Source organism: Pan troglodytes, chromosome 14 (assembly GCF_028858775.2).
Source record: "Pan troglodytes isolate AG18354 chromosome 14, NHGRI_mPanTro3-v2.0_pri, whole genome shotgun sequence".
Lineage (NCBI taxonomy): Eukaryota > Metazoa > Chordata > Mammalia > Primates > Hominidae > Pan > Pan troglodytes.
In genome coordinates, this window is record NC_072412.2 from 93,394,620 (window position 1) to 93,466,708 (window position 72,089).

The following is a 72,089-nucleotide window of genomic DNA, read 5'->3' on the forward strand; positions in this document are numbered from 1 at the left end:
GATCCCTAGGTAATTCTTATGTACATTAAAGCTGGAGAAGCACTGGGTTAGAACAAGTCATTCATTAAAGTAACTTAAAGGCTTTGCTAAACGCTAAGCTGAATATTTCTTCCTAGTTTTTCAACACAAATTATGCATGACCACTATCTTCAATGTACTTCACCAGAGATTATGGGATGAAATTAAGTAGTAGTGGATGAAATAATAGATGAGATTAAATAATTACTATTGTAATAACCTGATAATAGCCACACATTCTGCACATTTGAATTTAAGCTCTTTCCCTATATGGAGTTTATTTAAAAAATCACGATCCAAAAATTGAATGCTCTTACTCACACATAAATGTAAAATATGAAAATATCAAACTCCATAGTCCTTGTTACAGTAAAACATAAAATTCATTTCTAAAACTTAAACTCCTTGACATTGGAAGCTCCAGATGCTTCCTGAGATACCTGAGTAGATACCCACTCTGATGGCTGTTCAGCAGATACCTCTTCAATAGCTAGAGCCAGGACTGTCATCCACTTACTCATGCTGTCTCCTCACTCAAAAAGTGGTATTTGAGGCATATGTTCTTTTAGCAATGTGTGGAAATTTGCACTGATTGTGGACCAGTTCCCAGATCTTAAGATTTCTTTTGTGTGAGTGTGCTATTGGGATAGTACCAAAAATAGGGGTGTGTGTGTGTGTGCGTGCGTGTGTGTGACCAGTATCTCTGTAAAACATCTCAAAGCCCTGGCTGTCTTTCTTCAGTTTTTGAATATTTCCAGCCTCAAGTAGCATTTATTTCTACTCTCTTTTTTTCTGCAATAGTAAGCTATGCCTTAATTTATTAATTTTTTCTTTTTACTCCCTATGCTTTGTGGAAAGCTCAACTGAGCTTTTAGCAGTTTAATCTATCTAATCTAAGTTCACTTTTTTTTTTATTTTTGCTCTACCACATTTAGAGCTAGCAATGTTGTCAGATATAAATACATTTTTCCCTCTCTGCGGTGATGGTAGACATTTGTATTTCCTATCAACTTTTCTAGCTTTAGTTTTGTGAGGCCACCTTGGTGAGATAGAACAAATGAGCAAGTTTTGGCTTTGCAAGAGTCAATGAATATTCAAAAGAATATTATGCACCTTCATATCCCTGGTCTGAATCTTTCCACTAAGGAGATGTTTTTCCATCAGACCAGGGATGGCCATAATTTATTATAGTTCTTGCCGGCTCATTTTCAAGGTGGCTCATTTCCTCTGTGCTTGTTTCCTCAGAGCAAAAAGTAATACTTTCCCACCCATATTCACTGGGTCACCTTGAAAGTCGCTCCATAATCATACAATTATATGACACCATGATCTTACAAGTCTTCCCTTCTCATATGTGTCCAATATTTCTCTAACTTCTTAATCTTTCTAAGCACTTCTCTAACTGCATAGTCCTTACCTTCAAACTGTGATTCACCATTTTGAAAAAATGAACTCTTTATTTCATCATATCTTTAAGAAGATACCTCTCAACATTTTTTGGTCTGTTTTGAAGATGAAACTCCCAGTTAATAAAATCTTGCTTGCTTTCTGCCGTTATGTGCTTTTTTGAACCAAGCCACTCTTTTTGCTCTAGTAGGAACCAAAACAAGATTCTTTTACTTATTTTTTTTTAAACTAATTACGCCCAGGTGTGTATTGTCTGTTTTCGTATCTTTCTGGCTTAACCTCCAAAATCTAATTTTTCCCCTTTTCTTTAAAATCACGTTTCTCATATGGAAATTATTTCCTCCTCCAGACTCTTCACTACTCCTGATACCAAGAGCAAAGCATATTTTAAAATCAGTCCAGTAAGTCTTAGATTTTCTGAGAAAATAAATTCCTAGAGACAGAATGTTCCTGCTGAGGCTTTTAAAATTGCTTTCCTAAATGTTTGCACTTAAAGTAATTTTATTGACATGCTGTTTGGCCTCAATCAAAGTTGATGGATAATGCTTTATAATTTAGTAGTCTTTTTTTCTATTATTTTTTCAATGATATGTTCCACTGAGCTTATGTAGATGGAACTACAATCCGCATCTCTGAAATCTAAAACTTTAATCAGAGTTTTGGAAGTGGCTCAATCCAGATCCCATTTGAGACCAAGTGAGGGACTCTGACTCAAGACAATGTGTATGTTGCTAAAGATTGTTACCTTTAGATGTTTTCCTCTTAACCTTAATGCACTTACAAACTACATAAAGATTAGCAGAATGTGTAACATCTGAGCTGGCACCATCTGCCTGACATTGGTCACACTGTGGAGTTCTCAATTGGAACTTAGCTCCCTTTGCAATTATAAATTCTAATGCGAGGTAATAGCTGAGAAGCACAGGAAAATCAGGGAAAGTTAATCCATACTTCAATGACATAAATGCTTGTCTAATGAATTTTTGCTTGGCTTAAGTGAGCATAAAGCAGGTATCAAAGTCTTCTTTTATTCAATGTAATTTATATGCTACGTAAAATTTGTTCAGCTTTGGTGGGGTCATGTTCAGTCATGAGGGACCATCGCATGCCTTAGGTCAGATCAATGTCAACTGCAGAGAACATTATTATTGCTTATTAAGGTTTGTACAACCCACACTTAATAATTCAAGGGCTCATTAAAAACAGCACTGAACCTCTAAAAACAGCTAATCTCCCATGGACAAGCCACTGTGAAAAGCTAAATTCGAAATGCAACATGACCTTCATTTTCTAAGACCTTTCACTAGTACTATACCAGAAACTTCCATCTTTTTTAGTCCCTCAATACCAGTCTTGCATATTCACAAGGCTTCATGTTAATACTGTAGTGTTAAATTAAATAAGCAGGAGTTACTAAGTATAAAACTGAAACATAATTTGGGAATATATTTTCTAACAAACAGCGAAGTTTTTGCCAATCACGAGCAGCTGAGAATCAGCCAAGCACAGGCCGCCCATTGCTCAGACCATGCTCCAATAGAGCCAACATCTAGATGTATCCAATCAGGTGATGCTTCTACTTTGATTCTGTGTTCAGCCTTTAAAAGCTCACTGTCCACCTCTTCTGGTTCTGAGCACTGCCCCATTCAATACATGAATTGTTCTTTGGCCAAATAAACTCTGTTAAATTTGTCTAAAGTTTTTCTTTTAACAAGAAGATGCTGAGCTTTCCTGGAGGAAAGATAAAAAAAGAAAGGAAAAGAAATGGAAGAAAAACTGTAAAACCGTACAAGCCTTTTTACCTTTCTCAGGACAGAACGTCGGGAGGATGAAAGGTACAATGATGGGTGTATTACAAATAATAGTGAGTAGAGATCAGAACTTTAGTTAATGTGGGAAAATTGACCTGCTAATCTTTCATCCTTGCATTAAGTATACTTAGTCCTGCAGTCGCTAGTGCCACTGGACATCTGCAAAGCTCCCTGACAGGGTGAAAGCCAGACTCTCAACTTACTCTATGGAGCAGCAGAGGGTGCATATGTCTTCCAAAGCAGTTGGATGCAAAAGAAGACCTAGGAGACACTGAGTCAACCACACAACCTTTTTTTTTTTGTTTTTTTGTTTTTTATTGAATGCGTTAGTCAGATGTGTCTCTCCCACACATTTCTTTCCTGGGGCATGGAGCATAAAGTCACTCCTTTCTAAGAAAGCAAGATAAATCAGGAATAAACATTCTCACTGTATAATTTCAATGTGGACAAAGGCTATGGTTTCTGTACTCAGTTGGTTGGTCTTTTTCATCTACTTTTAGCCAGTTATTTTGGGAAATAATTGAAAGGAGTAAATACTGTCTTCCCCAAAGCAAGCAAACATTGATTGTTCTTATTTTAGCAATTAGATTCTAACACATTTTCCAAACCTTCATCTCTTTGGAAAGCATGCCTGAGTTAGCTTTAAAATAAAGTTTTCTAATAAATACAATTTGATTGTTGTTTTTATTTGGTGCTGATTGAGTAAACGGGTTAGTGATTTTTTTAGTAGGCCCATTATATCACTGAGAAAATTTGTGTTCATCCGGATGAGGTTGGGAAGTGGATTCTTTTTAATGAAATCAAAGAGATACAGGTTCTAGTTCCAGCTCCACTACTTGACTTTAGGCAATTGATGATTTCTGTGTGCTTTCATTTCACTTCTTTGAAAGGAACAATAAGAACTTCACAAGGCTATTGTCATGATTAAATGAAAAAATGTATGCGAATTGCTGAATATACTGCTTGACATATTACTCAAGTAAATTTAGCGCTCTGTTAATAACTATCAGCATCACTAAAGGCAAAAGATTACTTTGTGATCTCATCTATAAATGATCTTTTACATATATTATATACAGAAAAACTGATGGTTATTGAGGAGATTAATTTTCTCTTTGTCATTGTTTCCCACCTGTACAGCATATTATGGCTATTCATCACTAATCTGTTCTCCAATGAGAAAATTTCTCCCTAAATTTATCTCTCTAGGCAGCCAAATGATAATAGTTAAGACATGTCTTCTAAGATATTGCTGCCTATTAATGTCATTGCAAAGAGCATGAAATTCCTAAATCCGTAGGAGCAGCTGTGTACTCAGGAATAATCGGTGCTGTGAAGAAGTGTGTGCATCTCCTTGAGGAGGCAGTAATAACTGTGGTGACGTGAACAGGGCATGGGAAAGTGCACAATTCAGTCATAAATATCAGAAGTAAACTGCTTTAAAGGGATAACCAGAGGATGAAAACCTTTCTATTTCCTAGTTTCCCTGTGGAAACCAGAAGTAAAATTTCGGAAAATTATTTACTGGATTGCCAAATAGATCGGCTAATACTAGGTAACCTTATTTTGGGTACATTTACCTGGGGACATGAGGTGGCAAATGAAGTGGAAGTTTTGGGGTCAGATTTTTACAGAACTTCTTCCAGATATACAGGATTACAAGACAAGATGATCTTTGTCACTGCCTAAGGCCTAGATATCCCTATCAAAATATTAGTTCCAGAAAATTGTGAGTCAATGACTTCTGTGATCATTTTGAGCCTCTGGTCAAGTCAAAGATATTGTACTTAGTAATGAACAGATACCTTTAACACTGCTTCAGGCACTCATGGTTCTACTCAAACAAATACATGTTAGTCAAAAAATACAGAACTATTTCAGAGATTTCTGTTATGACTGCTAGGACCACAGCCTTGGGAATATGTGCATTACCTAATTTAAGTGGATAATGTGGCTTCCCTCTCATCATATCTGCTAATAATAGTTTATGATGAGAATGACAGTGATCCAACAAAAGTTATGTTAGTGTTATTTTTCAAAATCAAAACACAAAATGCAGAATGCAAAGCCTTGCATACATGTGTAGAAAAATATTCAGTTTATGCAGATACTGTGTTTTAAGGGATCTGAATCCAATTGCCATAATCTAGTATTCTTACAGAATTTCATCAGGAAAATGTAATCTTCTGTCAAGTATCCTTGAAAAGCTAGGTATTGAGATGGAACACAATGAAATTATTGTATTGTAATGAGAATGCTTCTTAATGGACCCTTTTCTAAGGTTGCCCTTTTACTGAAAGAATATACTATTTTTGTCATTATTTGGCTACATATTAAGCAGTGTAATTCTTGACTTGGTGTTAGGCAAAGTTTATAGTTCCAAGACCTATCTAATTTTATTTAGAATTAGGTTTCAAATACTCAGATGCAAATGACAAAGCATGTTGATAGCATTGCCCTTCAGTGCTAGTTATTATGCTAAGCAAACAAGTCATCAAAAAAAGCACTTGCTCTGGATAGAGAAAAATACAGCAGAAACCTAGTCTGTTAATTCTTTTTAAAACACATCATAGAAGTATCATTCAAAAGTATTAAAAATCATATAGGAAAGAAAACAGCTCATAGTTTGCAAAACAACTTTAACCTGTGACATATATGGAATAATGTATGTTTTAGTCAATGTATTATTATTATTTTTCTGATATGGAGTTTCACTTTTGTTGCCCAGGCTGTAGTGCAGTGGTGTGGTCTGGGCTCACTGCAACCTCTGCCTCCTGGTTCAAGTGATTCTCCTGCCTCAGCCTCCTGAGTAGCTGGGATTACAGGCATCCACCACCACACCCGGCTAATTTTTTTATTTTTATTAGAGATGGGGTTTCACCATGTCGGCCAGGCTGGTTTCAAACTCCTGACCTCAGGCGATCCACACCCCTTGGACAGCCAAAATCCTGGGATTACATGCGTGAGCCACCGTGCCTGGCCCTAGTCAATGTATTTTTATTTTATATTCTAGCAGAATGTTTTGGTAGTAAGGCAAAGTGAAGCCTCTATTGCTGATGTATTTCTTAAGTTTCTGTATCAACAAACAAGGGCACAGTGGAGAAAGATATCTGCAGTGCATGAATTTACATGTGAAATTCTTAGTATTTATTTTAATACATTGGTTAGACACAGTGGGATGCCAACTTACATCAATTATTTGTTGGTTTATTTACGTATTGGTATCAACCAAGTATCTATTTTGTGAAAGTTATAAATTCTCTACATTCTTAAGACTGGTCGAATTTTAGGTTAAAGTTAACCATACTTAATTAAAAACTGGGGAATGCAGAGGTGTCTCTGTGCCCATGCCAATGAAAGTGGAGACTGCTTAGGTCTGGACTCTCAAGTGGTTTCGAGCAGGGAAGCCAGGTTGGCCACTCTGATCACCCAGAACACCCAGGGCATCCCAGCATAGTTCTCACAGTGTTACCCAGGGGCAAGATGGAAGCCCCTGTCTTGACTCTAATCATTCTGGGTGGAAAACTATTTTACGATACTTCAAATACTTCAAATACCATAGGGGTTGGTTCGCTGAATGAGTTCTAGTTGAACTGGTGGCATTCTGAGTATACAAATAAGCTGTAGCAACCAAGGGAAAGGGGCTCTGCTGGCTGGATTAAAAAAAAAAAAAAAACATCAAGGACAAGAGAAGCTGCTTGAGATCCCAGAATTTAATCGTTGATATGGAGCAAAATATAATAGGCAAAATATTCTGCAGTTAACTATCCAACTCTAACATTTACAGTTATATGTTCATCAGATAGTTGATTATATCTCCCCACAGGTCCTTCTCAGGAATTTCTATGAGCTTCATGTCAATGGCCTATAGTTCAGTAAATTTAGGACTATCTTCTTTATCCCTGCTTCAAAACATAGGCTTTCACTTTTCCTCATGAAGACTCTTTTACAGAAAGATGACAAATGTCATAATTTGTGACAATGCAATCTTGAAAGCAAATGGAAGAAAACTTGCAAAAATATCATAATGAAATATCTTTTCTTTAATAATCATTGTTGAAGTATTTAACCTTAGAAAGTTGAAAAGAAAAAGAAGTGTTAGATGTAATAACCGATGATCGTTCATCACAGAAAAGATAAATTATTTTTTAAAAACTTTATGGAATCTTAAAAGCTTAAGAACATAATTCTGTAGTTACAGTAAAAATAAAAAATCACAGTGGCAGTCTTAATATCCTGTTCAAAATAATCTAAAGATATGAAAATAAAAGACAGAACAAATAGTTATATGATTTTGTACCTGAAAATAGAGTTATATAACAATTCAATACCACAGATAAAAATGACAAGTTTTTGAAAAGTTACATTTCACTTAGCAATTTAAAAAGTGTTCAGTAGAAAGAGTATTAGCACTATTTTTTATTATTCGTGAGATAGTGTATATACTCATACTTTGTCTATTGTTTTAGCACATTATTTTATTGTTATAGATAAATTATTTTTCATATGAATATTTGTATATACCAACATATCAGTTACAATACAAATTTAATAACAATTGATCTTTGAAAACAATATACAGGAAGTAAATACCTTCATTCAGTACAGAAATTCTCTACTTACTAAGAACTTGTAAGGAAATTGATGTCTTGATTAATAATGTGGGATTTAAATGGGAATGTTGTGGAATGTAAGGAAGCAACAGTATACTTAAGCCCATAATTTGGCATTAAAATATATGAAAGATTTATTTAGTGAAATAAATTTAAAGTTATATAGTAGTAAAGATCAGAATTAATTGTGAAGTACATTAAAGACTTATTCATAAGATGAAAATTAATGTTTTAAAAGGCAACTGAAAGACAGACTTCAATGTTTGCCAGGTAAATTGTGAACAATGTTCTTGGAAAAAAGAGAAAATTTTTGAAAATGCATTTTGTAGGACATTCCTGAAGGACAAGGCTGCATTATCTTTCAAATAGCAGAAACCTTCAAAGTACAATATGCAGTTAAGATTTTAAAATGTATTTTAATTTTTAAAATATTTAAAACTATCAAGGACATATTTTTTAAACCTTATTTTGTCCTGAGAGCAACAGTACACTGGGGACTAAAAGACATACTGCCACCTCAATGGAACTTCTTTTCATTTATTTTGTTTTTATTTAAATCCAAAGGAAATGCATTAACATACTTTTTAAAATACATTTTTATGTGCATTTTCAAAATTATTCATAAAACACCTCTCATGATAGCAATAACTATGCCACCATCCAAAGACATTTATGTTGAGAGCAGCAAATTATGAAATAACAGAAAAACTGATGTGGTCCAGGAAGAAGAACATTGACACAAGTTGTAGTTAGGCTCTTCTAAGTTTAAATTCAAGATTGTTTGCTTACTTTTTCTGATACCTTAGGCAAGTTATTGAAATTCTCTTTTGGAGCTGACATGAAATTTAAATATAACATATGCAGATATGACTTCTCAGATCTTCTATAAAGCCAGCTGCTGATTTGTTGTAATCCTAAATCCATTGCTTTGTGATTGTGTGACCTGAGAAAAGCTGCCAGCTTCTCAGTCTGAAAAGTTGGAAATTGACACCGCCTTATTTGATGCCATGAGGATTATGTAAAGTAACATATGTAAACGTATCTAGCCCCAAAAGCGTGTTCTCTTCCTGTGTCATATTCTTGATCCTTCCCCTTTTTGCCTGTTTTTGGTTAATAATCAAGAATTCCTTCCCCTCTGCTTCATTTCATTTATTCTTTAATCACCAAGAAAGGATATTAAAACTAGAAAATCTGAGTGGCTTCAATGAGTCTATTGTAGAATAAATACCGTTTGTGTTGTTCTATGTCCTGTAGGAGTAAACAATATTAGAAGGGCAAATTAAAAAAATATATGAATAAAGACAATTGAGCTCTAGTTTCCCCTGCCTCTGCCTTTAATCCTTATGAGATGTATATATTTGAGAAGGTTACATATTTTATTGAGTGGGAGAAATCTGTTTTCTAATATATTAAAATAAACAGGTTAAATAGGTGATCTTGAAGGCTTATTACACTTCTAAATTTTGTATTATCATTAAATACATCTCAACATCAGTGGCTTTCTATTTTCCTCTTCTCTACAATTTCCAACTTCTCGCCTATTAACGTTGTCTTCAATTTGGTTAGCTTGGTTAATACAATTCTGATATGAATGAATGAAACCACATTCTGATCTTGCACAAGCCATAGTGTGTTTGCTCCATTCCAGAAGTTACCAATAACATATCCTTTAATGACACTGGGAGAGACCATAAAATATGATTGGATCAGCAAAAAAAATTCCCAGTTTTGGAAAAAATACTTAGAGTGCACATTCTGCTAATATTATCTTTACTTATGTAGAACAGTTGCGTACTCATCATAAATAATAGACAAATTTTACATCGTCGTACTCTGTATGTTTTGAATATAAGTAAGTAGTTTCCTTTATGAATATAATGACAAAATACCTAGGATATACTGTATATACATATGCATATATAATAGTTAAATATATTTTATATGAGGAATATTGATCACTGATGGTATACGGGTAAAATGGCCTGTATGGGGAAAATTTTACCTTAGCACATATATCAATTTAAGGTTAATACATATGTCAATTTTAGGCTAACAAATAAGCATTTTTCTTCAATGTGAAGAACTAAATGAGGAGAGATAAATTCCTTCCTTCATCAATTTCAGTACATAAATGCTGATTTGCATTTTGAGCATATACTGAGAGCATAGCTACTATTTGATTGGTATCATTAGTAATATATCTCAAGAAACTAAATGTTATAATGATTAATATTCAGATAAAGGTAGAATAATTGTATGTGATTAAAATTATCAGATTGATTTCTAGCCCCATTCTAATACAAATTGGTAAGTTTGATTTTTCTGTTGCTTGATTAGAATCTTTTGGATTTAAAAGGCCCAAAAATATAATTAACTATTTGTCTACATTGCTAAGAATGCTATGTCTGAAAAATATAGATACTGTGCGACCTAATACAACTTTATTCCAGAATTAATGAGAAAATGTCCAGGCAAATAAGAGACAGCAATAAAAATGGAGCATGGTTTAAATCATCAAATTTAAATAATTACATTAACAATATCATTCATTCATCCCAATAATTAAAAAATATATACTATATATATTATGTATATAAAAAAAACTCAGGAACTCTCCTAAGTTAAATGTAAATGCTATTTAATCAGGGGGTTCAGATTGTTGATAGGCAGCTCCCAAATCATATGTTAAATTCCTTTTGGAGAGAATTGCTGAGATTTTATTTCGGTAAAGTAGTACATAAAACCACTCACAATAACTCGAAATAACTGAAATACCTAAGGTGAAAAGATGTATTGAGTTGTGAGAATTCAAGAAGTGTATATGAAGAAAAAGAGGCTGGAGGTCTATGTCACTAATGCAGGGTCCTGACTGTCTGAAAGCTAAATTTCCACATAGTTCTATGGAGTCCAGGTAGCTTGTATCACTCCCTTAGGAGATTTCAGGAATGCTTCTTAGGTTTTCATTAGAATCGACTGTACATGCTTCTTTTGCCATGAAAAGTGTGGAAAATGACTAAAATCTGGATTACAGAGCAAATATTAAACAGATATTTTCATATGTATTATCTCAATTAAACTCCATAATGAATTCATAATGGTAGGCATTATTTATCCCTTTTTAAAATATGAGGAAATAGAGGCTCTCTTGTTTGATGTGCGTCATCACAGTTAAAATTCAAATTCTAGTAAGATTTCTGAATCTGAAATCCAAGGAGTCTTTGCATTCTACTGACTTGCTTCATTTGACAAAAGCAGTATCATCATAGAGTCAAATATATGATAAACTCCATTAAATATGTATACTGCCTGGCTTAACCAAGACTTATAAAGAAAATACTACATTGCAAAGGAATTAAGTTTTGAGATGATTCAAAATAGGCTCAGTGTGGTGGCTCATGCCTGTAATCTCAGCACTCTGGGAGGCCAAGGTAGGCGGATCACTTGAAGTCAGGAGTTCGAGACCAGCCTGGCCAACATGGTGAAACCCTGTCTCTACTAAAATTATCCAGGCATAGTGGTGCGCACCTGTAATCCCAGCTACTTGAGAGGCTGAGGCAGGAGAATTGCTTGAACCCAGGAGGTAGAGGTTGTAGTGAGCTGAGATCGTGCCAGTGCACTCCAGCCTGGGTGACAGAGTGAGACTCTGTCTCAAAAATAATAAATAAATAAATAAATAAATACATAAATAAAATGATATATATATTTTTTCATTTTTTAAATTTTACTTTAAGTTCAGGGATACATGTGCAGAATGTGCAGGTTTGTTACATAGGTATATGTAACATGTGCCATGGTGGTTTGCTTCACCTATCAACCCATCATCTAGGTTTTAAGCCCTGCATGCATTAAGTATTTGTTTTAATGCTCTCCCTCCCCTTGCCCCCCACCACCTGACAGGCCCCAGTGGGTGATGTTCCCCTCCCTGTGTCCATGTGTTTTCATTGTTCAACTCCCACTTATGAGTGAGAATATGTGCTGTTTGGTTTTCTGTTTCTGTGCTAGTTTGCTGAGAATGATGACTTCCATTTTCATCCATGTCCCTGCAAATGACATGATCTCACCCTTTTTATGGCTGCATAGTATTCCATGGTGTATATGTGCCACATTTTCTTTATTCAGTCTATCATTGATGGGCATTTGGGTTTGTTCCAAGTCTTTGCCATTGGAACTAGTGTTGCAATAAACTTAAGTGTGCATGTGTCTTTATAGCAGAATAATTTATAATCCTTTGGGTATATACCCAGTAATGGGATTGCTGGGTCAAATGGTATTTCTAGTTCTAGATCCTTGAGGAATTGCCACACTGTCTTCCACAATGGTTGAACTAATTTACACTCCCACCAATGGTGGAAAAGTGATCCTATTTCTCCACATCCTTGCCAACATCTGTTGTTTCCTGACTTTTTAATGATCACCATTCTAACTGGTGTGAGATGGTATCTCATTGTGGTTTTGATTTGCATTTCTCTAATGACCACTGATGATTAGTTTTTTTTCCTATGTTTCTTGGCCACATAAATGTCTTCTTTTGAGAAGTGTCTGTTCATATCCTTTGCCCTGATGGGGTTGTTTTTTTTTTTTTTCTTGTAAGTTTGTTTAAGTTCTTTGCAGATTCTGAATATTCGCCCTTTGTCAGATGAATAGATTGCAAAAATTTTCTCCCATCCTGTAGGTTGCCTATTCACTCTGATGCTAGTTTCTTTTGCTGTGCAGAAGCTCTTTAGTTTAATTAGATGCCATTTGTCAATTGTGGCTTTTGTTGCAATTGTTTTTGTTGTTTTTGTCATGAAGTCTTTGCCCATGCCTATGTACTGAATGGTATTGCCTAAGTAAAATGTTATTCTATGAAGCAAAATGTTAAATTTTCATTAAATGATAAATAAAAATTAAATAATTCAGTACAAAATTTATACCTGCACACTTACTTGAAATATACAAGTGTGCCATCAAAAGTAAATCACACTACTTGATCACAGAAAAACAAATAATTTGTTTAAAAATATGGACAAAGGACCTGAACAGACATTTTTTCAAATAATTCATAAACATGGCCAACAGAAACATGAAAAGGTGTGCAACATCACTAATCATCATGGAAATGCAAACTGAAACCTCTATGATATACCACCTCACACCTCTTAGGATGGCTATTAACAAAAACACAAGAGCTAACAAATGTTGGCAAAGGTGCGGAGAAAAAAAAGGAACTCTAGTAACGGTTGGTGGGAATGTAGATTGTACAATCATTAAGGAAAACAATATGAAGGTTCCTAAAATTAAAAATAGAACTACCATGAACTCAGCAATCCCTCTTCTGTATATATAACGAAAAGAGATGAAACCACTCTCCTGTAAAGATGTTGGTGCTCAAATGTTTATTGCAGAATTATTCACACTAGCCATTTTATAGAAACAACCTAAGCATCTATTGATGAATCAATGGATAAATAAAGTGTGGTATATCTATACTTAACGGAATGCTATTCAGCCATAAAAATTCAGATCCTGCCATTTGCCACAACATGTGTAGAACTGGGGGACCGTATGCTAAATGAAATAAGCCAGAATAGAAATAAAAATATTGCATGATCTCACTTATATGTGGAGTCCACAAAAAGTCAAGTACACAGATAAAGAATAAAACAGTTGTAATCATGAGCGAGGGGAAGAAGGGTGTGGAGAAAATGGGAGACTAGACATAGGCAAAAAGATAAAAAATAGCAGATATCTAAAATGAATTTAGTCTAGATTTGTAATGCAAAATGAGGATGAATTAATTAATTGAATTGTATTATATTGGGAATTTTTGTTAAGTAGATCTTAGTTGCTGTTGTCACACACAAAAAAGTAACTATATTATATGAGATGATAGATAAGTTAGTTTGTTTCACTAAAGTAACCATTTTGCTGACTGTATCTCATAACATCATGTCTTTAACCTCAAATATACACAAGGAAATGTATTTTTAAAAAAGTAAATAAGAGAGTAAATAAATAATATAATTTAAATGATTGAATATAGTAATTATTTGTTGAAACTGCCAAAATATCATATTTTTAACAAACATTGCACTGTGTTGAACATAAATAAAATGAGAATAAAATAACTATATCCAGCTTTTCCACAGAAAAACATTCATAATGAAATGGGAGAGTTGCCTTATCCACCTGTAAGAATGTGCAGCAGGGGTGTGGCTAGCTTATTCGTTGGCCCCGCTGCTCAGACCCCTAGGGGGAGCATGCAGATGGGCAGGTGCAGAGGCTCTGGGAACCACTCTTGGGTTCCTGCTTCTCGCAGTGTTTAGGGGTGGGTGTCTACAACTCCTGAAGCCCAAGTGGGTGTGTGTTACAGTGTGCTCTTTCAGCTTTGCCGTCTGCAGATGTCTTGTGTTAATCAGCTCAATAGACCCTCTGCCTTATCACAAGGGCAGGGGGCCAGTGTAACAGCCTTTTCTGTATCCTGAGTTTTTGCCCAGTGTCCCAGAAGAATCGGATCACACTTGGGCTGGAAGAATGAGTGCAAGGTTTTATTGAGTGGTGGAGGTGGCTCTCAGTGAGATGAATGGGGAGCCGGAAGAGAGGGGATGGAGTGGAAAGGTGGTCTCTCCTGGAGTCAGGCTGCCCAGTGGCTAGACTCTTCCCTGACTGCCCTTGGATGAACTCCCCTCAGCATCCAGACGTCCATCCTCTTCTCACTTTCTCTACTGCATTGTTCCATCATCACTGTTCTGCTGGTTCCAACATCCAGCCTCTTGGGTCTGTGCCTGCTAAGATCTTGGGTTTATATGGGTGTAGGATGGGGAATGTGGCAGGCCCGAGTGGTCTCAGAAAATGCAACATTTGAGTGTGAAAATAGGAGTGCCTGTTCTCACTTAGGTCTATGGGCACAGGCCCGAGGGTGGAGCCTTTTCCAGGTACCCACCCCTTCTCTACCCAGCACTTCCCTGTTCCCCTCCCATATCAACAAGTCATCCTGTTACTAGTTTTAGATAGTGCATATTTTGATACATAAATTTGTAATAAATTCAACAACATATTTTATGCATATCTGGGCTTTTTGTTGTTTTAATAACTAAAGAAAAATTAAATGTGTTGGATCAATTAAGAACTCTTCAAAAATAATATAAATCAGTACAAACTCATTTGTAACTAATTTATAACTTAGTTACAATTCATAACTAAAACTTATAGTTAAAAAGAAATTGCAAGTTATAACCATTTGTAAGTAACTAGTATACAATTATACATCTATTTTTTGTTTCTTCATCTTTTTATCTTCTATGGACTCTTTTTCAAAGAAGAACGCTATTTAAATTTTTTATTAACTCTTGAAAATAAAATGAAACAAATTAAAACAAACAGATCAGGACATTTCTTCCTTCCATTATTGAAATGTACCTGAGCAAGGTTTACGTAGTTACGGTGACATCATTAACTAAATTAGTGAAATTTAGTTGCAAATTACTCCAATGATTTATTAAAATTAAAGTTGAATAAATCAACTTTGATATATCAATGGTATTCTTGATCCATACAAAACAATGGATCTACGTTGTAGTAAATTTTCATAAAATATTTGTTTAAAGAATGAATGAATGCATATATAATTGTAGAAAGTCAGCATAACTACAAATGCTAAATATATTTTTAAAAGAAAATGTATGTGTGTGTGATTATCTATTGCTTTGTCAAAGTCAATTTTCATAAAGTATTTTTTATGAAAGGCAGTCCCCAAGGCTAACCTACTTCAAAAATATACCTTATTAAGATAATCAAATCAGTGATCAAATGTTTCAAAATAAAATTTCTAAGCATAGAAATTAAATATAAATTCCGTGTAAAATAAGTTTCTAAGCCAAAAATTTCACGTAAATGTCTTTTGTGCAAATGCTAAAATCCAAAGCTTAGTTGAGAATTTTATATACATGTATAAAGATTCATTTTTAAATTATATAAATAACTTTTATTAATAGTATATCATAAAAATGGAAATTTTTAATTGGAAGGTGTCATTTATTTATAAAATTGGAAAAACAAGGACAAAAACTGATGACATTGTATATATATATATATACACACACATATATATCGATATATATATATGTATATTGGTTACTTTGAGAATTCTTAATCCCTAGAGTGTCTGCTTACTCTGCAATAAGATATCCTATGCTCATAAATTTGTAATCTAAATTGGTATTTCTATATACAGAAATTGACACTTTCATAAATAATTTAGTTTTTTAGTCTTATAGTTACAGAGTTGTTTGCACACTATGGAACGTAAATGTATTTTTGGCACTATTCTTGATGTCAAGTTTTCTAATTTGGTTCCCAGAAAAGGATATATTTCTATAATATTCTTGGGTTATTTATGAGATAATAGTTTTGTTGATAAATTATTGTCCCAAAAATGCATGTCTATCCTAAAGAACAGATTTCTAAAGCAGTACAAATTTATATATTAGTAATTTATAATTCGTTTGTTTTTTTCTTAAGGATTTCATAAAATTAGAGGTTCTTCAAGCACCAAGTAGGAAAATCACATATCATCTAATTTTATTATTATAAATGCTCTGTTATTAATCATACACATGCCCGTAACCCAGATCCCTAGTAATAATTGAGGTTGCTATAGGATATGAAGAGTGAACTGATGCAATGGATAATATGTTTCAGAAGGAAAGAGGAGGCTATATATATAGTTCCCTTAGCATAATATGCAGATCCTGATATTATTTGTCACAGTAATAATGTAACAAAGTGTGTGTGTAAACAAGCCAAAAATTTAGTGACTTAAAACAATAGGCATTTATTTAATGTATGACTATGTAGATCAGCATATTAGGCTGGTTTAGCTGAGTAGTTTATCTGTTTTCTACTAAACTCATTCACATGCTGAGAGTTAGCTGCAGAAATCAGAATGGGAGGTGACTGAGTCTCATGGCTTTTATTCTCCAATGGGCTACCAGGCATATTTTCACAGAGATAGTGGAGGGAGAGGTTAAAAAGTAATGTCCCAATATTCAAGTTCATTTAAGACTCTGTTTGAATTACAGTGGCCAGCATTCTATTGGCTATAAATACACCTGATGGTGGAGCCCAAAGTCATGGTGGAAGGGAACTACAAAGTTACACAGCAAAGAGTGTGGAACCAGGGGCCACTGAAAAATGGAGAGTACTGAGACTATCAATATACCACAGTCTTCTAAGCTTTTAACTAAGATATAACAAAAGCCTATTATAGGACTTTAGGACCTATTATAGGACGTTAGGGCTTATTACTATCTCAATTAGATGGGGCAAACTATGTGTATAGGTGAAGTCTGTTACCATTATTGTCAAAAGAGAACTGAAAGATTTCAGAATTTTATTGACAGTGAAGGGTCAGGATGACTATTAAGTAAAATATGACTGAGATTTCAGTTACAGGATATGATAGTTGTATTAGTTACCTAGGGCTTCCATAACAAAGTCCACAAACAAGAAAAAATTGTTCTCCCCAAGTCACGGAGGCTGGAAATCCAAAATCAGGGTTAGCAGGGTCATGCCCCTCTGACACCTGCAGGAGAAAATTCTTCCTTGCCTTTTCCAGCTTTTGGCATCTGCCAATAGTCCTTGGCATTCCTTCGCTTGTAGGTGCATTACTACAAGTTCTGTCCCTGTTGTCATAGGGCTGTTATTTCACTGTGTATCTTTCTGTCTTTAGATGGGGTTTCCTCTGTGTCTGGCCCCCAATTTCCCTCTTATCATGAGGACACCAGTTATATTTAATTAAGGGCCCACCTTACTCCAGTACGATCTAATCTTGACTAATTATATCTGCCACAGCTCCTTTTATCCCCCCCCCCAAATAAGGCACATTCTAAAGTACTGGATGTTAAGACTTAAATGTATAATTCAACGTATAACAACAGGATCATTAATGGAAAGAAGTTGTGGATAAGAAAAACAAAGATTTGGGAAAGGTATGAGGAAAAGAAGAAGTTGAGTCAAAGAAGTCTGAATTTAAGCATTCAGAATAATATCCATAGTTTTGGAAACCCAGAAAACATTTAGAAATGTAAGATTAGTTTAGAGACACAGGTGGGACTAGAGAGAAAACTATGAAACATATGCCAAGACAAACCTTTTTAATGGTAGATTGGGTAAATCTAAAGACCCAATGGTAGATTGGGTAAATCTAAAGACCAACAGAAAAGAGCAGGTACGTAACTCAAGAGGAATTTTGGAGAAGAGAGAGAGGCAGGAAGAGGTACAAAAATATGTACAATCATAAAATTAAGAAGAAAGTGTTTTACTTAGTCAAGACCAAGTATGGTACCTGAAACACACTAAACATTATCATTGTTCAGGATGGACTTTGTAATACTTAAGCCTAGTATAATCTTAATAATTACTACTAAATTTATAAAGGAATCTAAAATTTAAAAAATCTCAATCATTATTACTTCCAAACTAAGGAATATTTCATTAATAAGTACAACAGTACTTAATATAATTTGAACAGAGATTCAACTAACATTTTTATAAATAAAATTTATCAGCTTTTCTAGAAAGAATCATGAAGGACCAGAGCTAAGGAAAGCCAAGCTAACTTATTCTGATTATAGAATTCTAGTTTATAGAACATATGGGTGATTTTGAAAGTTAGTAAATACTCCCTTGAACTGCCTAGTTTTAGTAAAGTATCCATTGGAACTGGAGTTGAAGATTAAAGATAAAAAGAAACATATTTTATCATAGTTTTAAGGAAAATAAAAAATGTTGAAAGGAGGTAACACTTTTCTGAGTCTTTCAAACACCATTTTCATTACTGTTCTATCACTGGGAAGCAGATTACTCAAGGGAAATAAGAACAAGGGATTTGAAGCCAAACTATAAAAAAATTTTAAATCTTGGAAATACATTAAAAATAAGGAACTAATTAAAAAGAAATCAAAGTGAGAAACAAATGACAGTTGCTCAAATGCCCATCTTTGGAAGCAATTAGCTTTTACAACTCATCTTCCAAAGCATTCCTTAAAGATATTAATAAGTGTGTGGGTTTTGTTTTATTTCCAAGCAAATCTATTTGGAATTTTGGCACTGAAAATATGGTATTAAGGAATTAAAAAGGGTAAAGGTGCTAGTATTATTAAAAAATGAAAATAAAAAGTAATTTAGTGGGAAAACATGAGAGTAACAGGCTGCAGAAATACTGAGTTGCCTAATTTAATGTACGTTAATTGATTGCTTTATAAAAAGAAAATACTAGAAATCTGCTTACACTATTGCTACAAAGAGTATCTGACATGATGGGTATAAAGTGCTTGTTATTATAAAGTCAACATTTGTTAGATTTTTAAACTTTTAACTGAAAAATAGTCTCTGCTTGCCATTTTTACAACAAATACAACGAGGTTATAGAATCATATATATAATTTCCTTTTGGGGATGATTATTATAAGAGTAGATAAAAGGCCACATCTTTTATTTTAATTAAATTATTAGACCTCACTTTCTTTATTATTTCCACCTATGATCAATATGCCTTATATGACTGGATTTTCCCTGATAGATGCAGTTTTGTTTTCCTTTCTGTTTTGTATTTATATTACAGTTTTTATATTCTTAGGCATGCCTTTGACGGCCAAGAAAAGGGGTTTGCATAAATCATTATATCTACAACCTCGAAGTAATTACATGTATTAGTGCCATGTACATTTAAAACTTAATAAACAGTTGTTTGTTTGTAAAATCATGGGTACGAAAAGTGAGGCAAGAAAGCCAAAGATTGTTAGATCCCAAGAAATGAAAATGCTAGGTAAAAGAAAGCTGTATTTGCACTTGCACCAATTTCCTTTAGCTAGGGGGTTTTCTGGGGATTCTGCTGCTGGACAGAAGCCAAGGTCACTCTTGGCAGCTGCCCCATCACTGGGGCAGCAGCTGGTTCATACGCTTCTATATTGATTACCTTCCAGATGGAATGAAGGATGAAGTAATTATAAATTATTACAGAAAATTAGGTTTTAAATTTTGACAACATGATAAAACACATTCCAAATCATGGTATTTCTTAATTGAAATGATTAAGGTTTTATTTTTAATTTAATATTAATAGTGAGTATATTTTTAAATAAACACCCAATCCTGTTGCATACACATTTTAAAAAACATTTATGCAGCTCTGTAATATTAAATTGAGCTCCCTGTCAATTCTTTTGAGGAGATGACAGATGCCCGTTTAGATTCCTCTCAGCCTTGAAAGTTCTGGGACCCTCTCTGTGTTTGGCTGGACACAGTTTTATTGCCTTAGAGTTTCATTGAGAAGGAAGGCATTGCCTCAGACTCTCTCACGACATAACTATTTGGCTGTGAGTCTTCATTATAACACACCTGCACAGTATTTTCTCAACAAATACATATATTATCATTGAATGGGAGCAGTATATTTGTAAATGCATAGTAGCTTTGCAAGTTTTAAATAGCTTATCATTATTTTCAAGGTTTCACTTGCATATGCATTGATTCATTAAGTTGAGGAACAGTTAACATGTATCTAATATTAGAGTAAGTGCAGTATTTTGGGGAGCAAAATTTAGTGAAACACTCCAAGAAATTGCCTTTTTTATTTTTGGAGAAAAACATGCAGACATGATACAATGGGCTAGTAATTACTAAACAAAACAAGAACAAGAGCAGGGTAGTGTGCTGCAAACTTTTTTCCCATTTGCTAAAGTATCTTAGAGACCAGGATATGGCAGATTATTTGGTAAGAATGTTTCAGGGAAAGAAGGAAGAGCATGGCAAAGTAGGGAGGAGGAAATCATAAGACACTTCTCTAGTTTTATTTGAAATGTGTCACACTTTCATTCAGATATTATCTAACCTCTCTGAGGTGCCAAACCATTTAAATCTGTGTCCTAAAATATTTAAAAAATAAATATTACCGTTTTGTGAATATGCAGTTTCCTAAAAATTACTCATTGAGTAACTGCTATATGAAAGAGAAGGTAGGTCCAGTAAACATAAAGGTAAATAAAACACAATCTGTCTTTGAGAAGCTCATTTTCCAACTGGTAGAAAAGCCATATAAATGATAGGTTTAGTACTAACATTAAACTTACAAAGTTAAAATTTAAAAGTATACGCATATCCATATACATGCATAACTATATGTTTGATATTGTGCATGCACACTTATTACAAAATTATGGGGACATTGTCTTGGATATTCAAATTACATACATAATTGCTCAAAGTCTTGATTATAACATATTACCACCAATATTTTCTCACAATTTTTAAAATGCCAGTGAATAGAAGCAGCAATCTTACAAATGCATATCAGCTTCTCTGTACAATTGTTTATGATTAGGGCATTCTTATCTTGTTGACCAGATTCCAAAAGTAGGTACTATTACATGAACAAATAAAATTAGTATTCTATTATTTTATTTTTCTTTTCACATTAAAATACCTGACAAATTTCACCAATAAGAGAGAGAGTACCTATTTCAACTATAGTGGATTTCTCTGTTGAGAAATAATCTTTATTTACAAAAACAATTTCAGGCCACCATTTTTTAAAAAGCCTGTATTCACATAACACCCTAATGACCACTTATAGAACGGAAACTTTACCAGAGTGTAGAGGCAGCAGATTTGTATGTGTTGAATAACCAGTTGGATGTCAGTGAAAATCATTTTGCTCCTTATGTAGACCAGATATAGTATGCTGAAATGCTCTGTTAATATTTGTATTCTCAGAATTAAAAGTACATTAATCTAATTTTTTTCAGGAAGCACAAACAGTATTTTAGAAGTTATATAACCTATATTTTAGGATCTTTAAAAATGATTTTAAATCTATATGTCTATTTTCATCAGAAACACTCATATATTGAAGACACTTTGGTAAACAGAAAGGATGTAAAAAGAAGCAGGAAATTAAGCCTTGTGAGCTTTATTTTTCGAAGATCTTACTCATTTTCCCTAACATAAAATAATTACACATGATTTGCTTTTAATATGAATAAATTCCATCTATCCCAATCTAAAAACAGCCATATAATAACACTTAATATGAAATCTCTATTTCTTTTTATTTTAGTACTTGGATAAAAAATAAGACAATTCAAGGAAAATATCAGGGTGACTCAAATATGTCCTATATAATTCCAAGTGAAAAACACAGAAGACAGAATTTGTAATAATAACTTCTGACATTGAGATTTTATTAAGCAAAACACCACTTACAATTCTAGTCAAATTTCATTTTATTATGAAGAAATGTGTTTGGTGTTGTTTAGTAGTATTTTGTAGGCTTACTTAGCAGATGTCATTTTTGTTGCATAGGTAATATTTGTTCTAAACTTTGAGATTCTACAAACATTTACCTTTCAAAGGCACAGACACTCCTCTTATTTTGTACACATTGCAACACTTTGAACCTACAATGAAGAAAACCGAATGCCATTAAGTGAACACTTAGACAATTTTGGTAAATTTCAAAAGAACCCATCTATATGGTATCCCTGTATTACTTAAGAGTTTTTAAAAACACCTACTCTAAGCTATGCCTTTACGATTTCTAATTCGAGTGGAAAACAATGTTTTTCTTCTCAGTAAACTATTGCAAGAACAAAAAACCAAACACCGCATATTCTCACTCATAGGTGGGAATTGAACAATGAGATCACATGGACACAGGAAGGGGAACATCACACTCTGGGGACTGTTGTGGGGTGGGGGGAGGGGGGAGGGATAGCATTGGGAGATATACCTAATGCTAGATGACCAGTTAGTGGGTGCAGCGCACCAGCATGGCACATGTATACGTATGTAACTAACCTGCACAATGTGCACATGTACCCTAAAACTTAAAGTATAATAATAAAAGAAAAAAAAAAGAATACATATGTGATTATATGTGTTTTACGGCATTACCCCTAAGAATTGCCATCATGATTATAGAAAATTACATGCAATTCACAGCTGTGCTAAATATTAAGACAAATTTAGCTAGCTTAGATTCAAGATTTGATACTCCTAAGTCATTACTACTAATAAATTGGCTATGGTAACTAATTTTTACGAGGATATTTTATGAATGACTTATTAGTATATTTGTCTTAGATGACCGAAGCAGCCCACTAAAGTGTTTTACTCTTTTCCTCTTGCATTCCTGCAAGGCAACCCCTCTGTGTAGTTAAAGAAATGTTTCTCAAGTGTACTTCAAATCATGTCACACTTGGAGTAAAATCAGAAACACAGCCTCAGTGCTTTAAAAGATACAGTTCACATTTCTAATCATAGTTTTACCAGGTTCTCAGCTGGCCCCATTTTCTCTGTCCATGTTTTATCTCTTGCTCCTAGAATATGAATCCATAGGAAAAAACATGAACTTTCACTGCTCTTTCCTGTCTCTGGGCCAGTGTATGTCCTTCTCTAGGCCTTTAATACTCTCTTTCGTCTTCTTTATTTTTTATCCTTCACAGTTCAGCACACATACCACTTTTTACAAAAGTCTTCCCTAATCTTCCCAAGTCCTAAGGAGACTTCCCACATAGACGTTCTCACACTTCCTTGTATTTTACACAGTTGACTCGTGAAAAACTCAAGGGTTAGGAGTGCTGACTCTTACGCAGTCAAAAATCAGTATATAGCTTTTGACTCCTTAAAGTCTTAACTACTGGCCAGGTGCAGTGGCTCATGCCTGTAATCCCAGCACTTTGGGAGGCCGAGGCCAGAGGGTCATGAGGTCAGGAGTTTGAGATGAGCCTGGCCAACATGATAAAACACTGTCTCTACTATTAAGATACAAAAAATTAGCTGGGTGTGGTGGCACGCGCCTGTAATCTCAGCTACTCGGGAGGCTGAGGCAGGAGAATCGCTTGAACCCAGGAGGTGGAGGTTGTAATGGGCCGAGATCATGCCATTGCACTCCAGCCTGGGCCACAGGGTGAGACTCCGTCTCAAAAAAAAAAAAAAAAAAAAAAAAAAGAGAAAAAAATAAGAAAAAAGAAAAAAAATCTTAACAACAGTAGCCTACTGTTGACTGGGAGCCTTACAGATAACATAAACAGTTGATCAACACATATTTTGTGTGTTATACATTTGTTATACTATATTCTTATAATAAGGTAAGCTAGAGAAAAGTTATTAAAAGTCATAAAGAAGAGAAAATATATTTACTATTCATTAAATGGAAGTGGATCATCAGAAAGGTTTTCATCCTCGTCATCTTCAGGTTGATTAGGCTTAGGAAGAGGAGGAATTAGAGGGATTACTCTTTCTGTCTCAGGAGTGGCAGAGGCACAGGAAATTTTGACTATAAGTGAACCCACACAGTTCCAAGCCGAGTGGTTCACGGGTCAACTGAACTACCTGTTTCATTTCTTAGAAAATAAGTTCCATGAGGGCCATGGACTTCGAGTTTTAAAATACCCATCTCTGCATCATTAACTAACGTAGAAATACAAAATATAAGTATATGTCATAGAAAGTACACAGATTTTTTAAAGCACCCCTTATTCAGTAAAGACTCCCATGTATATTTCAAAAAAAGGCAGAAGAGGGGAACAATCTTAAGTCAGTGAATTTTATAGTAGGAAATCATTTTAGACATTTAAAAATTCAGTTAGACTCTATTTTGTATTGTAGGAGATAAAACTGCAAAAATAGGAGATAACACTACAAAAATAGTTTAGAATTGGCTGGGAGGGATATAGCTTTTTTTCTCTAACTGGTTGATGGTCAGATTATACTATTAATTGTTGTTTTAAGCCCATTTCATTGTTATTTTGACACGCTGAAAAATTTGCTGTGCCTTACAGTAAAGCATACCACACAGACTTAAACAAGGAAACACGGGAGTAGAAAAATAAGGGCAAGGAAATATGTAAGGAGAGTCATAGTGTTAGAATACAAACTGAAAGCTACAAAAGCAATCATCATTACTTGAGGTGAGTAGAACTTTTGGTTATCAGATTCCTAGAAGACAAAGCAGAAAGGTAATTATTATTCAAAATAAAAATACTCAGTCCTATAAAATTCCAAGTGAAAAACACAAAATAAAGAACTTATAATAACTTATGATATTAAGATTTTATTAAGCATAACACCACTTAAAATTGTAGTCAAATTCAATTTTCTTTTAGGAAATGTGTTTGGCATAGTTTTACTAGTATTTTGCAGGCTTATTTAGCATATGTCACTTTTGTTGCATAGGTAGTATTTGACATGCTTAATTACACATATGAATTACTCAACATCACAGGTTTTTTTGTCTAAATGGTTTCTCATATACATGGCATGCTACTATATAGAGGAAAATATTCTCCTTGGCATGCTTGAAATAAAGATATTATGAAGTTTCAGAATTCCTTGCCTTAAAAAGTCTCTCCAAATAGGATGATGGCATAATGCCAAAAGAGTTTGCTAAGTACACACCTGCAAAAAGCCTAAATAAGCAGCTCTGTTCTCTATTGCTCTGACCTAAAACAAAGATGAAATTAAAATTTGACAGTAGGTGGAAGGAGTATGCATCGTTTTAGAATCTTCCATAAATATTGATTCTAGGAATAAAGATTTGTTAAGAACTAGATTGATTAGAGTTCAAAATACAATTTAGATTTATCAAAATACTTACATTAAGGGTATTAGCAAATTGTAAGAATAAAAGTTGTCTGGAATGGAGAACAGGGTGATGTAATAGCATAACTTTGCCACTAATGAAGGCTAAGCGATTCTTCCTATTCCCAAACTAGCAAGCAATGAACAGAAAAATGTTCATTCAATTGCTAGAATTTTTTAATCTAGATTTTCTTTATTTTCATAAACCCATACACGTTATTCTCCAAACTGTTTAATGTTTTCTTCCACATCTGTATCTTTATTTTTGATTCTGTGTAGTTTTGCAAGTTTTTAACAACTAAAATTTTTCTTTTTAAAGAATTGCCTTTTAATGTTTAAATAATTTCCCTTCTTTTAGAGTTTATATTTATATCTGCTATAATTTCTGTTATTTTTTTCTTGCATCTATTGTTCTACATTTGTTTTGATCTTTACTAAATATTATGCCTTCAGCTTATGCATTTTATTACCATTTGTTTTCAGCAAGATTTACTAATTACACAGCTTGGTTTTATCATAGTTATAGATTGTTTTTTATATTTTAAAAATACACTATTATTTACATCTTAAATTTTAAAAACAGAAATTAAGAAGTATTGCTGATGCCCTCTAAATTTAGCTAAGGTTATCACTCTGACTTCTCTCTGTATGTGATCATACTTTTCAAATAAAAATAGTGACTTTAAATTGATATTTTTAGATACTTATTTAATAGTTCTTTAACTTTCATCTAAAAAGAATCTTTTCAATTTTTATGTATACTTCTTAAGGTAATTCTTTTGTTTTATTAAGTATACATGCTAAAAATTTTCTATTTCTTATTTTTATTTTATTTTTGGTGAATTTTCAAGGCCACACTGAATACTACATCAAACAGATATATATGAAATTTTTAAAAAGTTTAAGTAGGTTGTGCTCGCTTCGGCAGCACATATACTAAAAAGTTTATATAAGTTGTACAATTTCTGCCACTTCTTTGAGAATTTTCAATTTTTAATACATAAGAAAGTTACCTTTCACTGATTACGAAAATGTCGTACCATATTGTTATTCAACTCTATAGAAATATTATTTAATATGTAAATTCAAGTTGAATGTATTCTTTTCTGTAAAATTTTGTTTTATTCTATATTTATGGGGTTATGTATTTCTTTAATTTTGCAGGTGCAAATATTTGCTATGTTAGGTCTAGTCTCTTTCGTCAGAAATCATTCTTTCTAGATTTCCGATAATTTAATTTTCAATTTTTCTTTCACTTCCTTTTAAAAAACATGGATTATTTCTAGATGGAAAATTCATTTTCTCTGGCACATACCCAATACATGGTTCTCATAGTTGTAAATTGTATTTTTTGCATTTGCATTCTAAGGAAGTTGAGCCTTCCTTAGAAGGCTGTGTTTTATAAGAGTTACAGATTCTTTTGATGGTGAACACAACACAATGACACTTAGATAGATGAAAGGCAATTTTTCTTTGTTATTTTTGCCTCCAAATGAGAAAAGGCTGCCAGGCAGGGTCACACAGGGAGTTATACCAGAGACAGGGTAATAGCAAGCTGGAATCCTCAGGAGCAGCCTGTATATGGCAAGTGAAATAAGGTTAGCTACGTTTCGATGGATCCCTTTGTATGTCTCATTTGAAAAACTGTCCAGGTTCTGGGACATAGAACCTGTCCCTATTCTGTGGTACTTGGAAAATCAGAAAATAAGTAGAATTGTTGATGTCTTCTTAATTTAAATAAAGTTATCACACTTTAACTTCCCTCTATTGGGGATCATACTCTAAAAATAAAACTAGTGACTTCAGATTGATGCTATTGGATAACAGTAGGGCTGTGAGGGTGGGTGCATAGTGGCGGGTGTATGAGAGCCCAGTAAGGGAAGTGATTGGAGTGTGAATTTAATTAGCTGTGCAAGAAGGGGAGCTGATTAACCTCTAACCAATAATATTACAGTATTACTAGGTAATAGAACAAAACCTAAATTCTGTTCTCTTCTGTTTTTAATGTGGATATAAAACTTACCAAAAATTTGGAATCTTACTAATCTCTTTTTCTATCTTTTTACACAGCTTCTGTTAGGACCTGGGGCATGTATTTGTCTATTAATTTCTCTACCAAATTTAGCTGTATTTAGGGGTAGAAAACAAAGAAAATTTTAATCACAATACTATGAGTGAGGACATGCAAAACTAGTAACATTTGAGGATGAGTTCGCCAGATAAAACCTCTAGTTAGTGAATATGGGAATTATAATCATCCAACATTGTTATTGATTACATTTTCTTTTTAGGGAATTTTGTGACTGAGAATCTCTTGTCTGAAATTAAGTTTTCATATCATAAGTATCGTTATCTATATGTACTATTTTCTGTATCCCCCCGTCACAGATCACTACTGAACATGGTATAATCAATACTCGAAATAATGAAATGTTATAAGTAAAAAAGCTCATAGAATTACATAAATTACACATTTTAATGCTTTCAAAGCCAATTCAGAGTACAATAATGCGTTGGTCTAATCAGAGCATTTATGTGAACAAAATTTACTCTTTTATTGCATGTATAGTCATGATTCAAATCACCTTCTACATATGAGCATATATTTGAGAAAATATTTTATAACTATCATAAAAATGTTAGACATTATTATTTTGGTTATTTTATCTGGCATCTAGACGTGAATTAGATTTAGTATGATTTGTACTTAGGAAATAACTTTATTATCATTTATATCAAAGGATCACAAAGAAATACATATATATATACACTTTAATCCTTCGATTGTCATACAGAGTTCTACCGATTTTCACAAAAAACTAATCAGATGACTTAGGGATACTCCAGATTCCACTACTTAACTAGTTCATTCAGTGAATCATTTATTCTCTGAGCTTTGCTCTGCTCCTCAGAGACTTGTATAATTTCAAAATTAATTAAAAACTTATAATCACATAAACCATCTTCTTCTAAAGATCATCTTAATTTTTAAAATGAAGTAACCGTGACATAGAAGGCTAAATTGGACTAAACAAAATGTGGCAGTATTCGTAGTTATAGCACTTGAATAACCCCAGTCCTTTGATCTAGGCATGTTGAACTGTATAATATGCTCTGTTTTATAGTTGCACTGAGGTAGAATATAAAAAAGTTCGGAAGCCATAACATGCTGCAGCATTTGAAGGTTTATTTATTTAATACTAGTGATAATTTGGTATTTCAATAAAGATTTTTTCCTCGTGATATCATTTCTTTGTAGTTATAGTTATTCTGATCAATCTTAGTTAAATGAATTCTTGAAGAATATTTTAACATTAACAAAATGCGACCACGATAAATTTTACATCACCAAATAAAGAGCAAATCCTACAAGACAAAAACAATGTCAGAGCTGTCCTGTTATCATGAATACCCTTCAATTAATGCGTTTATAGCCATGCATGCTCATAGATAACAGTCCTAAAAACCCACCTACAACTTCCAAGGAAACATTCCTATAGCCACTCACATACACAAATAGAGAGTGAAAAAATACTCTAAAGCTCCAAGTATAATAGCAAACACTGAATATATTTTAAAATCTCACAGACATACTTAGAATTGAATAAGAGTAAATAGACTGTAAATTACTAATGGATAGGGTTCATTTCGAAGATGATCCTTCAGATTTTCAATGTATATTTAAAACTTTTACAGAAAGCTACAGGCTGAATATTCAGCTATAAATATCCTTCTGACTTGTGTAAGGTGGCAACTGCTGATCCAATTTTTTTTAATTGTCTTTTAACAAGCAAACCTCTTTTCTGTTGAAAAAGCATTTTCTTCTAGCATGTATTCTATATGCTTTGTTTCCTCCTTTATGCATTTCTCAACAAGAGTGACCCAGATGTGAAAGTTGTAGCATCATTTATATACCTCAGCATAAATTAAGTCAAATTGGTATATAATTTTTATTTATCATTTCTCTTTTTCAATAAATTTTGTGAAAATCTCTTACTGAATAGATTAACAATTCAGCTTTATAATCTGCTAGCGCTAATCAGAAATCATATTTATGTGTGTGTGTGACTTATCGATGTGTTGAAAATACATGTTGTTTTCCAAAATTTTAAATTATTTAAACCATTTCCTAGGCATAGCAAACTAAAAAAGTAAAACTTTCTGGTAGGTTTTACAGTTTAAGACCCACACAGAAACAAAAAGGCTTTAACAGTCTTACAGGAGGTTTGAAAAAATACTTTCAATCAAAACTCTAATTCTGCTGCTCACTACTTACCACAATAACATATGTTCAATGACTAATTCTGAATGCAACTTACGTTTTCTGAATCCTACCAGGGTCCTTTGTGTTTAGAATCACTAGATAATTCAAAAGTGAAAAAGTTTATTCATCCCGCAGCTACTTATACATATTTGAAAAAAAAAAAGCAAGAGAGAAGTTCAAAGTATAGAATTTGTAATTTATGGTAAATAGATTTTTGGCCTCAATTATTTTTATTCCTTTGTTTACTCCTTCCATCAGTCCATCACAGATCCTTGCCCAATTGATAGAAAATGTTGTTTTCATGGTTTTTATTTGCCAAGGAAAGAGTAATATTTCACAAATACTTTTCTGTTTCAGAAAATAGATCTTCTCATTCATTTCCTGGATACTTATTACCTATGTACTATGTGCCAGACACTGTCCTGAAGCTAGAGTATGTTAAAATATCAACCACAAAAAAGACGCATGATCTTTGTTCTCCTCAAATTCACCATGTAGTAGATGAGACAAACATTAAGACTTACAAAAATGCATGTAATATTATAACTAAGAAAAAGCCTTGAAGGAGAAGTGAATATTCTTATGACGGCATAAAGGTATTTGAACAAATCAAGGAGGCAAGAGAAAAGATTTAGGAGACGACTAAACTGAGTTCTGAATACAAAGGAGGAGTTAAATAAAAAAGTTGTGATTAACTTGAGCGGGAAGATGGGAAATAGCCTACGCATTAGTATCCTCTATTCTCCAATCATGAGATTCCTATTTATGTACGTCTAATCAATACGCGAGAGAACTTTTTCCATCAACTTTGTTGAAGGTATTCTCACTGACACTTCAAGTAAAATATAAAAAAGAGAGTTCATATGCTTCTTAGATATTGACATGCATAAATGTTAGTACTGATATTCGTGGCTTTCATTTCCAATGTGGCATTTCTAACAAATAATTGGCATAAATCTGTAAATTTTATTTCATTGTTTTCTTGGTGGTCTCTAAACTGAAAACAAAAGGTAAAATTTAGAAAATTCTATTAGCTGTATTTAATTAAATATAATATGCTTAATTAAAATAGATGACTATATACCTGGGAATGGCTTTTTTCTCTGATGGTTAATGGTTTTCTTATTCACAGGCTTTATTGTCAGGATAAAAAAAGTAACAATACATATAAAGTATATCTAGACCAGGATCGATAAAAAATAATTCCTGATTTATCCCAACATCTTCTTGCCAACATATAATGCATATTCTCCTTATATACTAAAAACGCACTTGATACATGAAAAAAAATTTAGTACTGAGTTCCTTAGACATACATTTCCAATTCATAATTGAAAATGTATATTGGTTGGTAGAGCAAATAATTTAAACTTTCAGAGCCTCTATGCCTTCACCTAAGGAATAGTTATAATAATAGTTAATAAAACTTATCCAATAATTAAATTAGGTAATTTATTTTAAAATCCTATAGCATATTTGCTTACAGAAATATGCACTCATTGTTTGTAGCCTATATTTGTAACTTAATATATAAATAACATAATTTGTAATTGTTATTATAACTGATTAAGAATTGTTCATTACTTATTTTATAATTAAAGTCTGGGGGTTTTGACGGCCGGTTAGGGCAGTTTAAAACTCCCTGAAGGGAAACAGAGTCTCTTACTCACAGGAAAGAGAGAGAGGTGGCAGAGTTTCAGAAGAGAGGAAGACCAGACAGTTTCGCAATTCATACACACTCACCTTCCAGGATCCCGGTCGATGTCTCCAGTTGAAAAGGCAAAGGCTCCCTCCTCCCCCTCGCGGGGCTCGCGATGGGGGCATAGCTGGCTTCTTCAGTGCCCCGCTGCTCAGACCTCTAGGGGAGCATACAGACGGGCAGGCTGTGGGACTCCTACCCCAGGACAGGTTCTAGGGGTGAATGTTTACAGCTCCTGAAGCCCCAGTGGGCATGTTACAGGATACTCTCTTAGTTTGCCATCTATAAGCGGCTCGTGTTAACCAGCTCAATTAGGCCCTCTACGTTGTGGCAAGGACAGAGGGCTTTCTGTATCTGGGTTCTTGCCTTGTTGTACCTGAAGAATCGGATCACACATAGGGTTGGAGAATGAGTGCAAAGTTTTATTGAGTGGAAGTAGCTCTCCGCTCATGGGGCAGCCAGAAGGGAGATGGTTTTCCCCTGGAGTTGCGGTGCTCGGCAGCCCCGGCTGTCCCCTGCCTGCCCAGGCCAATCCCCGCCTCCTCCCGCTGGTCCACGGCCTACTGGCTTCCGGGTGCCTGTCAGCGTGTCCTTCTGCTGGGGTGCTCCTATGGATGACCAGCGCTTGTGTCTTCTTCCCCTGATGTGTTGTTCATTAGGACGTCCAGCCACTTGTGTATCTGCCTGCAAGGGTCTTGGGTTTTTATAGGCCCAGAATGGGGGCGTGGAGAGCCAGGGTGGTCTTGGAAAATGCGAAGTTTGGGCGGGAAAGCAGGTGTGCCTGTCCTCACCTAGGTTCCTGACCGTTGGAGCCCTAGCCAGAGACCACGCCCTCCTCTCCCCAGCACTTCCCTTTCCCTCTTCTGTATCATTTAAAGGGACCACGCTCTTCCCTTCCCAGCACTCCCTTATGAATTTTATAATTAAAATAAAGTCCACCATAACTCTTAAGGATGAAGCGTTAGAAAAATTCTTATTAATGTAAGAAACATTACCAGTATTACAACTGTCATTACTTCAGTCTAATATTAATTTAGATTATTTAAGATAATGGAATTAGACAAGCTAAATAAATTAGTGGTGAAAATATGAAATCATTGAATGCAAATTAACGCTTTTTTGAGTAGATAAGATAATTTTGTATAAGGATACAATATAGCTGATTTCTAAACTTAACCAGCACAATATTGCATTAGACTTAGGTTTAGCCAGAGTTTTCTATACATTTGTCTATAATTGGTGGGAATTTTAAGCCACTGTGCAGTTCTTCCTGATTATGCACTCATTACTTCATATCAGCAGTTTGGAATTGGTCATGGTGGGAGTATTTACATCACAGAAATTTTAAAATGTCACAAATCAAAGTCTACCTCCCACTCCCAACCCCAGAAAGCTGGCTGTCAAACTTTACTAGCACCCCTCTGCATCAGACTTATGTTTAGCCAAGCAAAGTGTTCTATATATCTTACTGTAATAATTTGTTTATGGATGAGATGTGAACTGAGAGCCTAAGATGAACATATCAGAGAACTTCTTGCAATATTTCTTTATATTTTAGATTTTTGCCAAGGTTTTGGGGACATGTGGTCTCTTTTTATTGAGTTTCAAAAGCAGGAACTTTGGAATCCTTGGCTTCTGGCCACTCATATAACTATGTCATAGAGAAGTCCTTGCTGAGAGATGGAAAATAGAGTCCTGGTAATACTAATTGTCTCCCTAGATAGAGTTGTACCAGAAGTCAAACTAAACTCAGATTTTCACATACATAAGCTAATTGTTTGTTTGTTTGTTTGTTTTTCTTTTTCTTTGATTCTGTATGGGTAATCAGCATTGAATTTCTATCACTGTTAAATAAATTTTTCCTGAATATCACATATGTATTAGTAACAAACTCTAAAATATTATTGCTCCAAGTCTTTAGAAATAGATAATGATATAGATCTTTTCCTGACACATTTTAAGATGAACAATGAAGACTGTTTTCACCTTTGCTTTATGGTGTGGAGATAAAAATAAGGAAATTCTTATTTATTTTATTTTTGGAAGAAAGATAGAGTATGGGATACCTCTCAGCTCAAAGGTTTACTATACATATCTGGAAATCTCCTAGATTTTTTCCATTCCTCCTATTGTCTTTCCAAAGTCCAAACTTTTTATAGGAACTTAAAGTAGGTTATTTGAGGGGAGAAAAGTTGCTTTAAATTATTCCCTGTTGATCTCAGATGCTTAACACAGATTCTTACTTTCTCCCAAGGAGTAACTAATACCCTGTGGTATTAGGCAGGCTCTTTACACAGTAACATCATGATCGTTTTTAGCAAAAGGAAATGGTCTGTGATTATTGAGCTATTATTTCCCATGAGTCCTCAAAAAGATGGACCAGGGAAAGCAAATCAGTAGTTTTGTCAGTTTCTTATTATTAGTGTGATCATGTAATGTGTTGGAATGTACAGATTGCCTATGGGGAGAAGAGTGTCATTTCTCTTTGGAAAAATAACCTGCCTAACTTATCTTTATAGAACCTCAGGAAGTCTTCATTAACTTACAATTTTTAATCATTAATACAGGCTTAGATAAGTAGGTTGTATCAGCAAATAGGATTTCAACTTACCTAAGACCATAGTCACAAGATTCATGATTTTTGTTTGTGGCAAGAAGTCTTAAATATATTGAGAAAATTAAAGTAATAATGAGATATTTTGGAGGGTCATCTTAAAATTTCAGAAGAATATGGTAATAGCAATTTGTTCGCATTTCTGGTCTGTGATGTAAGAAGCTTGCAAATTGTCACTCTATCTCAAGTAAAAAGCTGAGGAAACTGAAAAATCAACTCTTCTTATTTTCAAAAGACAAGGGACACAAGTGGTTTGGAGGCAAACCACTGCCCCCCACAAATTGGAGAGACTGACAGATAAATACGGAGAAATAAAATTTACCTGAGCAGACACCCACCAGCTGAAACCTCTGTGCAAACCAGTGCAAGAGTAGAGAAACCTGAACTATAGTTGATGAATTGCTAGAGGTCCAGTAAGAACAAGTTTGAAAGCTAAAAATTCCATAGTAAAACTGTCATGGGGGTTGAGTTCACATACTCATAAATTTTACTTCCAAGAATTCTACCAGGTCCTCATAGTAAATATTGAAAAAAAAATCACCTAATGCTTCCCATCAGGAAGAGGGAAAAATGAACCATTTTGAAATACTCCAGAGCATTCTGTTTTCTGTTAATAAAGCCTGCACAAGGAGGGACTATTTAACAAGAGCTTAACCTGCTGGAGTTTTCTCAGAGCCTAACTTACCTAGAGAAATGGGGAGACCCAACTTCATCAAGCTCTAGTCTTCCATGTGGAGGAAGGGAAAGCCCACCTTCAACCCAATCGAACTCTTCTGTTCCAAGAAGGGAATAATAGGGGAAAAAGAAGCATATGTGAATTTCACGGTTGAGAGGCACAGGCTCACTGTAAAACTGAGACCTAATCAAAGACTATAGAACCCATTCCTTTCACCTACACCTTACCACCACATTACTAAAGACCTACTAATAAACTTATTTTTACCCAGTACATCATTTCTGGCCATCAGGGAAAAAAATTACAAGGCATACTAAAAGACAAAAAAATACAGTTCAAAGAGATAGACCAAGCATCAGAACCAGACTCATATATGGCTGGGATGTTGGAATTATCAGACTGGCAATGTAAAACAATTATGATTAATATGCTGAGGTTATTGTTATGGTTTCTTTCTAATTTGATCTTAAAGTCTCACTCTTGAAAGTGTTCATAAGGCAAAATATTCACTTTCCAGAGGAAAGTAAGGTTTGGATGTGTTGGTGAGGTGAGACACAATGAGGAAGTGAAACAGAAATGCTTGCAACAGAAAATATATATATATATATATATATATATATATATATATATATATATATATATATTCCTTACAGATTCCTGAGAGGTTAGAAGTGCCATCCAAAGGGCAAAGGAATCCTGGAGGTGACAAGGAGTTCAACCAGCAGGTGGGAAGTGAGAAAGAAATAGAACCTGTGAGTCTATGCCTTTATTTATAGGCATGTGGGTTTATGGACATCCCTCAGGCTTTGCCATGGGATTTGTAGATTGCTTAGTTTAAAGAAACACATGTCAAGGAACGGGCTTATTTACAAGACTCTAATGTTAACCATTATGTTTGATTATGGTCAGCAGCTATGAAGTGTGTTGAGTTTTGGATCTGTTAGATAAGAAACAAGTGGACTATATTATCTACAACCACTAAGTGATGGGAAGTTTTGACTAATCCAAAGGTGACAAACTATCACTGGGTTTCAGAAAAATTAATGTCAGGCTTAAAAATGGGTGCTGAGGCAGCAAATATATTACACAAATTTATAAGAAAAGAGCTCTAATGGATAAAGTAGACAGCTTGCAGAAACAGGAAAAAAAGTAAAGAGATGAACATTATAAGAAAGAACAATAACAAAAAGGCTGGTGATCAAAAATGTTATAACAGAAATAGAGATGCCTTTGACAGGCTTGTAAGTAGATGGCACATGGACGGGGAATCTCTGAGCTTGAGGATACCTCAGTAGAAACATCCAAAAGTTTGAAAGTGAACAGGAAAAAAAATGCAGGAAATATACAACAGAATAAAACAGACCACAATATCTAAGAACTGTGGGATAACCACATAAGGTATAACCTAACTCTAAAGGAAATAGCAGCAGAAGAAGAAAGTAAGTAATTAACAGAAGAAATACTTGAAACAATAATGACTGAGAATTTTTCCAAATTAATGTCAAATGCAAAACCACAGACCCAGGAAGCTCATAGAACACAAAACAGGATAAATGTCAATAAAACCACACCTACACATATCATTTTCAAAAAAAAAAAAAAAAAAAGATTTTTTAAAAAAATTCTGAAAAAAGCCAGAGGAAAAAACACCTTCCCTAAAGAGGAGCAAAAATAAGAATTCTATTCAACTTCTCCAAAAAACTTTGCATTAAGAAAAGAGTGGAATGATATATTTAAGACATCAAGGGAAAAACCTCACCAACCTAGAATTCAACCCTGCAAAGTTATCCTTGCAAAGAGAAAGAAAAATAAAGATTTTCTCAGGCAAACAAATATTGAGAAAATGCATTGCCAGTAGATCTGCCTTAGAAGAAATCACTGAAACTGAAACCAGGAAATCAATAGAGAAAACAAACCCCAAAGCTGGATTTTTGAGCTCACTAAAGTTAGCCTCTGTCCAGGCTAACTATGAAAAAAAGAGAGAGGACATAAATTCCTCATGTCAGAAATAAAAGATAGATATCACTTCAAACCTCAGAGACATTAGAAGTGTAATAAAAGACTATTATGAACAACTTTATGCCCACAAGTTTGATAACCTGGATTGACCAACTCCTGGAAAAGCACAGCCTTCCAAAACTCACACAAAATAAATACATAAACTGAATAGACCTATATCTATTACAGAAATTAAATCAATAATTAATAGTGTTACACAATAGAAAGCACCAGGCCCAGACGCATTCACTGATGGATTCTACCAAACAATCAGGGAAGAAATTATGCCAATTCTTTATAACCTTTTGCAGAAAATTGAGGCAGAGGGAATACTTGCTAACCCATTTTATAGGACCACCATAACCCTAAAATCAAAACCAGACAAAGACACAAGAAAATAAAACTAAAGACCAATATCATCCATGAATATAGGTGCAAAAATTGTCAATGAAATCTTAGCAAATTGAATCCAACAACGTATAAAAAGAATTCTAAACTGCAGTAGGCAAAGCTGGTTCAACATTAAAAGATTAATTAAGAACAACCCCCAAATGCTAAATTTAACTGACTTGAAAAACCTACTAATGATAACTGGTTGATATTTAGTTTGATTTAATCATCCCACACTGTATACATGTATCAAAACATCACTCTGGATGCAGAGAAAATGAAATATTTATACACTGTTGTTGGGATTGTAAATTAATATAAAATATATGGAAAACAGTATGGAGATTTCTTAAAGAACTAAAAAGAGAGGTACCAGTCAATCCAGCAAGCCCACTACTGAATATCTACCCAATGGAAAGGGAATCATTATATAAAAGAGAGATGTCCATTGCAGTGTTTATCACAGCACTATTCACAATAGCAAAGTCATGGAATCAACCTAACCATCCATCAGTGGCTGACTGGATAAAGAAAATGTGATATATGTACACTATAGAATGCGATGCAGCCATAAAAATAATGAAATCCTGTCCTTTGCAGTAACATGGATGGAGCTAGAGGCTATTATCCTACGTGAAATAACTCAGAAACCAAAAATAAAATACTACATGTTCTCACTTAGAGTTGGGAGCTAAACAATGGGTACATATGGCCATCATGACGGAAAGATGGAAATAATAGATACTGAGGACTACAAAAGAGGAGACCTTGGGAAAGGGGGTGAGGGTTGAAAAATTATCTATTATCTATTAATAGATATCTATAAATTATCTACTGGGTACAATGCTCACTATTTGGGTGATGGGTACACTAGAAGCCCAAACTTCATTACACTAAGTATCTGTGTAACAAACATGATATATTCCCTAAATCTACAATAATAATTAAATTAATCAAGTAATTAACAGCTGGAATAGTCAAGCAACATTGATATTCTTGGAAAATAATGATGCTGATCTGAATCATTTTAAATTTTGTTCGCTGCATTTGGATGTAATAGTAGATGTAAAATGTATTTACTCTAATCAAAATAAATTAATAATAAAGTCAGAACTTGAACATGAATAAACACACCAAATAAGATGACTCAAATAATGCCCATATATTAATGGGCAACTGCTGCTGATTTATGATTAGCATTTCAAAATAATATAAATACCTATATATATCTTCAAAGAGCAAAGAGAACATAAGTAATATAGGGATTTGTATAACATATTTAAGGTTAGCATTTATTTGAAGAGATCACTGATTTTCACTGAGAGCTAGAACAGGAAATTATAAAAGATGCTTCTATGATGTAGACAGGGCAAGGCACGGCAAGAATGGTTTCATAACATTTTATTCTAATCAAAGAATTATCCCACTGGCCTTTAATCTCCCTTCTGCAACTGATGAGGCCTCATATTATCCAGTTACCAGTCATCCATTCAAGAATGGCAACATTCCCTTTGAAACTGATACAAATAATTATTGACACATTTTTTTTCCTGGCTTCTTTAAAGGTTTCACTTGTTTTGACTTGCATAGAAAAATTTCTGCAAATCATCATGGGAGATATTTTAGTTATTTAAAAATGTTATAGTATGTAAGAAATGAAAAGTTAAATTACTTGATTTTAGGTAAATCATTATGAACAATTATTGATTTCATTTAAATACAAACTTGAATAATTCTGACTTCTTTTCCTGTTTAATTAATAATGTGCTGTTTAATTTACTTTAAATTTATTATGTAATGAAATGTATGGCTTGTGAACAAATTTGCAAAATAGCAAATTGGTATAGACTTGGTTTGGAGACAACTTATAGAAGTTGCAAGCTACAATTAATAAGTCATGATATCAAAATAGATAAAAGTTATTTGTATTAACTAATGTTTGAGTATCATGCATTTTGGACAAAAATAATCAAACTGCAATAAATTTTATATTTAAATATAAAATAATGAGACAAGACAAAAAGTTTTAGGCTACGGTTTGTAAGGATTTCTCTGAAATTAATATACATTTGTGCCTCATTTGACTCTGCTGTCAGCTTATCAAGAAGACTAAGGATATATATATATATATATATATATATATATACACACACACACACACATATATATATATATTAAAATGGGTGATGTTTATTTCTAATAATGAAAAGCCAAATTGTAAAAAAAAACAAAAAAACACTGTCCCCCATCAATTATGATTTGTCAATTAAAATACTGTAAATAAATATTAACTAATTAAGTTATATCAATAAGCTAGAGAAGAATAGCCATATGATTGTATTATTAAATGTAGAAAAAGCATTTGACAACATCTAAGATCCATTCAGTATAAAAACTCTCAGTTACCTAGGAAGAGAGGGTCCACAATGTGATCAATGGTATTTACCAAAACCTACAACAAACATCACACTTAATGATGAGAAAAGCGAAGTTTTCCCACTGACATCAGGAACTTATACGTGAGATCAGTCAGTACAGTTGGCCCTTCATGTCCTCAGGTTCCATATCTGTGGCTTCAACAAACCGTGGATCAAAAATACAGTATTGGCTGAGTGTGGTGGCTCACGCTTGTAATCCTAGCGCTTTGGGAGGCTGAGGCAACATAGAAAGACCCTGTCTCTACAAAAACGAACAACAATAATAAATAGTTTATTTGTCAATTAAGCATAAATAAAACTGGGGAGGTGGAGATAGATAATCTAACCTGTTATCTCAGTATTCTGTGAGACAAGCACAGCACAATCATACCTCTAGTTTACTGAGGAGACAATGAAGCTTCAAGCAGTTTGTCTGGGTTGCTCCAATGTTATGTACTAGCTAACCGTTCTTCTTACTTCCAAACGATTGGCCAGGGAAATCTACCAAAATATCTGGAAGAAATATAGATTTTATAACGAGGTTTCCAGATTGCTGGGAGTCAGAACTTGTAGGGCCAAGACAGACAAGGTACCTGTGCACAAAGAATGCGAGAAATTTGTCTGTGATATCTAGCGTATGTGATGAGTTTTTTCTACCTGAATTTAGAAGATACCAAAGTCATCCTTAGGACTGGTAAATGGTGAAAGTGACAAGGAACAAAATAAATAAGAAACTAGATTATCAATTCGCATAGGGTGGTTCACAAACTGCTGAGTGTCTTTTTAATGTCCTGTGTAACAAAGTGCAAGGACTTCTCTTGCATATGAAAGTACATGGTTGACTCTAGGAAAAAACAGTTGTGTAATTGTTTCTGTTGTTGGCTGAACTAACTGCATTTATAAATGGAGAAACATTTTTACTTGAAAGCATAATTGATAGCTAAACCATGGTTATTGTGACTTGGGTAATAAGTAGACATTTTTTTCCCCAAAATCAGTGAAGTCAGTTGTTGCAAAAAACAAACAAACAAACAAACAAACAAAAAACCCAGCAACAACAACAAAAAACCTCACAACATTTCTGGCAATAACGCAATGTGAGCTTTTAAGTATTAGAATAATGGAAATCTTATATTCTCTCTTTTGAGTTAACTAGTGTTTCAATGCATAAAGTCTTTCTGATGAGATTGGTGGTTTTAAAAACTGTGTATTTTTGGCATTATATGCTGTAAAGATATTACAAAATCGTGCATAAGTAGAGTATCTATTCAAAGTGCAAGTAGAATATAACAGAGTTTGAGAAAAGTTGATTGATAATGTCTCAGAGCCTTCAGTGCAACTAACGTTTATGAAACTACAACTTGTTTAGTATTCCCAGTTAGCTGAAAAGCCATTATGATACTCCTCATTTTCCAAATACATATCCATGTGAGGCTGTATTCTCTTTATCTACTTCAAACAAAGCATCAAATAACAACAAATTAAATACAGAAGCAGATATGAGAATATTGTATTTTATTATGCCAGTCACTAAGGAGATTTGCAAAGAATGTAAAACACTCATGTCACTACACCAATTCATTTTGGAAGATATAATTATTATTTTCAGAAAGTGTAATTTATGTTAACATGTCATGGGTAAACGTGTTATTTTAAATAAATTAATAATTGTTTTTCAAATTTCTCAAATTTAATTTCTAATACAGCACATATAGGTAGGCATAACTCATAAAAAAGATCTTTGGCATCTTCAATTATTTTTAAGACAGCAAAGGGAAAATTTTTGAGAACTACTGCTCTAGATGGGATTGTAACTATTTTATTTTCCTGTAAAGTGGCAGATAGTACATATTTTAGGCTTCTCAGGCCATAAAAACTGTTGCAACTTTGCAGTTCTACTGCTGTGCAAAAGCAGCCACAGACAATATGTAATTGCATAAGCATGGCTGAATTCCAATAAAACCCTTTCTGCAAACTTTTTGTAAACAAGGGACTGCAGAATTGACCAACAGGCCATGATTTGCCAATTCTTGCTCTGGATAATAAGACTTCATAATAAATATAGGGATAATTAAAACTATTCTTTAAAAAAACTCAGAAAGTTATTATGCTCTATAGAACAATAAGAAAGACTTACTGATAAAATTAGGTGGAAGAAATCCTGACAAATGACAAAAGACAGAGGGAGGTATTTCCTTCTGATTTAGTTAGTTTTCAATAGATATGTGTGAAGAACTGTTTGAAATCTTGTCCTGTGTCTGACCCACAGATTTTTGTGAGGCAGCATATGGAAAAGTGCCAGTTATAAAATGAAAATCAAATAATGACTGTCTCACTAGATAGGCCATGGACAAAATAGGTACGAACAAAACACTACACAACAAAACACCACACATTTAGAGAACATATTCTTCAAAAGAACTATGTGGAATCTGCAATTGTTATGATGAAAACTGCAACAATTTATCAAGATATATAAAAGCATCTCAGTAAATGGGGGCTTTTATTTTTTGCCATTTTTTTTACAATTGTCACATCGTTTATGACGAACATGTTATTGATTTCATAATAAAAAATATGGGCAATCTAGTACCTAGTTTCACATCTAATAGTAAAACAGAAGACACTTTTTTATGTATAAAATATGACTTTTTTACTATTATTAATAGAATATTGTGTAAGTTCTGTCCAAATAATACAGAAAACAGGAATAATCTAACAGTCAAAAAGGCGAGGCAACAATTTTTTTTCAGCACCATAAGAATGTGCAAGAATCATTTTTTAAATAATATTTTGACTTTTTCACCCAGTAGTTTCACCTCTGGAAATTATCATTTTCAGAAAATAATCAGACAATTACATAAACAAATCCATTTATTGCCCTTTATTTTATCTGTTTATTGCTCTTAGTAATAAATTGCAACAAAATCTAATTTTTGATGATAGTTTAATGTTTAAATTATGGGTTTCTATTCACCATCTCATTGTTTCTTAAATATATTATTTCTTAAAAACATTTCGGTCCAGTTTTTGCTCCAGCATCCCACTTTTTATCAATGCCACTCACGAATCCTCATCATCCATTGTTAAATCCTGTAACCTGTTCTCAGATCTCATTTTACTTATGACTTTTTAGCAGAACTGAGCTACCACTCTGAGTCTCTCCTCCTAGATACAGTTTGTTCCCTCGATACACAGAGCACCACTCTCTTGGTTCAACTACTGACTCACTTTCAGTTTCCTTTGCCGACTCCTCTTCATAATAAAACCACAGAGCTTGATCCTTGGACCTCTTCTCTTTTTTTATATTCTCTGCCTTGGTGGTCTCATTTGGTTTCAAGGCTTTAAATATTATCTTTCTGTCAATTACTGCCAAATTCTAGCTCCATATAGTGACCTCTCTTTCGAAACTCTGACTTACATATTCAAACCGGTTTTATTGGTGTCTTTACTTGGACGCTAAATAGATATATAAAATTCAGTTATCCAAACCTGAACTATAGATCTTCCTGTCAATGTTGGGAAGGACTGGATTTAGCCAGTGTGGACAGCATGGTAGCCTGAGTCTAGAGAGACCTGGCAGACCACATAAGGCTCGGTATTCTGTTTACAAGCTATTTCTTTTATTCTAAGAGCAGCAGCAATCTTTTATGTGAAAAATCTCTCCCCCTTCTCTTGCTATTAGTCTAGTGTTGGTAGAAATAATTGCTATGCATTACAGCAAAACAAAACACTGGTAGGGTTTTAATAAGATAATTTATATGATAATATTCGCCTTACAAAAAATATCATTTTGGCTATCATGTACACAATGTTATACTATCAACTACCAGATCTTATTGTTCCTGTGTAACTAGGATTTTTCTTTTGCGTGGGCAGCATCGTATTAAGTATATAAAACAAGGACCAATGGTTTGGGCACAATTAAGGAGGTTGCTTGTACTGCATATCCCTCCAAATTGCTTGCTCTTTCTTCAGAAGATGCCTCAAATATAACTCTTTCAGGAGTCAAGTGACTTTGCATATCACGTTTCTCTTTCCTAATAGGCTATCATCATGTTTTGGAACTTGTGGCCTTGAAATGTAAAACTTGCTCATAAGACTCTTATGCTCTTAAGAACTTTCCTGGGTCTAGAGGAAAGAAAATCATCTTTTTTTCATAGATGAAGTTACTTTTCACATGTTTCTTCCTCAAAAAGTCAATAGAAACTTTAATTATAACTTTGTTTCAGGAAAACCCAAGAAAACTTTATATTACAGAGAAGATACATTTGTATATAGAATGCAGATTCAAAGCTCTTCATGTGTGTGAATGGGGGTGTAAATAAAATTTGCCCCCAAAATATAAATAATCATCTCCTAGTAATGGAATTCTGATAGACTGTTGTAGTATTTTTTCCTTATTTTGAGAAATCTTAAAATGGGTTTTTCCATTTTAATCAGTTTAAATGGTTAAAATCCGATTTTAAGCATTTAATCTTAAATTACCAGATACATTCTTACTGTCCTTGTGAGCTCGGACTACTTTAGTAGTCTCTAAGCCCTAGGGTACTCATCGGGTAAAATGAAGACAACCGTAATATTTATATAATACAATCAATATGGGTATAATTTACAGGCTGCATATAAAGCATATATCTATGCTGACTTACAAGCACACAAAATGATAACTATTTCTGCTGCGTGTAATTGTTATTACTACTAATATTCTTATAGAATTTTTAATATGACTTTAATTTCTTATTCTAAAACTAAGCTAGGAAGTCTGAAAGGTTTTAATCAAAGTTTAAACCAAGGCACAGGATAAATATGTTCTTCTACTTGACATATGAAAAGAAGGTGATATTGAGCAATAAATAAGGCACTTGAAAAATTAAATATTAAGAAATGAAAGGCATATTTGATACATATTGCAACATATTGGGAGACATTTTATAGCAAACATAAATTTTCAAAGGTATCTCTCATTTTGTCATAAGCAGCCTCAGACCTTTACCCATACAATCCACATCTATTTTGTGTGTATGTGATGGCAATATTTTTGCAGATGAGTTATCTTTCTAAAATAAAACTCTCAACGTGTTATTCCTTTACTTTGATAATATTTTCAATGACTTCCAATTCCTTATAAAATAAAATCCAATTTATTTTGTCTGGAACTTTTCCTATAGCTCAAGCTGCTTTTAGCACCAGATCTCTCACTAAACTGAACTCAACATGCTTTTTGCTTCCATCCTAAAAGCCCCGTATGCCTTGGCTAACGTGATTTCCTCCTTCCTTCTAAAAATTATCACGTCCTCCTAATCATTTTGTATCAAAATCTTACCTACTCTTCAAGATTTGGATTAAATGTCACTGCCTTTACCAAACAACAGCGTATTTTCCCATTGCCCTTTCTCTTTTTCTATTAGTATATGTATCACATTTTGCCTTTTCAAATAGAGTATTGGGTATGTTGTTTCTTAACCTCATTCTAAGCAACTAAAAGAAACAACCCCCTTGAATGCAAAAAAGCACATTGTTTTGCCTACTTCGTCCCCAAATTAGAGTTTGTTATTTTCATAAGTGATTTACCCAGTTACTCTATCAAAGTAAGTTCTTACATCTTCATAATGAGGGAGTTGGAGATGATCCCTAATGCTTCTTCCAAATATAGTGTAACAACAGGCAAACAGTAAGCTGTCCTGTCTTCAAACAAGAACCGGGTAATAAGATTGCCTCCAAGAGCTAAATCACCCCACAATAGATGTAATTAGCCATCTGTTGGGAGTAACTCAAATTGTCTGTAAATGTATTACTAAAAAGTTTTGGAATTCCTAAATTCCCCATCAAAGTAGTACATTCTCATCTCAGGAGGCAGTACTGGAAGGGGCCAGTAATTAAAGTAGAAACCTAATAGACTGTACAAAATGTCTCACGGTGTAGCAAGTAGGTGCTTAGAAAATGTAAACACAAAGAGTGAAATCCTGACACATTAGTTAGTACTTTTAAGAACAAGCCTGTGTATTAAACCCATTTGATCCCAAGGGCTCATACATTAATATATGAACAATTTTTCATTCCTTTGTTATTTCATTTTCACCATGCAGTTGACTTCTCACACAGATCTGCCTTAAAGGAGGGAAGATAATGGTAATGCTTCTAAAGCATTTCAGTTAGTGAAGGGACACGTATTGCAGAAACTTAAAATGCAAATAGAATTAAAGTAAAATTCTGCTGACAAATTCAAGAAAGCCCTTGAAATCTCTCTCCTGCGTCACCTCACCCACATAAAGATTGGCATTTACCATATGACAGAGTAGCCTCGAATGACCAGATATTTGCTTTGAAAGATTACTTTTGATTACTTGTTTTATCCAGGCAGTTACTTTAAGTTAGACATTCCTATACCACCCTTCAATTACAATAACGGAAGTACATCTAAATTTTGAGAGTCCTGAAAGGTGGAAATGCCACTTGACTCTATGCTACAATTTGAGTGTGAGTCAGTGAAGAGCTAATTTTCTAGAAGACAAATGTCAAAACTTCTTCTACTAGGTACTTGAGGTTTCTGAGGGCTATGTGTACAAATTAAATGCAAGTTCAAAATGTACTCCTTTGGGATAAAGTTGAGATTATACATTATTCTTTGCTAAACAAGGGTAATAATGACATCCAAATTACCATGAACCTGATGGATCTATGTAGCTCCTGCATGAGAACATATCCTGAAATATATAGCATCAGTCATGTCACAATTAAAATTATTATTATGTTCCTTGTAGTAAATAAAGAGAATTATAGGCGGACTGCAATGGCTCATGCCTGTAATCCTAGCACTTTGGGAGGTCAAGGTAGGCAGATCACCTGAGGTAAGGAGTTCAAGACCAGCCTGGCAAAATGGTGAAACCCCGTATCTATGAAAAATGCAAAAGTGATGGTGCATGCCTATACTCGGGAGGCTGAGGTAAGAGAACCGCTTGAACCTGGAAGGTAGAGTTTGCAGTGAGCCGAGATTGCACCACTACCCTCTAGCCTGGGCAACAGAGTGAGACCTCATCTGAAAAAAAAAAGAGAGAGCGAGAGAGAGAGAGAGATACAGATAATACATGTTTGTTAAAAATGAATGACAGCACCAGACAGACATGAAATCCCCATCTTGAGGTTCTTACCAATATTATTTGGGAACCAGCATCTAGGACATGGTAGAGACTCAATAAACATCGCTGAATGAGAAAAATATATATTTTTCTATAAAATCCTCACACAACTCCATGAGATATTAAAATTCCCCCTGTAAAAATATGACTTTACAATCGGTGAGGAAGCTGAGTTTTAGGAAAAGGCAGTTTAAGTACCCAGCCCTAGGAAAATCAATTATGCCGTGGCTAGGTGAAGTTCCCACCCAGCTGAGCTGGATCCAAAGCCTGCCTTCTTTTCCCAATGTTCATGTTCCAAAATTACTTCCTTTAATACTTTTCCTTCCAAAACATTTATTTAAATATTCTTTTAAATAAAGTTGCTACTAGAGAATAGTAATTGATAAAGCATTTATGTGTCATTCAAACTGTAACATATACTTTGCTAAATTCAATTCTTTAGCAGTTGGAGATTGATGGAAGGAAGGTAAAGTTAAGCCATATCCAAGGTAAATCTTTTGACATATTTTTTATTGTGACAGGTCTTTTTTATTATTTTATTATACTTTAAGTTCTGGGATACATGTGCAGTACGTGCAGGTTTGTTACATAGTTATATATGTACCATGGTGGCTTGCTGCACCCATCACCCCATCATCTACATTAGGTATTTCTCCTAATGCTATCCCTTCCCTAGCCCCCCGTCCCCTGACAGTCCCCAGTGTGTGATGTTCCCCTCCCTGTGTGCATGTGTTCTCATTGTCCAACTCCCGCTTGTGAGTGAGAACATGCGGTGTTTGGTTTTCTGTTCCTGTGTTAGTTTGCTGAGAATGATGGTTTCTAGCTTCATCCGTGTCCCTGCAAAGGACATGAACTCATCCTTTTGACTGAGCAATCCCATTACTGGGTATGTACCCAAAGGATTATAAATCATTCTACTATAAAGACACATTCACACATATGTTTATTGCAGTACTGTTCACAGTAGCAAAGACTTGGAACCAACCCAAATACCCATCAATGATAGGCTGGATAAAGAAAATATGGCACATATACACCATGGAATACTATGCAGACTTAATTTTTGAGTATGTATTGACACATATATTCATATAAAGTTCTTCTCTAGTCTCATCTCATTGTTTCATGATCATTATCAGCACTGCATCATGCATATATTTGTTTTTTACATTTATAATATATAAGGTTACAAATTCTTTATAGCTTATAAAAATTTTCCAGAGACATTCTGAATAATCCTTGCCATAATCGTGGCTCAGATATATAATAATTTTCACTGTACAGATAACAACTCAGATTCAGGAACTTAAGATACTTAACAAAAATTTAAATTAAGTTTTATAGGGCTTTCCAAATTCATTTCCCACGTGTTCGCTGCCTCCCTTTTGTGATATATGAAAGATATCATGGTACAATTATATAATCTTTCCCAAAAGACAAGTGACTAAAACTTAAAATTTTCCTTTTTATGAGCAGGTGGGCTTAGATACTAGATGGAACATTTACAGGATTAACCATTCCACAAGAGCGTGAAAATTCTCCCAGGTTTGCCACTGTTGGCCTTACTCAATTTTTTTCAAAATGCATTGCCCAGTCCTTTTCAAATTCTAGCTATATTTTGAACTATGTCAGATCCTATTTATTTCTTTGAATTTTAAAAATTCTGTTGCCTTTGCATTTTGGATATCTTAAAGTCAAAATAATGTTCTAAGTGGCTTTGCTGTGCACATTGGCCCACTCAGAGAATGTGTGCAATAATACAAATCTGTCTGAAGATCACCTCTATTAATACCAAACCACATTAAAAGTGATACTGTGGAACTGTAATCCAAAAACAGTTATTAAGCACCTACTAAGGCCAATGATCTATGGTAGATGTTTTGACCAAACAAAATTAGTGATTTCAATCTTCAAGGCATATATATTCCACTTAAAGATTTAATGGAGGTGTCTTTCTCTTGCTGGAAGAGCATGCTAATGAGAGAATGAGCTGGCAGTTGCTACATTTCTACAGAGAACATTACTAAACCATTTACAGTTTAGTCATGAATTAGTCACCAGTGAAGATGGTTATATAAAATCTGCTTCAGCGATTCAGAGCCGCGAAGTCAGCTTGTACCGTAAAAGTGGCGACAAAGTCAAAGATCCACACAACTGAAGTAATCATAGACTTCTAGCACTCATCTTCAAACTGAGAAATATGTACCTGTCCAGCCCAGCACCTGCAACTACACATGCCAAAAGCCAGGAGAAGAGAATAAATGAATGAATAACATAGATTTTCCCAAATTGCCTAATGTTTGTTGGCATGAACTGCTACTCTTTAAATATACTTGCAAGTATCCTAAAAAATATAATATATTTTATGGTCATGGGTTTATTAAAAAATTATAATTCGTTATGCAATTGTAAAAGGAAATGTTTTATCACTAATTCAAACTTGCATATTTTAATCTTGAATAAATTCATAGTGGGAAAGACATTTTCAAAACTCACTCTGATTTCTTTTTCATGATATATCAATATACTTTTATTAATATATATGATAACTGTTTTACTGCCAATTTGAATGTTATTAAAGTAATATATTTTGTTCATTACCACATAGGCGGGAAACATTTCATAGTTTTAAAAGAGATAACTTCTCATTAGGAATGTCCAGTTAAGAATATTAAATTTTTATAACATTAGTAAGCTAATTTAATCTACTCATGATAAAGAAACCATTTATTTATCATACAAAGTACCTCATAATAAAACTACAATTTTACTAGTATATAAAATTATAAATATCAGGTAACAGTTTTCATTAGCCTAATGCACAGCAATAATAATTCACTTTTTTCTAGCCACTGGAAAGGTGGCAACAGGGAGATGGGTCTAGGGTTTTCTGTAATAGTCCCTCTTCTTGACAGAGGGTTTTCACTATAAAACATATCTGGACATGATGAGGGCTTTGGGGAAAGGTAAAAAAGTGAAAATGCAGAGAAGCAATTTCATGCTCTATTGGATATATGTTGATACAATGTAACATAAGACAAATTTCTTTCCTCAGGAACACCAGAAATTATACACTTAAAGGTGGGATCCTATTATCCTGTTAATACTTTGCTCTCTTACATCTTCTTGGTATTTTTTCTGATCACTCTTACCTTCTTTACAATTAGTATGAAAACACTATTCAAAATCATTTATTGAGCTTGGTATTTTTTGCCTAAACCCATAACCCTGTGGCTTAGCAACTTAAACCTGTTTCATCAAAATTATCTGTCTACCTATCATTATCTATCTATCTATCATCTATCTATCTATCTATCTATCTATCATCTATCTATATCATCTGTCTATCAAAAATTGATAGTAAGATTCATGTTATTAAATTGACCAGTTGATAGAAGGTGGAAGGCAGGGAAAATGCTTCTATATGTTAAATTTCTTCTGCATGCTGAGAAAATTTCCACATTTTCTCATAGTATCTTAACATGCAAAATATAGCTATTTCCCTATTTTTATATATGAGAGATCTGAGGCCAAACAAGTTTGTAAACTTGTCTGAGATATTGATCAAATCGGTATTGTGTGCCTAAATTTTACTGTCTCCAAGGCTTACGTTCTCAATCAATTTGTTGTTTGTCCTCTGATATTTTATTCTGATTGCACAAATGGTGTATGGCTTTATTAAAAAAAATAAAAATTTATTTTAAAAGCAATCAAAATCCACACAGTGTAGTCATTAAAATCAGTGAGTGAAGCAAAGTGAACAAAGGAGGGACAGGTGTTTTAAGAAAAGGTCCCTGTCAGCTACAGAGCTGGAATGGAAGAGCACAGGGGGAGAACAGCGCAGGAGAATGTGACTCCAAGTGAGAAAACTGCTCTTGTTAGTACATAAGTTGGTCTCCCCAGGCTGTCTACTCTCCTTTACCTCTCTGTTTGTTGGGGCTCATTATTTCTGTTCTGTTGTTGATGATAGCTTCTACACAGAGGGTAAGAGTAACTGCTGAAAAACTGCTAGTGTGGAGGTCAGCTGGGAAACTCGGTTAGCAATCCCAGAGTAAGGCAATGGAGATCTGAATTTGTGAAATGTCTGAATATGGCAAACGAGGGAAGGATCTGAGGCCACTGAGAGGAAATAGATAGGAGTTGAGCAACTGCTAACCATGCAGATTTTCATTAAGCCTGTGATCTGGGCAACAGAGCATATTCAAGCAATCCTCTTACTAACACGGTAAGTGTCTAACCTCTTTATCCTCATTTTCCTTCTGTTAAAGAGTGCAACATTACCTATTTGTAGTGTTCTTTTAAAGATAAAAATCATAACGTATTATGGAGATTGCATTAGAGTTTAGCACATTGTTAGTGCCTAATAATGTTTTTTTCCTCATCAATATTATCATAAGTAGTAGCAGGGAAAAAGAGAGGAAAGTTAAGTCTAATGTGTTATAAAGACCTAACACAGTGTTTTCAGAGCAGAACCTTCATCTGTATAGATTTTTATATCAAGTAAAACTTGACATTGCAAACTTGTGTCTACTATGAATTCTATAGATGAATTTCCATTGTATTTTTCTTATTTGAGCCCTGGAAGACACATATTTCATTTAAACTTTCTCTTCTGCATCTTTGAAAAAAAATTCATCAATATTTTTTAGCTTTATTTCTGTAGGAGACATAATGATGAATGATAAAATTAAGTTATAAAAATTTTTCTTTTCTTTCTGCAATTTTGCTTTAAATAAATCATGATATATAGCTGAAGAATTAACTATGATAAACTACTATGAATTTATCATCTAAACTGAGCTTAGGATGGACTGAATTAAAAGCTATATCAAGTATAATTCAAGAGGGAAAAGAAAATGGTATCAGACTACAGAATAGCATAGCATATTTCTCCATTATACTTGAAAAAGTAAAGTTGTTTTATATATTTGGATTTTACATGTTTTAGGGAAAGTACTAATAATAACATTACTGTTACTATTATGAACACAGTAAACTTACATCAGATGATATTTTATAATTGGCTAAAAAACTATATTTTAATTCTCAATTCTTACAATACTACCATAAAAAACATACATTTGTCTTCAATTTAAAGATGACAAATGTAGTATCTGGAAGGAGAAATGAATTGCTCAAGTTTACATTTTATACTAATAGATAAATTCTATGTTCAGGTACAGATATTCTGATGCCCAATCTAAAATTCTTCAATTATGCTACATATCCACAACCTTTTTTTAGTGGACTGTCAGTGGGAAAGAGAACTAGATGAGAATGTAGAAATGAAAGCAAAATGGAAACATTTTTAAATGTAAATGGTTGTTTCAAAACTGATAATATTTTTTCCATGTGCTCAAAATGTTGAGCAAATGTTAAACTTCTTCAATTAATTGGATGTGTCGATGTGGCCATGTGTATGTTAGTAAGAGTCAGGGTTATTCAAGGAAATATATACATGTATACATATATGTCTATGTATACCCACATGTGTGTGTGCGTGTATATATATATATATCTCGTTGGTTGTGTTTCTTTCAAGGACTATTATATACAACTTAAACAAATTATTTCCATAAGTTTTTAGGGAACAGGTGGCAATTGGTTACATGAGTAATTTCTTTTTTCACATCAGTAATTTCTTTAGTGGTGATTTGTGAGATTTTGGTGCACCCATCATCCAAGCAGTATAGACTGAACCCAATTTGTAGTCTTTTATCCCTCACCACCTTCCCATCCTTTCCCCCTGAGTCCCCGAAGTTCACTGTATCATTCTTATGCCTTTACATCCTCATTTCTTAGCTCACATTTATGAGTGAGAACATACAATATTTGGTATTCCATTTCTGAGTTACTTCATTTACAATAGTAGTATGCAATCCCATCCAGGTTGCTGTGAATACCATTAATTCATTCCTTATTATGGCTGAGTAGTGTTCCATCATATATATGTGTGTGTGTTCACACATATAACATATATATGTGTGATATATATATATATATATATATATATATATATATATCTCACAGTTTTTTAATCCACTTGTTGATTGGTGAGTCTTTGAACTAGTTTCACATTTTTGCAATTGCAAATTGTGCTGCTTTAAATATTAATGTGCGACTATCCTTTTTTATACAATGACTCATTTTTCCTTTTCCTTTAATAAAATATATTTATCAAAAGCAACTGGCTCACACAATTATAAGGACTGAGAAGTCCCAGGATCTGAAGTCAGTAAGCTGGAGATCCAGGGAAAAGATCTGAGAAACAAGAGACCTAATGGTGTGAGTTCCAGTCTGAAAGCTGGCAGATTTGAGACTCAAGAAGAGGTGACCTTTAGCTCAAATCCAAAGGTAAGAAAAAACTGATGTCACAAACGAAAGCAGTGAGGCTGGAGGAATCCCTTCTTATTCACAAAGTGTCGGGTTTTTTGTTCTACTCAGCCTTTCAACTGATTGGGTTAGGCTCACCCACACTCAAAAGGGCAGTCTGCTTTACCAGTCTACTGACTCAGATATTAATCTCCCCACAAAACATCCTCCCAGTCATACTTAGAAAAATATTTGACCAAATATCTGAGTACCCTTTGGCCCAGTCAAGTTGACACATAAAATAAATCATCACATGATGTTAAAATGGTTTTGTCCAAATATTTTAATTTTTCAGCTATTTAATAGAGTTGAATGCAAGGTGAGAAGGCTGCATCCATAATGGAAGAGGGAGACCAGTCCCTGCTGTCTTCTTAAAATTTTGTGGATTTCCTTGGCCTTGAATATATATATAATGATGGTATCACATCCCCAGTACCATATAACTATAAACACTTGTCCTTAAAAATATTATGCCATTATTAAATAACCCAATAATCTAGGAGCAGTTTTCTGCAATAGGAGTCTAGATATTCATATATCACTCAAAGTTGATAAACAGAGGTTCTGTTGTTGTAAGACTAGATAATACTCAGAACAGTCAGGAAAATACTCCTCAGCTATGCCATTGGTATACATATTGCTGTAGGAAGGCTGAAAAGTACTGATCTATCATGAAGCCCTTCTCCTCCCTTCTCATGCTGTAAGCCATGGCAGGGGAGACTCAACATTTATAAAAGAAATGGTTACTTTATATACTGGTTTAATAATTGTGGGAATAAAATGGTTTTTATTACTTTGGAATTTAAGAAAAAATTCAGAACTTCGGACATGGAGGAAAAGCATGGATAGGTTCAACATTTATTTTCTTTTTCTATCAAGGGTCCACCTATTCTCTCTATTATAAACAAAACCTTTACTCTGGATTGGAAAATTATCTTTACTTAGGACAGTTAGGTGCTTTCTTTTTACAGTCATAATCTAGTTACCCTAAAAAGAAAAATCGAGGAGGAACAGTATGGTAAGTATCATATTCTAGACAATTGCTTTTTGCTATTTATATGCAATTTCAGCTACAATTATTAGACAGATCTCCTTTTTTGATGTAGCAGAGATGATTAGTAAAATTACTCAGGCTTCATGCTATACAGATTGAGGTTCCTTAATCTGAAATGCTTGGGACCAGATATGTTTTGCATTTCATAATTTTTTCAGATTTTGGGAGAGAGAGAGAGAGAGGTCTATACTGCAGTATCTTGGAGCTTGGAGATAGGAGCCAAGTCTAGATGAAAACTATTTATGTTTTATATTCACCTTATACATGTAATTTTATGCAATATTTTAAAATAATTTTATACCAGAAACAAAGTTTGTGTTAAGTACATATGTGTGGAATTTTCCACTGTGTCATCGTGTCTGTGCTGAAATAGTTTCAGATTTTGGAGCATCTCTGATTTTGAATTTTCAGATTAAGAATGCTCGACCTGTATAATATGTTTAATTAAGTTTGTATTTAACTTCTAAGAAAATGTCATTAGGTCTTCCACAAGGAAAATGTAATTACCTTTATAATTACTGTGCCTTAAAAGTTCAGTTTTTTTTTTTTGTCTTTGCTCCTAAGTTTGCTTAGAATTTTGGACATGGAGGAAAAGCATGGAAAGATTTAAGGCTAAATCTCATTCATAAAATGTTATCAAACAACATTTGGAAGGGAGCATATGAGTATGGAGGAAACAAGCATAGTCCAAAGCTGTATCTTCTAACTAAACAGAGGCAAGCTGAGTATTACTTGCCTGGAGGTATTTTTTATTCACCATTTGGTGAAATAAGCTAGAAATCAGTTGAAATGGCATTTAGGCAGTAACACTCAACATTTAAGTTGTAGGCTCAACATGTCAGTGTTCATAAAGTACAAACTTTCATTGTTTCATCCCAGCAGATTCATGTATGTAAGGTGTTGCGATTTCTATTTTAATTTCTTTTGGAGTTGGTCTTGTGATCTCTCTGTTGAGAGTGGCCACAAGCCAAGATAACCACCCTCTAGGAGAGACCTGACAAGAGGGGAAAGTTAGGTTTGTTGTGTGTGTCAGTCAGGTCAGACACAATGAGTAGGTGAAATAAAAACGCATGAAACAGAGGGTGGTGGAGAGCTCAATTAGTGGGTGAGGAGGGAGAGAGAAAACAAGAGGAAAAACCGTTGGGACTATGCTTTAATACAGGTCCATGGAAAATATCCCTTAGGTTTCCCATCGGGGGTTGTGGATTCACTATTTAAAGAAAACACACATGGGAAGAGATCAAGTTATTTACATGACTGTGGTGTTGATTATTAAATTTTATCATGGCAGCAGCTGTGGGGTATGTTCTGTTAACTAAAGAAAAGAAAACCAAGCAGTCAGAGAATTATAGTTAGTTTTTTATTCAGAAGTCTTCTGATGACTATGGACCAAGGCCTGTAGCCTGGGAGATGTTCTGTCAGACTGCTCTGGCAAAGGGCATAGGTATTTCAGCTCGCTGCCTATATATAGGTAGTGGGAGTTCAAAATCACACCAAATCTGCTCAGAAGTTACATTGAAGCAGAATCACATCAAGGTTTGGAAGAGTACATTATAGATTCTTACAACATACTGTAAGACACTTTGCTTATAGATTAGAGAAACATAATCATTAATGCCATCAGACATCATCTTATGTGAAGGAAAAGGCAAGCACTAGGGTTAGCTTTCAAAGGAATATAGTGATTCAAGGAAGGGATGTGGGGTGCCATGTGCTGTATCCTATTTTGTCTTCAAGGCCTTCCTCCAGAGAGCTTCATTTCATCACAGAGTCAGGGATACAAGCTGAAATGAGCAAACATGGCTTCTTATATTTGCCGCTTTGTCTCACAGTTGGATTTTGTGTCAGTGGAATAAGTAAAGAGTGGCCTATATCATAACCACATAGGGAGAAGAAGTTTTAATTAGGTCAAAGGGATGCCACTGGGTCTCAAACAACATATGTCAGACCTAAAAATGAATGCAACAGCAGCAATTATATATATTAAACAAATTCATGACAGAAAGCATTTCATACCTTACACTGTAGACAGGTAGGAACAGCCTGAAACAAGGGAGAAAACTGTAATTAATATTACTGTTTAAGTGGTTAGACTAACAAAATTTCATATTGGGCACTAGGTCTGTGGAGCTTGACACTTTACTGCAGTTCATTCAGGGCATAGCGTGGTCTCTTCCAGCAGGATTCTGGCTTGATTTTGTATTTTTGTTTTTTAAAGATTCTTTATGATAAAGTTTATATCCACTTTAGAAATTATGGCATGGCTCCCCAGAGTTAACTCATTAGATTTTTTTTTTTCTATCCTTCCATAAAATCTTGAAACGTTCAATAAATGCTTTGGAATAATCAAGGACAATAACATCTAATATACTGTGAACGTTTTGCGAGTGGCAGCCACTGAAATAGCAGAAGGTTCATAAGCCCACACATTAAAATTTATCCAGAAAGGGTGAAACTAGCTCTTTGATTTGTAGATCTCATGTTGCTGAGAACTAGGAACAAAGTATCTATCCCTATTATTTCAATGTCTGTACATTTACAGTCAATTTATTTTCAAAGTCTTCTTCTTATATTCTGCAGCTCCAGCTGAATTTCAGAGAATAAAATTATTGCTGAATCTGTTAGTGTTTGGCCTGTAAAGTTCCTGTTATTGTAAATGGAAAATATAATCCTAATCTGAGGATGAAGTGCTTTAAATATATTTTCCATATAGTAAATCTATCAGGTTTTGTGCCTACATGTTGTTAAGCTATATATACATACTGATAGTAAAACATATCTCCAAATAATTTCAGATTTAATATTTTTAAATGATTAAGAAGGGTGATAAAAATTTTTGTTATTTTCTTATAAAATATAACTATATTTTGAACTAGACAAATAAAATACAGTGCTGATGCACACTGGAAAAAAGTGAAATATGCCATTTACAGGTAATTATTTCCGTCACCTCAATTATGAGTTAAAAGAGCAATGTGGGTGCCTTAGTGTGACCACCCAGGCATTTAAGATTGTCTTAATTAATTTGGATAAGGAAATCACCATGATAGTTCCCAGAAACTCTTATCTGATTTGGTGGCCTGAGCCTGGAGTAGGACAATGTCAGGAAAATTTGCCAAAGGGAACTAGTTGGTGGATATTTATGAAAGCAAAGTTGCTCATAGAAAATAAAAATCAGCATTGCTTTAGCAATAATTCATTTTCTCATGTGGAATCATGTTATGATTTTTGATGAGTAACATGTTATAACAGCTACAGCAAAAAGTGAGTTAAAGCATGTAAAAAAGCATCAACAGAAAGACCATTGTAGATACTTTACTCAACTAGAGGTAAAAAAGCTACACTCCTTCTGCAATCATCCAGTCAGCCTAATGAACAATTCAACAATTATGGTCAAGTAATCTTTCCCTTAGGAGACAAAGAAAAATTTCCATAACTTAATGAATAATAAAAGTCTCAAGGCCAATATTTTTTAGAATGTCACTATTAAGAAACATCAAGATAAAATATGAGATAAAAATTTTTAAGAGGCCTTTATAAGAACTCAATTCAAAATTGTACAGTGTAACCAATACTTTTGGACAATCAGAAAGTTTTTGATCAAGATCATTGAATATGAAGAAGAAAAGTTGGTAGGAGTGATGTGAGGTTGTAGAGCTGTACATGATAAGAGACATATCATGAACCCAGCATTGAAAGACATGTTTGAGTATTAGGAGAAATGCTGATGGTCTGTGTAGGGCAACTTTAGTTAGAGATAAATCTAGGCCATCGACAGAAATATGCTAATGCTACTGGTTCCAGGAAAGAAGAACAATAAGAAATTGTAGAATAATAGTGAATTAACTGTGGACAAACACAGCTTAAATACAAACTTTCAGTCTACCCAGTTAGGCTTTCTCTCTCTCTCTCTCTCTTATTATTTCCCTTACGTTATCTGGTTTGTAAATATCCTTCTGAATTTTTTCGAATTACCTCATTTTATACATGCTACAGATGTTGTTTAGTATGAAATGGTCTTCATTATCAAATTCCAAAATCATACCTCTAGTCTCATATCAGTTTTACATCAGTATTCAAGATAATGTACAATGTAATATACAAAGTATATTGCACCCTTTTCACATAAACTGCAATTCCGTAAACATGTCTTTATTCCTCAGACTTGGACATGCTGTTTACTCAGAAATTCTCTCTCCACTCAACTTCCTTTTAGCTGAAATCTTCATCCTCAAGATTTCATTAAAATACTACCTCTTCTCAGAATTATTCTCTGACAACTCAGGGTGAAATCTGAGTTCTCTGTGTTTCCAAGTAGATACATTTCCTCACAGTAATAATAACTCAAGTAGATTGCACTTCTGGGATTTACTTTTTTTTTCTTTTTTCACTCAAGTACGAATTGCTTGAATGCAGAGACAATGTTTCATTTCCATAGCCTTGATGTCTATATTAGAGAGTCTGAAATTGATTCAAAAGCTGAGACTAGTACTCATAAAAATTTTCTTCAAAAACCAGGGATTAATCACCAGCCATGACATGTGCCCCAAATCCCCAAATCTCTGCTTTAGAAAACCTCCAACAGTCTCTTCTTTCTGCAGATTTGGACTTTCTGTATCTTTGTTCTGCCTCTCTCAATGCAGAGTGAAAGGAAATGAGGCAGGATAAGTGAGATTTAAGTTAGGCTGTTTTGTCTCTCCAGTAGCCACCCTATTTATGTAAAAAAATACACTCAGATGTACTCTTCCTGTATAACAACTTCCTTTCAATTATCATTTTCAAAGACTTTTGAGAGGCATGAAGGCTTAAATGCAGTTTGATCAGGCCAGTAGGGGAGATTTTTCTCTCCGTGGGATGTTTTCTTGCAAAGACCTTTTATCTGAGCCAGCCTCTTCTCGTGCATTGTGTATTGTCCTGTCTCTTTGCACAGGGAGTAGAGCAGATTTGTCATACTCATGCTACCCAATATGCAGCAGCACATAAAAATTTAATTTTGCTACAGTATGTATACATTGTCCTACAGGGATGCAGATGCTAGACTCAGCAGGAGAGATGCTGTGAGATGCAATACAGCAGGAATTCAACCTGCTGTAAGGAAGAGGTTAGAAACTACCTTAACATGAATCAAGGCCAAAAAGTTTCCTGTATTAGCTGGAAGACATTAGGACTTCGTCCCATCAATATAAAGAGAGTGATGCCAGTTCAGTACATAGATTTACTTCAAAAGTGGCCCATAATGAAAGACGACAAAACAAATAGTGGGATAATGGTGGATATCTTTAAACAGATTATGAGACATTTTGTATACGTCAGTATAGCTCCCACTGTCATCATCGGTAAATAACTTAGCATTAACAGCTCTTAGTTCTTCAAGTACATCACAAGAATACTCGGAGTGAGCCACAAATACTAATTTGTCATCAAGCCAAGGCATTGTAAAAATCCTTGTGTGTAAACTAATGCTCTATTTTTCGGTTGCATTTCTTTTGCATACAAAGCCAAGTAATGACCGAAATTACAGAATGCTTTGAGTGTTCAGGAAGCTTTCTCAAATACTATACATGGAAACGTATATTGATACAATCTTTCTGAAAAGCAAACTGGCATTTTATAAAAATAATTGATAAAATATTCATTGTTTTTTACCAGATCATTTAAATTCTAAGAATATGCCCTCAGGAAATAAGTAGAATTATATTCAGATTTTAATGGATGATGATAATGCTCTTCCCAGATTTATGCATAATAAGAGAAAAGTATAGCTAATGTAAATGTTTAAAAGTAGAGAAATGTTTAAATAAATAATATCCAATTATATAAAATGACTATCAGGCAAATATATTATCTTTAAAGAATATTTAGAAACAGAAGAAAAGATAACAGTTGGGAAAATATATTTTACAGTGACATTTTAAAAATTAATATTTCCAATATGCCTACTTATACATATAAGTAAGCACTAGTGTATATTTCAGAAGAGTAGGTTAAGGGTTAGTTCAATTTTTTTACATTTCCCATATTTTCCAAATTTCCATAATGGCCTCTATTACTGTTAGGACTAGAGAAGATGCAGTGACCTTTAGAACACTTCTACATAAAAACATCATGAAGTAGGTATAATACTTGTAAGATTGACTTCAAGTAGCAAGTAACTGGAAATATCAAAGACCGTCAACTTCAGAGTAAGTATTTAGAAAGGATAAACTCTGATTAATATTCTTAAGGGTTTGTCTTTTATAAGTAAAAACATGATAGTTTGGTTACATCTTGTTTTTTAAACATTTTTAACATGGTCATAAAACCTTGTTAAATTCCTTTTATTTTACTTTCTGCTGAACACAAATCTTAAACAGATGACACTATTCATTTGTTTAATTACATACTTTTCATGCATTGTTCTTTCAGTGAAGCAAGCAGTTCGGTTCAGGATACAAACACTATTACATGTGAATGGATCTTGGTCCTCCTGTAACATCCCAAAATAAATATTTGATTGATTCTGATTCCATTTCATATGTAAACATGCAGTTTGGGCAACACAGATTCTAAGAATGGCCCAGCACGATACCAGAAGAATTATGATTTGGTCATGTTTTTATAGAGATAGAGTATGGCGGGTATAAAAATTAGTTTGAGTTAGGAACATTAAATCCAAAATTGGAGCCAAAAGTGAGGAAGAAACTGACACATTTTTGAGACATTAGAAATTTGATCACATAGGAAACCAGCTTTATTAATTTGGATTCATTCCTGGAATGACATTTTTCAATGTCTTACATAGCAGTATGAAATCTATTATAATCACTTCAAGGTAGAGACTGAGAAGCAGAAAGCATGTGATAAAATACACATATATATGTGTGTGTACACACACATTCTAAACTATAATTGTATTATTCTGAATAACAACATTATTCTGAATAGCATGTATTGTTCTGGGCTGTATTATTCCTAATAATATTGTTTTATTCTGGATCATAATATTGGATTATTCTGAATAATGTATAATTCTGTATAACATGGATAATAATTATTATATTATTCTGAATAACATCTACATACATTTAAATTTTTATTATCAGAAAAACATACTGGCTATAGTTGATAATAACCATGCTTTCCTTATATGCAGTAGTATAAAGTGAACATTTGTGCTCAGAATTCTTTTTAATTAGGTAAAAACAGATAGTGCAGGATGAAAATTCATCAACATAGCATTGGTTACTACATACAAGTGTTTTTTTTAAAGGTGTGTATACATGTTTGTGTGTGTGTAAGACAATTGAGGGATATAACCCTCTACGGCCAATTATTTAGTAAAATTGCCAGCGTTGGAGACTGCAGAGGAAGTTGAATCAAAATCTCCACTGGGAAAGATAATTCAATTTGAAAATGCAAAAATCGTGTAAGATCATTTTGATCTATGATATACACATATATTCTCTTGCTCCTGGAAAATGTTTTAATTAGGAAATATAAATCTCTAAAAAAGGACATTTTTTTCTTAGACTGACATTTAAAATATAGATGTATTTAAATACATACACAAATATAAAATGATAAAATAATATTAAAATTAATAAAGTTATATTTAATATAAATGTAAAGGTAGGTGCTTAGTTTTCTTTATGTATTTTCATTCTGATTATATATGGTACATACATGTATATATAACATATATACATTTGTATTTCTCTCTATATAATATATCTGACATAGGATTTTTTGGTGCCACTTTGACCGCTGGAAACTTCTGTGGCTGGTGGAGCCTCTTTTCGTTTGTTTCTGTTGCCCTGGGCTGGCATGGCTGCCTGGCACTGGCGGATGACAAAGGGCTACAGTGTTACAGTTTTTTTCATACCCTCATTTGGAGGTTCCCAGGTTCTTGTCCCACATCCAAGAAAAATGAAGTTATGCAGAAAACCAAAGAGTGATCAAGGTGGAGAAGAAGTTTATTGAGTGACAGAAGAGCTCTTGACAATGAGAGGAGACCTGAAAGCAAATAGCTCAACGTGTGACTGAGTCTGGGGGTTTTTATGGGCTGAGAACAGGGGAGTGCATGCTGATTGGTTTGTGAGTATGCAAAAAAAGCTAAAAAAAATGCACCACTCAAAGATGGACACAACAGTGCAAAAAACCAATTAGGGACAGGTAGGTATGTGTAGAATAGGTGAAGGGTGGGAATCAATCAGAGGAAAGTGCTCCAAACTGGAAGAGAGCTTCTCAATCCAGTTGATGGATTTATCTGAGATTTGTAGCTTGGTTTTCAGGCTTAACACTGTCTTTGGCTTGAAGGTCAGGTTTCACCAAAGAACAGCCCTTGTCTGCCCAGAATTTGTCTGCCTCCTGCTGCTATCATATCCACATACATTCATACACACACACAGACACACAGAAAATGAGAGAGAAAGGCAGTAAGTTAGAAGATAGAGATTGAGAGACAAAGATACAGAAAAACCCCGAAAAGGATGTTTCTCTGTATGGATGGATTTTCCCTATGAAGAAAGGATCCTCTTATTTATATAATTATATTCATGCATTTACTTATTCATTCATTGTTAGCTTATTATTAATTTTATGGTATGTGATGATTTAGACTTTTGGAATATAATGATGAATAAAATTTTATTTCTATGATCAATACATGAGTTATAGTTTGGAAAATCAATGTGCAAATTAAATGTCAAAAACAGACTGATGCTTAAATTTTCCAAATAAGCTAAATAGGTCATATTTTAAGTATTATTTACTTACATAATATATCATATACACATGTATGTGGAAATGGATCTAAAATTTACCATAACTTTTTTTCTATTTTGTAAACTCAGATTATCATATTTTTCTTAAATGTATCTGCAATTAGGACTCCAGTATATATTTGTGGCCAAGTGTAGAGATTAATTCTCACTTTAGTTTGTTAAAGTTTATGTTAGAACTATTAGAAAGCTAACCCAAGACAGAAATTCTCTCTGTAAACAATTGAATAGATTACAGCATGATATGCCGAGTAGCACTAATTATCAATTCATCACTTCTTGCCTCCAAATCCAAGTTAGACTGGCAGTTCTGCAAAAGTGGGGGTAGGCCTCTAAATATATATACATATATGCACGCACATATGTATTTGCCATATGGCTAGATATTAACCTTTGTCAAAAAACGATGATGTAACGACACTGCTGGACCTTCTCTCCAGGTTCTAGTGTGCTCCCCTTGGCACCAGGGGGGTTTTCTGGTGCTTTCAGTGAAATGCATGCCTTGTCCAGTGCTCCACACCGGCAGCATATGTGGCTTTCTTGTGTTCTTGCAGAACAGGCAATTTCTCCAGAACCTGTATCCTTTCTCTAGGTCTGGGATCCCACAATGCAAGCAACTGTGCCATCATCCAAATTCTTCAGTACACAGTTTACAGAACTCAGAGGCCAGCAGATTCCTCTGGCACTCTTTCTTGGGTAGTTTTGGAGTAAACCGGTTTGGAGTAAAGTGCCACCAGCGAGATGTGCTCCCATGAGTAGCTTTTTCTGGCACCCTGGAGAGCAGATTTCCTGCCAGTTCTGCCATCAGAGAACTACAGACACCTTTGTGATATTCAGTAGCCATGGCCATGTCCTCCTCTACAAAGGCTGGGTGTAAGTCCTGGAGAAGGAGCAAGTTTGCCTCGCATGTTCCAGCCCAGTCCAGAAAGTAGTGGCTGTACTTTCTCTCTGTGCTCTTATGTTCTTTGCAGTTCTCTTTACTATTCTCTACACCTTACTAAGCAATATCCCCTTATTCCAACCACCTGTTACAGTTAATCATTCTTTATATTAAACTTTCCTTGTTCAAATTACTATGTGGTTTCTCATATATAATAGATATATTATTGAATAATTAGATAGAATATAATAACCAGACTAAAAATGATGATGTGGTTAAGTTCTGTTTACTGATGTTATTTTACATCTTTATACTAGACAAGTCATAAAACATGGAACCTGAGAAAGTTACAATCACTTCAGCACCCACATATATTTTTTAAAAACAAGATTGTTGACTTAATAAGCCCTGTCGATGGTGGTCAGAATGGTGACCATCTCCAAACCAAAATATATAGTTACACAATTCAGGATGTTTCTCTGGAAAACTTAGAAAGAGGTATCTATCTTCAAATATTTGAAGCTTTATTATATGTCTGAAAAATAAGATTTGCTGTAGAATTCCACGAAGGGAGCAGTGGGTAGTACTTATAGAAAGACAATTGTTGCCATAATAATAAGGAAGAACTTCTAATAATTGGCTGGGTTAAAATGAAGTAATACTTTCTCTGTCACTAGGAATGTTTAACTCAAGGTTCTTGCTCCTTTTAGATATTATTGAAGCACAATTTATATTATAAAATATATAACATTATAATTTTCAACTATAAAAATCATGAATCTATACATCTCTTGTCATAATGTGATTGATAATTATATCACGTAATTTGTGGTTTGTGAAAGATTTTAGCTGTATCTTTGAGTTTGTATATAATTCACAATTTTGGTTGACATTTATATATTTCTTCCGATCACTTTAGGTTATGCAGGTCAGTGAAAAGAGCATTTATTCAAATGTAGTTTTGTACCTGAAGTTACTTTACTTGAGATAAATAGACTTTCAATAGTAACAACAACAAAATCAGAACAGAAGGCTCATTTAGGATTTATATAATAGGAAGTTATAGTACAATGACAAAGCTTCTTTTTCTGAATATTACAGTCTTTGTGTAGTCTCATATAAAATTATTTTTCTTTACTCTACATTTTTCTGTTATCATCTTCAGGAAAATGGGCACTGATAGAGCTCATGAGACATGTAGCCTACTGTCTAAAGTATAAGCTAACAATTCAAGCAAAATAGTGTTTGACTCTAAATTTTAGAAGTAATTTAAGGATACTGAATAAAATGAACTAAGTTGGCATCTGTCCCAGGAACTGGAGTGACATGAGAGCTTCATTGAACACAATCAGTTGGGAATCTGATTTCACTTTTCATCCTTGCCACTTATGCCATTTTAATCATTGTATCATCCTTGGGTATTGGTGCATTTCTGACCTTTATGAAAATGCACCATCTTATAATTCACCAGTACTATGGTGTACTTCCCTTAAGTGTTCTTTAAATCTATTTCCTTTTTTATTTTTAAATTAAAATATTTAGTACTTTCTCGTGTGTGTATCTATTTCAACTAAGGCATCTGTACTAAACTAAGCAGGTAGAGATGTTTGACATTGCTTGTCAAGTTTTTCCAAATCAATGACCAACTTAGTAATTCATGGCCCACAAAATATTTCTAAACTGTATTGCATGCACCCATGTATATATTTACTTACCCATAGAAATAGTCAATCAATCTTTACTTAAAGACTGTTACATGTTAAGAATTTTGTTAAGTACTGGTTATACAATTTAGTTAAGTACTGGTTTTATACATACACAAAATTATGTTTGTCTTTTTCTTGAATACAAAGTCCCATCTAGTTTGGGACTTTGTTGTAGTTGTAGAGGCTGAGTTATAGAAAAACAGTGGTAGAAGTATTATGTTTAATTTGCTGTGAAATAGAGAGAAAAGGTAAATATGGCCAGTGTCAGAAGGCCAGGGTGTCATTTAAACAGACTTTAAGTAGACTATTTGGAGAAGGTATAAGACAGAGGGAACCTTATGGATAAAATGTTGTGCATGCAAAAAATATGGCTACATTTAGCCTGCTATGGTTGGAACCTGAGGTAGAGGTGAGAAAGTGAGATGAGATAAATCTAGGTATGTAGATAGATGTTAAGAAGTGAAACACCATCAATTCTGGACCAGACCTGATACTGAATTTTTTCATGTCTTTATACAGGGAGCAACCAATATTCTATTTTATGTTAAAAACAAACAAAAAAGCAAACCCTTGAAATCTTCAACTCCTTTCCATATCCTTTCCTTTACTTTCACATATGTCATAGTCATAGATGGAAACAAATAGCCCACCCAAATTGAATAATTTGAAAAGCACCCAATAGAGAAATAATGTATGTAAAAGTGCAAGTGATGGATAGAGGCAGCCCATATAAAAAGTGTTGCACTCCAAGACAAATGAGATGTAGAGATACGCATGGCAGGGGCCTTAAGGTGAGGGGAAGAGTCAGGCCAAAGAATGAAGATGGGGAATGCATAACCCAACTCACCCTACATCCTACCACATACCTATTAACAGTGCTACCCTTCTACTCATTAGCTAAATTGTTGTGGTCTGAATGTCTGTGTCCTACCAAAAGTTAAAAGTTGAAAGCTAAAACCCAAGGTGTTGGTATTAGGACACTGAACCACTGGGAGAAGAATAAGTTATGAGAGTAAAGCCTTTGTGAATGGGATGAGTGCCTCTATCAAAGAGATGGCAGGGAACTAGCTAGCCCCCTCTGCCTTGTGAGGTGACTGTGAAGACTGATGTCTAGGAAGTGGGCCTTCATCAGACATTGAACCTGCCAGTGCCTTGTCTTGGTGTTCCCACCCTTGAGAATTGGGAGTAATAAGTTACTGTTGTTTATAAGCTGCCCAATTTATGGTAGTTTGTTATAGCAGCCTCAATGAACTGGGACACAAGCTCAACAGGAAACCAACGGACAAAGGGTCTAATGACCATAATCGTTCACTTCCAGTGCATAGAACCTGCTGGAAGATGGTCAAGACTGATCCAGAGGGGCAAGCAGAAGATATGCAGTGCCTTATCCTACAAAACATCCAAACCCACAAGAACTTTTAAATTTGTCCCATAAATGTATCTGTTATCTTTGCAAACATACATGTGCATAGTTATTTGAATTTTATTCTATACAAAAGGGGTTCACTAAAGGTCTTCTACAAAGAAAACCACATCATCTGATTTGTATTTTAAAATCAGCATTTATAATCTCTATAATGTAGAGAGTGGTTTGAGAGTCAAATCTACTTGCAGTCAATAGTCCAAGGAAATGAAGTACACCATGTCAACAGCATTGAAAACAGGCAGTAAAAAGCATATAGAAGATTATCAAGAACTAGGTGAAAGAGAGTTTACTAAACAGTTGTCTGGCCAGGTGCGGTGGCTCATGCCTGTAATCCCAACAATTTGGGTGGCTGAGGTGGGCGGATCATTTGAGCTCAGGAGTTTGAGACCAGCCTGGCCAACATGGTGAAACACCATCTCTACTAAAAATACAAAAATTAGCCGAGCGTGGTGGTGGGCGCCTGTAGGTTCAGCTACTTGGGTGACTGAGGCACAAGACTCACTTGAACTTGGAAGGCTGAGGTTGCAGTGAGCTGGGATCACGCCACTGTACTCCAGCCTGGGCAAAAGAGTGAGATCCTGTTTCAAAAAACAAAACAAAACAAAGCAAAACAGAGAAACAAACAAACAAAAACAGTTTGTGTCCATATCTGAATGACAGTGTCTGTGTGAAGGATCACAGTGTTAGTAAAGTATGAAATTGAAACTGATTTCAAGAATTTAGCTTGGAGTTATTCTCATGACATTGACTTAAATATAAGGAAATAAGGGGTTCTTGGGGAGTTGAAAGTTAATTTAGTTGGGATGTTGAATTTGAGATGGCTGTGACATGTACAGATGGTGATTAGTGATAAGTAGTCAGAAATATGTTTCTAAAGCTCAAAATCAGAGTTTGAACTAGGATATAAATTGAAGTTGAAACTATAAAAATGAATAAGATTGCCCAGGGAGATCTATTGCAAAGAAAAGGGGTCATACTTGTAACATTCACATTTCCAAATATACTAGATATAAGAAAAAGAAATAAAAGATCTAGTGATTTAAAAGACAGAAATATAAAATTTTATTATTCGCAACAGAAAAATTTCTGCTTTAGAATGCCTAAAGCAGAGAATTCTAAAATTGCTATAGGAAAAATAAAACTCTAACAGATCCAAGTAATTTTATAAGTAAATTTAGAAATGTTATAGAATCAAAATCAATTATATATCTATATGCTAGCAATAAAAATTTGGAAAATAAGACGTAAAGGTTACCACTTACGATAGCATTCAAATACGTAAGGCATTTGAGATTATATTTAGTGAAAGTTTTTTCAAGATTTTAAGTAAAATTTTTAAAAATATGACTGAGATAAAATTTTTAAGTCCCCAAATAACTGAGAGATATACAACATTCATGAATTAAAAGACTCAAAAGTGTTAGATGTTCCCCCAAATGCTCTATCAATTCAGTATAATTCCAAACAAAATCTGAAATTTTTTCTTATAGTTAATAGTGAACTAATTCTAACATTTATTTAGAAACACAAAAGCTCTATTATAACCAAAACAATCTTGAAAAAGTAAAACAAAATAGAAACTTCCTCTTTGTGACTTCAAGTTTTACTATTAAGTTACAGTAAATAGGAGTATTTTGTGAGCATAAAGATAGACAGATCAATGGAAAAGAATAGATAGTTCAAAAATAGGTTTGCACACATGTGATGATTTGTTTCAAGGATATTAAAATAATCCAATGTGTAAAGAAAACTATCTTCAACAAGTGCTGTTGGAATAAATGAATATCTGTATGCAAAACAAAACAAATCAGAACTTTGATCCCTAACTTACACAGTACACAAATTGATTCTAGATGGATGATTTTGAATTCAAGACTTAACATTCAACATGTAAACATTAAAGCTAAATGCCTAAAAAAAAAACCACAAAAACTGTCAACCTTCTGGAAGAAAACATAGAATATATTTGTGACTTAGGCAGGCAGTTTGTCTTTTTCCATAAAGAAATAGTTATTTCTACATCATCATTTAAACTTGAACTGATATTTTACAAAAGGAAATAAAATGTAAATGGCTAATAAACACATGAAAAGGTTTTCTATCATTAGTCTTTAAGGAGGCACTACTGAAAAGTGCAATGAAATAGCATCCTTTAGAATACTAAAGAAAAAAAGAACCATTCAACATGGTCAATGATGTGGAGCCACTAGAAATCTCAGACACACTGTGGTAGAATGTAAAATGGCACAACTATTTTGAAAAAATAAAGTGTCAATATTTTTTTGGACAAAGTTAGACAAAGATCCATTCTATGACAAACAATTTCATTCCTATGTACTTACCTAAAATAAGTGAAAACATGTGCTTATAAAAAGCATTGTGCTATAATATTTATGGTAATTTTATTCATAATTGTCCTAACCTGGTAAGAATTCAGATATCTATTGACAGGAGAATGGGTAAGCACCTATTGTAGTGTAGACCCATTCATGGAATAATATTCTACAATTCAAAAACCAAACTACCAACACTCTGCAACAACAAAGATGTAGCTCATAGTCACTTGAGTGAGAGAAGTCAGACAAAAAATGGAATACTTTCTAGAAGGCAACACAAAGAAACTTTCTGAGGTGATAAAAATTCTTTTGATACAGGTATGAGTTATAAAAATGTACACATTTGCCAGGTTTATCTAACTATACACTAAATATTTACCCATCACATTGTATGAAAACTACATTTCAAATATAAAATTAAATGAACATTTCATTGTTTATTTGGCATTTTTTGCACTAAACAATAAGAAGCTAAAAAAATGCTTCTTGTATCTTGTGGCTGGCTTACCATTCTGTAGAAAGAAATAATACTCTCATTGCAAAGCAATATATTTTTACTACGAAAAATTATGATATAGGAACTTAGGATATATTCAGTGCCTAACAGTCATTACTTACGTATGTGCTTGGTATTACTGTTTGACATAACAAGTCAAATATAATTAATCAAAGAAAGAAACAAAATGAGTCTGATCAGCTCTAAAATATTCCCTCACATTTGTATTAAATACTAAAAAAAACGGTCTGGGTGTGGTGACTTATACATGTAACCCCAACATTTTGGGAGGCTGAGGGAGGCAGATCACCTGAGCCCAGGAGTTTGAGACCAGCCCGGGCAACATGGCAAAATCCCGTCTTTACAAAAACATGCAAAAATTAGCCATGTGTTGGTGCGCAACTACAGTCGCTACCTGGGAGGCGGAGCTGGGAGGATTGCTTGAGTCTGGGAAGTTGAGGCTGCAGTGAGCAGATATCGTGCCACTGCACTCCAGCCTGGGTGATAGAACAAAACCTTGTCTCAAAAAAAAAAAAAAAAAAAAAAAAGCCAAAGTTGGTAAATATGCTATATATCAACGTGTTTTCAAAATGTCATTAGAATATTGGTTGCTGTCATTATAATCATACTTTCTTTTCAAAGAGAAATCTGGATTTCAAATTCAAAACATGACATAGAAGATGCAAGAACTTAAAAATTTTTAAATAGTTTATTAAAAGAAACTTGAATATTCTGATGACTATTTTGTGGTAGATGTCAAGGAAGTAAAAAAGTATAGTTAACATTCATATAATTTATTTTCTCCATAAACAAACAATAAATAGCTTTGTCATGGCATTGCCATTATTGCTTTGAGGTGAGGTGTAGTGTTAATCATTGATTGGCTCAATCTTTGTGAACAATATACATTCTTCTAACCTGTTTTTCTTTTTTGTAACTATACAGTACTGTAATAATGCATGCCAAGAATAATTATCTATTTATTAAATATCATTATATCTAGAAGTCAAGGACTTTGAGAGGGCAATATTAGCACTGGTAGGCAGACTTCAATTACACAAGATAAAGAAGATATTTAGGATACATTTTCAGGATGTATTTGTAGTGTCAGTAAAATGAAGAACCAGAGTTGGGTTTGACTTGTATTTCCTCTGCAAATATTGTTTCTAATTGAGAGATAACAGAAAGATAAAAGGATTTATCAGTAGTGGTGATGGTAAATTTTACTTGTCAACTTGACTGGACCACAGGGTATCTGGATATGGTCAAACATTACTTTAGGTGTGTCTGTGAGGAAGTTTTTGGATGATATTAACATTTAAATCTGTAGACAGAGTAGAACATTGACTTCCCAGCATGAGTAGCCCTTGTCCAATCAGCTGAAACCTTGACAAGAACAAAAATGTTGGTCTTCCCATAAAAAAGAAGGAACTCCTTCACTCTGACTGCTTTGAGCTGCGACACCTGACCTTCAGACTTGAACTGAAGTACTGGCTTTTCTCCTGTTTTGAGGCTGCTGACTTTAGACTAAAACTACATTGTGAGTCCTCTTGGCACTCAGGCCTTCCTCCTGGGTCTCCAACTTGCTGACTGCAAATCCTGGGACTTCTCAGCCTCCAAAATCGTGTGATCAAATTTCTAATAATAAATCTATTTCTACATAGGTATATGCATCCTATCGGTTCTGTTTCTCTAGAGAACCCCAAGTAATACATCAGTAATATTTTGAAACAGCAAAATCCTGTACTAGAGATGAAAGAGGAAGCCTGTCTACTTCTTAACAGCAAATTCAAACACTATTGTTCCTGGTACTTCCCACCTTAAAACAGATTCATAGATAAGAATGGGATCTATTTCTCTTCTCTACCCAAGTCTCAAGAAGGATGATGATGGAGGTAAAAAACAGAAGTGAGGGAGAAACTTAAATAGTTATTCACACAGAAGGGATAAATGTTAACCAAAACATCCCTAGTATTCCTTAGAATAATTTGAAAAATTGTTCAGACATATGTTGACTCATTGCAGCAGTCCTTGCTTCAGAGTTAGTGTTTATGAAAGTTAATGAGGGTGACCTTGGCTTTTATTTAGTTATTTTGAAATAGACAAGTATGTCCAAGTTATAGAAAATAATGTAACAATTATAATCACGGTACCCGGATTAAAAAATAAAGTTAAAGTCAAATTCCCCAGTGTTTCTGTTTCTCTCCTTATCCACATTATCCCTCTCTCCCCACTTATCTGAAATTTGGTATGCATCAGTCCCATAGGTGTTTTCAAAAGTTATTACATATTTATCACAAAACAACACAGACTATGGTTTTGGTTGTTCTTAATCCTTGAAATGAGTTTTATTATATTGCTCATATGCTTTTGTAACTTTCTATTTTTCACTCAG

General features: G+C 34.0%; 1 long non-coding RNA gene across 1 annotated transcript; it reads right to left on the reverse strand.

Annotated features, from left to right (window-relative positions):
- Nucleotides 1-22,047: 22,047 nt before the first annotated feature.
- On the reverse strand, nucleotides 22,048-24,671 carry LOC129136853 (uncharacterized). The gene is made up of 2 exons (XR_008538866.2): nucleotides 24,029-24,671; nucleotides 22,048-22,284 (listed from the first exon to the last, which is right to left on the reverse strand). It is a non-coding gene; the product is annotated as an uncharacterized LOC129136853 (long non-coding RNA).
- Between the last annotated feature and the right edge of the window lie 47,418 nt (nucleotides 24,672-72,089).